A 72,089-nucleotide genomic window follows, 5' to 3' on the forward strand; every position below is an offset into this window, starting at 1 on the left:
GACCCTAATGTAAACTATGGACTTTGGGTGATAATGATGTGCCAGTGTAGGTTCATTGATTGCAACAAATGTACCACTGTAGTGCAGGATGTCCATGATGGGGGAGGTTTGGGGGTATAGAGATGAGAATTTGTGGGAACTTGTACTTCCTACTCAATTTTGCTGTGAACCTAAAGCTGCTATAAAAAAAAAGCTTATTAATTTAAAAAGAAGGGGTTATCACAATAATTTGAAACAGTTTAATGTCAGAAAATCTATCAATTTAACTCACCTTATCAAAGGCAGAAAAATGGGCCAATGGGGAAAAAAATTCACATTATTATCTCAATAGTTATAGAAAAGAAATTGTTCAAGTTCAATGGCTATGATAAGATTCTCCAAAAAAGGATTAGAAGGATATTTTCCAAACCTGATGAAATCTATTTATTTAAAAAGCTACAATAAATACCAATTTTAATTAATAAATATTAGATATGTTCTTTTTACATAGGGAGCAAGACAAGCATGTCTGCTCTTACACCTAGCCTTACTATAGACCCCAAACGTCCTGGCCTAAGCAATAAGACATGAAAAAGTAAATAAAAAGATTAAAGATTGAGAAGAGACACAAGTATTTTATTATTTTCAGATACTAAAATTATTTGTAGAGAAACCTTGGCAAAATTAACACATCTATTGGATATTATGAGTGTAAATCAAGTTGCCAAATATAAGATCAACTCATGAAAATCAGTAGCTCCTTTTCATACTAAAAATAATTGAGTAGAAAACTTAACAGAAAAGAAGACTTGCTCCACAAAAACAATAGCACTTATAAAATACCTAGAAATTAAGCTATTGAAAAAGCACAGGAGAAAAAAATTTTAATGGAGAAACATGTAAACTCCTATTTAAAAACCTAAAAGAACACCTGAATAAATAAAGAACTGCAGACCATGTCCCTGGATGGTACAAGTTAACATGTTTTGATATCAGTTCTTCCCAAATTAATCTATATATTCCATGTAATTCTGGGCAAAATTCAAGCAGATTTTTTACAGGAATTTGTAAAAGTGATTTCAAAATTGATATGTAAAAATAAATGCACCAAATAAAGAAAAGCAAAATAGTCCCAGAGTTTGGTGACAGGGTAGGCAGTATAATTGTTCTACAAGTTATTGAGAAATACTGCAAAATCAAAATGATTAAAAAGTAATGTGCAAGAGTAAACAGAACCCATCCAGTAAAATAGAGGATCTGGTGTATATGAGAACCAGTATAAAATTGACAATACAAGTCCATGAATAAAGAATGGACTGCTTAGTGGAAAGTCTTAGGGAACTGGTTCACTCTATGGGGAAAAATAGAACTCATCACACATAAAAGTGAAAGTAACACTTGGAAGCCAACAAGAAAAAGAAAATTCCATAGAGAAATGGATGCAATTTAAATACAGGCAAGGCAAAGAAAGAGAAATCCAGATGGCTAGCAGGTAGATGAAGATATGCTCAACATCTGTAATAACTAGCAAAATACAAGTTAAAGCAATGATTAAATCTAATACAGTAGCAAAAAATAGACGGTTGTACAATATCCAGTGTTGCTGAGAAATGCCAACAATGTTAATCCTTATGTATGGACTGGTGATAGTCTATACTTTTTTATCCATTCAGGAAAACTCTCTGGTAGTACTTAATAACATTGATAATAGTGTATCTTCTGATACAGAAATCTCTTCCTGAAAATAGAGCTTTAAAAAATTGTGGTTAATAATATTTGATGTTTGGGATTGTTTGTTCCATTGTGGTGATAGCAATGATTTGGAGAAACCTAGGGGTAAAAAGTAGTTGACCCATATGATGGAATACTATGCAGCAAACAGAAGCAGTAAACTACAGCTTCATGGATAGATCATGGAAACAGTGTAGGGTTAAAAAAAGTAAATTTAGAAAAAGAACAAAATAAAATTATATCTATCACATAATAGCACTTAGACAAATTAAATATATACATCAGAAAACTATTTTTTTTAGGAAACATATATATCCAAGGAGCTATATCAATGAGATACATTAAAATGGTGACTTTATGAGAGAAATTAATGACAGCAGGGATGGGTAAATCTTGAGAAAATACTAGTAAAGCACAAGAGAGCTCTTGCTAAACTGATATTTGCTGTACCACAAACTGAGCAGTAAGATGAACTCAAATCTCTGTACTTGAGAAAAAACGAAAAATCCAAATCATTGCTCCACCCTTTACAGCTGCGTTCTTCATGGCTAAGTCACTTAATCTTTCACAGCTTTAGTTTCCTGATCTGTAAAAGGTGATGAAAGAACTGCCTCATTCTTTAAAATTAGGATTAAATGAGATAAAGTACAGTGAGCTCTCAGCACAATGCTGGAATATGGTCACTGGGAGACTGTCCATGTGACTTACTGATTTAGGATAGAGTCCTTGGTGCCAGGCAGGCCTGCTGTTTCCAAAACTGGCTCTGCCACAGCCAGCAGTGAGCTTGCTAAAGTTGTTTATACTTCTTAAGCCACAGGGTTGTTTTTGTACAATGGGTGTAGAATAATAAGTTCTCAGCTATGTTGTGGGGATCACTGTCTTAGTCCATTCAGGCAGCTATAACAAAAATACCATGGACTTGCCTTACAAACAACCGAAATTTATTTCTTGCAGTTCTGGGTTGGGAAGTCCAAGACCAAGGCACCAGTGGATTCTGTGTCTGGTGAGGGCTCGCTTCCTGGTTCATACACTGCTGTCTTTTAGCTATGTCCTTGTAGAGCAGAAGATGGAGAGGGAGATCTCTGGGATCTCATTCATGAGGGCACTAATCTCATTCATGTGGGCTCCACCCTCATGACTTGATCACCTCCCAAAGTCTCCACCTCCACCACAGCATTAGGGCTTAGGATTTAACATGAATTTGCAGGGGGGACACAAACATTCAGACTATTGCAGTCATATACCAGCAATGTAAAGAAAGTTGTTAGCTAAGAGCTGGCTCAATGAAAATTTATTATTTTTATTATTATTGCAATTTAAAAAATTAAAATTAGGTTAACCTAAACATTTTATATGAATGATAGCTGAAGTAAAAATAATAGCAAGTCAAAATTCGATTTTCATCTTTCATTCATACAATTCAATGGTTCTCAAATTTTTGATCTCAGGACCCCTTTACACTCAAATATTATTGAGGGCCTCAAAGAATTTTTGCTTATATGGGCAATATCTATCACTATGTACAATATTAGTAATCAGTAAACTAAAAATATTTGTTTACTAATTCAGCTAATATAACAATTAGAAACCCATATCATGCTAACAAAAATAACATATTATGAAAAATATTATGTATTTGTGAAACAAAAAGAATAGTGAGAAGAGTGGTATTGTTTTGCATTTTTACAAACCTCTTATGTCTGGCTTAAGAGAAAACAGCTGGAATTTTCTCTCTACTTCTGTATTTAATCTGTTGTAATATGTTGTTTTGGTTGAAGTATATAAAGAAAATCCAGCCTCACACAGAAAGGTAGTTGGAAAAGAGAGGGGTGTTTTACCCTGTTCAGATAATTGTGTCTATTCTTCTTTGATATTGTATCAAAACTTGACAAGTGGTAGTTTCTTGAAGGTTAATTGCAGAATCTGCTACTAATGTAGTATCTGAAATTCTAGCAGTGAAATTTTATTTCTGTTAGATTAAACTCCACTGATTTAATTGATATTTTAAATAGATTTTTAAGCATTTGTGATTTTGTAGCATCATGCATAGGTCATTTGGGAAGTATTGACTAATGAGTTAATGTTGCCATGTTTCATTAAACAATAACAATAAGTCTTATATGGTAATATTACCATCAAATCTTACCTACAACCCCTGTAGGTATTGGGACACTCTCTAGCTCATTGTGGCAGATACACATTTTCCAAAATTCTAATTTTGGCTTGAAAGCTCAAATTTTGGCATGAACAAATATTGTCAGTTTTTTTCCTTGAAGTGACAAGTGTATTTTCGAGAAACTGTCTACCATATACCTAAGTCTGAATAACTGTTTTCTCCCTTCCAGGTATTCTTCCAAATAAAAATGGTATTTCATGAAAAAAAAGTATGCACCAAAGTATACTTCCTACTTCATTACACAGAATATTTAAAAAATATAGTTAAATGTTAGATATATAAAATTAATATTTTTTTTGCGTCAGGAAGGACTTTTAAATTATTTTTTTGTATCGTGTGTGGTGTTGAGTGCAGTTTGGTGCCACTACCTTAATCCATGCTTAGGTGCCAACCGTCTTACCCACCACTTATTCTGTAAGTAACACTTTGCTGTCAGTTTGAAAATAGTTGTGTTTTCAACTCAGCCCCCTAGACCTGACCTTCAGCACTGTGCCTCTACTCTGTTGAAGTTAGGATTTCCTTCTTATTTCCCAAGGTGGTGTCTTCTACCTTTGACATCCAATCTGTACCCAGGGTGGCAATGTGAAGGAAAAACTGAGGAAGGAAATAGTTGAAAGTAGAAGGGTAAGAAAAGAATAAATAGTAAGAACATGAACATGTGTGTGGGTGTGTGTGTGTGTGTGTGTGTGTGTGTGTGTGTGTGTGTGTGTGTTTAGGGAGGCTCTACCACCCTCCCACATAAGAAAACAGAGCATGAAATTCACAAAGATATGAGTTTTGGTAAAGGAAGGCAGTATAGCCTGTCTACAGTTCCTGCTAGTTTTATACATGGTGAGTAATAGGGCCACTGCAATCAACATCTCTGTTTAAGGCAGCCCCACCGTAGGCATCCAAATTGTAGAAGGATAATAACCTCCAATCCTTCCTCACCAGCGGACCATTCTAACTCATTTAAAGCAAGGATTCTGTTAGGTAGCAAAAAAAAAAAAAAGAAAGAAAAAGATGCAAGCATACTCCTTAAGACTTTTTAAATGCCTTCTTAATACTTTCACTTAAGTCTACATGCCCTTTAGGAACATCTGATTGCCCACAACTATCATCACCAATTACTCCTTTATTAATGGAACCCCACTGTCAGGTTCAACATTCCATAGTCCCCATATTTCATGAATATATATGTTGTACCTCACATTTAACTTGTTTTCACTCTGCCCTTAACATCGTTCCTCCCAGTCTCCCCATTCAACACTGTAATTATTAGCTGCTTTGGTAATAAGGTATTAATCACTTTTTATGGCTTCTTCACCATGTTTCTGCTAACAGCTACCATACCACATTAATGTGACATTATGTACTACAGAGGGAGGGGTATGACCCAAACACACACTTTCTAAAGATTTATTACACGGCTGGACTGCTAGGCCGATGAACCTCTTCATCTTACAGCACCAGGAGCTTAATATGTCCTGCTATTCCCCCACCAGCAGCCCTTCAGGAAAATGTCAATGTAGGAAACCCTGGTAGTGTGTAATCAGTTAAAATGTTTGACTTTTTAACAAAGGAGATAATGTATCTCCACTACTGTTTAATCCTCAGGCAATTACAAAACACATTAAAATAAATCCTTTCCTTTACCACCCAACCCCCCTTCTAAGACACGCACACAATAAGAAAACCCTGAGAACAGCATGGAGTTGTGTTTGTTTTTCTTATCAGAGATTCATGATTTGAGATTCGGTTTCATTTTCAAATTTTACCTTGATGGGCATCAGGGAGACACAGTGGTGGTGTTGAAGCAGCTGCTGGGAAGACAGATACCTGGGGAATGACTCAGGAAAACCACGCAGTAAAGGTAGAGAGCTGGAGTTTTAGCTGAGTGAGCATTCGCCAGAAAGAATATTTGGAAAAGTTGATCGGGAGGGCATAGAAAAAAAGATGAACTTGTTCCTAGACCCAAGAGCCATTCAAGACTGGTAACTCCGCCTTAGGATAGAGGAAACTCTGGCGGGACCTTGTGCTATTTTAACTTCAAAACTTTATTTATGTGGCCCAAAGAGTGAGCTTCTACAAAACTAAGAAGTCAAGAAACTTGGGCAGGGAGGTAGTGGGTGGGAGGAGAGGGGGGATAAGCTAGGAGCTTGGATTTAACAGAGACACTACTATACATATACTATACATATACACTACTATATAAAAAACATATAAACAACAAGGACCTACTATACAGCACAGGAAACTATATTCAATGTCTTGTAATTACCTATAATGGAAAAGAATCTGAAAAAGAATGTGTGTATATATATCACTGTGGGAGGTGGCTGGACCACATGACAGCATCACCTGTTGCAAACACTAGGCTGAGGAGGGGGACTTGGACCACCTTGCAGAGATCCCAGTGCCACTGCTTTGCACCGTTTAAAGTAAGCATTAGTGGAACTAACTAAGACTTCTCTGTAGTCTTGCCACCCACCTGTTCCAAGGCTGTGTCCAGGAAATGGCCACCAGAGTCTCTGCCTTCTATTCCCACCAATATTCCTGCTATCCTCACTGTTCACCCAGGTCTAGCTTAAATAGAGGTGCATCGAAACTCTACCATAAAATAGCTGAGAGTTGTGTTGCTTGAAACACCTAATCAACATATTTTACTCTAAAATTTTGCTTTCCTAAAAATATGTTCAAACTTCTAAATTAGCAACTGGTGTTCAACGAAAAGAAAATTTCTGGAAAAAAGGATTACATATGTATTTTTAGGTGCATAACAGTTTCTATCTTAGTCTAGTTAATAAGATTCCCTGAGTATGTTGTTTCTAACTTAAAGTGACAAGATTTCTACTGGAGCTTAATGAGTCAGTCATTGGATTGATTTAAATTCTGTCACTTCATCCTTAAGTTATTTGAAGTAGCTAATAAAATTCAATACAAGACAATAAGGAAGATCAGCTCAGTGCTTTGTGGCCACCTAGAGGGGTGGGATAGGGAGGGTGGGAGGGAGACACAAGAGGGAGGGGATATGGGGCTATATGTATACATATAGCTGATTCACTTTGTTATACAGCGGCAACTAATACAACAATGTAAAGCAATTATACTCGAATAAAGATGTTAAAAAAAAAAAAGGCAATACCCTGATCAAACCCCTAACAGCCTTTGCAAAAAATGATATACATTTGAGCAGGTTGGGTAAATATACTTCTGCACTCCGTAAAAACCACCACCGAAGGTGATACAATATGGTACTTTTGATAACTTGTAAGTTATCAAAAACAATATCATGTTATATGTACAGAAGGTGGATGTAATATTTTTGGTAAATAAATGTGGAATTCTTTTATAAGAAAAAAAAGGGGTACATTGATCTTTCTAAAGATTCACTTGTTGAATTTAGTTGGATGTTAATGACTATTTCATTTTTGTAACTTCCCATCTCTGAGGACTCCCTTTTGTGTGTCCACCTTTTATATTATGTTTTTCCCCTTGTATTCAGCCCCCAGGGCTAGTTTGTAACAGAAGGGGAATAGACACTTGTCCATAACTGTATGCTTTTATAAAATACCAGTTTCAATCATGTGAAATTGCTGTTTGGAGAGTCAAAATGGTCCAATGTTAGCAATTTTGATTTGACCTAATTAGAATTGTGAAACAAATGTCACGACAAAAATATTAGAAATATCAATCTGCAATACTTTTTTTTTTTAAGTCAAAGGGTGTGTTTTATTTATTTATTTGCAATCCTTCTTTATTTCTACATAGTCTCTTTCACTTCTCTTATTTGATGGAGGTGGTTGGTCCTATGTTCACTGCCTCAGGAGACGGATGTGACAGGGTGTCCCCCAAACCCGAGCCCTTAGGGCAGTGGTTTCAACTGGGTAGAAGGGGGAGGATTGGTTGTCACAATTGGGGGAGGAGGGAATGCTACTGGCATCTAGCGGGTAGAGGCCAGGGATGCTACCAAACATCCTATGGCGCTTAGGACAGCCCCACAGCTGAGAGGTATCTGGTCCAAAATGTCCATAACCCTGAGGTTCAGAGCCCTGCCTCAGGGGAATTATAGGAAACTTAGGAATAAACAAAATATTTTGGAGAAACATCAAGGAAGGACAGATTCCCTCCCTCCCACACATCCTTCTTTTTCCACCGAGACTAGAAAAATATTATGTCAAACTAGGAGAGAGAGAGACAGACAGAGAGAGAGAGAGAAAGAGAGAGAGAGAAAGAGAGAGAGAGAGAGAGAAAGACAGCGGGCAGTTCCTCTGTTCTCTAGGAATTTATTCAGAATTTGAGTACAGTAAGCATTAGGGGAACTACAAAATCTGCTGGACACGTTTTGTAAACCGTTTCAGAATAAAGTGTGAAATTAGCATTTCAGTCCGATTCATTCTTAGTGATTATTTATTCACTGACAACAAGTGGCTTCCCGAATGCCACTTTCTCTGGGGTTTCTCTGCTGCCATAGACAGGAACCAAGTGTCAGAAAAGAGCGAGCATCATCGGGAAACACTGCCAGACTCTAGAAGGATCTTGAATGTTTCATCTCTGACTCTAACCTGTTCAGGTTTCCCAGCTGCTTATATTTTGACATGTGTTTATCTGAGGTAGGATTAACAAACAGCCCTGTTCATTCATTAATCCAACACCTCAAGCTCAGATTATACACCACTCTTGTCATTAATCCTCTCTATCTTTTCATGGCAGCCGCTGAAATAAACCACTCCAGGGAATTATAATTGCCTTTAAAAATCTCATCCTACATTAGGAAAGGGTCTCAAAGATTTGGGGTAGGAAATTATAAATGCAAGAGTACTGTGCATCCTTAATTTTAAATGTTCAGATGAACTTGATTTGTCTCTATTTGCATAAAGATTCCTGTTTTTCTAATATTTAAAAAAATATTTTCCTAAGTGACCTTAAACTAAAATAAGCTTTAATTTTTTTAAAAGGGTGTGTTTGCGGTTGCAGGGTGAGAGAAGGAAGAGAGAGTAGATACGGTACAAAATATGCCCTGAAGAAAGCTCGTTTGTTGTAGTTTCTTTTTTTTTTTAGAGGATATAAAAATTCTTCCCACTCTTGAATTTCTAAAACAAATAAATTGGAAAGGATTACTGTTCTAAATGACTATCTTTAAGAATGTTTCTATTTCTGTGGGGCGATTCCAGTGGAAGGCAGAGTAACATTAATTGTGATGATTATGCAGTGGGGACATTTAGAGAGCTTTGCAAGCTAATTGTTAAACACAGGCATTATTAAAAATTGAATTATATGAACTTAGAATTAAATTATATTAGAGGCAAAGGTAATAAATACTCAAAGTGCATCCCCAACTAATCATTTGATTACATTTTACTGTTGTGTATTTTAGCTGTAGGATGGATGTCTCATCTAACGGTGTGCTATAGTGCGCCACTTCCTAACTTTTCCACGTTCCATGACATGGTGTTGACAGCTTGAAACTAACCACAGTGGAAGTATTTACACCATGGAAATTGGCAAATGCTACCAATCAGCTCTTCTTACTCTACCCTACGCCCTCTCTACTGACTGTTAAACATTTACCAGCGCACTAATGCTAATAACTATAACAACACAAGCAAGAGGTGCTGCGAAGCCTCTGCCACACTGTTATCAAATAAGTAGGAAAGCCAGAGGGGACTGACTTCACTGATGATGGATACAAGGGCCGGGGCCTCCATTTAAGCCAAATAGGCATGGATTAGACTGTGGGTGGTAGCGCTCTCCTAGGTGCTCTGGGCTTCTTAAAGAGAAATCCTCTTCCTATGATGGGAGGAAAAATGCCCTCTGCCTCTCTGACCAGATATTCCAAGGATTTAAAGACAGGAATGAAACAATTTGATTGCTTTTAATAAAGATGCTCCTGGTGTCTGGTGGAGTTTGGGAGTCAGGGGCAGCCTGGAGACAGACAGACTGGTAAGGATGCTGAGGCTTCTCATTCCAGTGAGAAACTGAGGACAGAAAACTGTAGGCAGGGCTGGAGGGAGAGTTTATTAATCTCCGTGTCTTTGGCTTCAAGGCACACTGCCAAGCACATAGTAGGCTCTCAGGTCGGTAAAAGAAAAGATGGTTCAACCATGTTATTTTCTACATCCTACAGTCCTTCCTCAGGGTTAGGACTGGTTTTGCCTCAAGGCAGCAGAACCGGCTGAATTACACCTGCGTGACTTCCTAGTCTGAGGTAGGAATCTCAGTTGGTGTTACGGCTAGTTTTCAATAAAATGCATTCACACATATATTGAAATTTTCTCAGAAATGAAGGAAAAATTTGGAGTATAATTTAGAGCAGTGGTTTTTGAACCTTTGACCAAGATCCAACATAAGAAATACATTTTTTGGCATGCCTCAGTATATGTATGTATTTTTAAAAATGCGTGTACGTAGATAATAATAAACTAAACGAATATTTGCACAAAATGTTACTTATCCTTTTTTTAGTTTTTAAATTTATTTATTTTTGGCTGCGTTGGGTCTTCATTGCTGTGCACAGGCTTTCTCTAGTTGCGGTGAGCAGGGGTTACTCTTTGTTGCCGTGCTCGGGCTTCTCAGGGCTTCCCATTTTGGTGGCTTCTCTTGTTGTGCAGCGCGGGCTTTAGCAGTTGTGGCATATGGGCTCAGTAGTTGTTGCTCGCGGGCTCTAGACAGCAGGCTCAGTAGTGTTGTGCATGGACTTAGTTGCTCAGCAGCATGTGGGATCTTCCTGGACCAGGGCTCGAACCCGTGTCCCCTGCATTGGCAGGTGGATTCTTAACCACTGCACCACCAGGGAAGCCCATTACTTATCTCTATTGTGTGCAACACACAAGAATATTTTTTATTCTATTCTATTTCTTTATAAAATGCTATTCAAGGCTCTCTAAATTGATTTCATGATCCATCAGTGAATTAAAACGCACTAATTGGAAAACACTCTTCTGGCAGGATGAGAAAATGGCGTTTATGTCTTTTATTCGGACATATCACATTCATCTGAAGAGCAAATAAACATTTCATAGAAGAAATTAAATGCATTTACAAAACAAAAAATAAAACGAGAACACTGATCATATCTAGTCTAGTCATAGAAAATGTTAGCTTGCCACCAATAGCTATGCAATTCTTCATCTTTGACAATATAGTAATTTTTGATGGTAAGTCACTGTCCTGTTCAGGAATGTTCCAGATCTGGCATTTTTCGTCAGTGGCTTTGTTAGGACTCTGTCACATCACAGGTGTGTGACCCACCCACTTTTACAGTAAGAGCTAACTGTGTGTCTCCATCTAGATGGCAACCAACTTTTCCCCAAGATGGCAACCAACTTTCCCATCATGTTTTCTTCGAGTAAACCTAAACCCAAACCCAAACCAGTTCAGGAACTCATTAGTATAAGAACACAGGAACAATACAGAAACCTGTGCTTGGTGCCCAGCTGTCAATACATGAAAAAGAAGATTGATTAATTTCTTCATTGGCTTAGGTCATATATGTGTAAATTAATGACATTAATTTGAAAGGTAGATACATAGCTAAGTACAAGGTTATCCATTTGGATCCTTGAAGCTCAATCTACTGTAATAAATTAATTTTTCAAACTCTTTACCTTCACTCCCTGTGTCTTTCTTTCTCAGGTTGTACCATGCTCCCTATCAATCTCCTGGCCTGGTCTCAAGACCTGCTTTAGATAAATCCATGGTCTATGGAGAAAGATGTCATAGGTTCTGACCCACGATTGGTGATCATCCTGTAGAACTTTAACTTCATTTGTAAGAGGGGATCAAGATGATTCTGTCAATAGCCACTTCTCATTGGTCCTTCCTGCTGAGACAGCCAGTGATGGTCAAAGCTATCCTAGTTAGGCGTTGCTATTAGAGACAGCTCACCGAATTATTGTTATGCCAGAGGCTTTGTGTTTCTAGTTCCTAATGAGGCAAAAATTATACGCTTTGACTAATTATATGGTATTATGTCAATAGGAACTTGGGAAATGCTTCAGGTGGCTAGAAAGCAGGCCCGGAACTTTGAGCAACAAATGCTTGGATGAACTCAAGCATTCCGCAGCTTTCCTGTGCTTAATATGTTACATTGTTCTGTTGATATGTAATGTCACAGATGGTAATATTAGTCATGAAAGAACAAAGAAGCCAAGTTCATAGCCAAATGAAAGTTAAAAGGAGGGGACAAAAAGTGCACTTACTCCACAGACAGGTTTTTCTTATTGAAAACATCTTAAACACCGTGGAGCACCTTCCCTATATCCATGTGTTGGCACAAGCAGACGGGAAAGACTGTAAATCTCGAAACTGGCCTAGCTCCCACTCAAGAACTGAAGCAAGGAGTGTGGTGAAATCAAATTCAGCACTGAATGGATGATCCTAATTTAACAATGGGCAGCCTTCCCACAAATTCTCATGCAAACCAGTGGTGGCTTCCTCTTTTTTTAATTAACTACACAGCTTTCTCCAACCAGAAGATTTAAATGTTTACTTCTGTTTGCTTTGCGTCATTTGCATTTCTTTTAGATTCTCAAAGGAAATTAACCCCTTAGGCCTACGAGGGCACCCTTTGGAAGAAACAGACAAAATTGGGAAAAAAATGGACAAAGTGAAGCTCTCCGTTCTCCGCATTTGCTCGTGTCCAGCTAAATAAGATGGCCGGTATTTTGAATGATAACAATAGTGGAGTGATTTACGTGCAATAGACAGTGCTCTTCGGAAAGGTGGGAGGTAGAGAGCAAAATGTAGACTCAAATAATGCTGCTTTTATGAAAAAAAAATGCCGTAAATCCCTAAGAAGGAAGAGCAGATTAGATATTGAGTCATGTAGAGCAATGTTAAAGGTAAATTCCTCTTCTACTTGAGAAATCACAGAGAACTCTTCTCCCCTTCATCTTTCAGATGAAGTGTAGGGGGTAAAGAGAAAAGAGGAGTATTTCACCTACACAGTAGGTCTATTGCTGATTGATTTTGACAGATACATTCTCCTTGTCTAAAGCACCTGGGCAATGACTAAGAGAGGGCTCGATAGCTGACTGACTACAGGAGCTATATTTGGAGGCTGCAGCAACAGAGAAGAAGGGCTGGCTTGGGTACTCTAAATGGTTGTAGTACAGGATAATTAGATGGAATTGTACACGGAAAAAATTTGTTAGAGTTACCAAAAATATTTCCTAACGAGAAGCCTGTTGTGCTCTGAAGCAGTCAAAGGGATGCAATGAATATTTCATCTCTTGAAACATTTAACAGAGAAAGGGATGCAGGAATAGAAAGTATATCTTAGAGCTATTTTCTGTTGGGTAAGAGTGGAGATCATCCATCTTCCTGGCCTTTATTTCTGCTTCACCTAATAGGGTGGAGAGAGTGACAGCACGGACGCGTAAACCGTGTCCGCATACGAGATCGAATCTTCGCATGTGAAGCGCTGGAGATACATCTCACTTCTGTGCCTATTGTGAAAGAATAAATGTTCTTGACTTTTTCTGCTACTTGGTTTCCTTTCACAGAACATTCTGCTGCAAATGCTAAAGGTATTTCTAGTTCTAGAAAAACAAGCAAAAAAAAATTTGAGTTTATTGGTAGTAAGTTCACATAGTTTATGGAGGATAAAAGAATAATGTTCAAGAATTTTGAGAATGAAAATGATTAAGGGTATCTTTGGTCAGGAGAGAAGGGTTGTCTAAAGAGAAAGTACCATTCCAGAGGAAGGAAGCGATCTAGTGCTATATAACATCAAAGTTATCAATTTGTTAAATTAGGCTTTATACATGATGGGTTCTTTGACTAAATTTTTTTTTTTTTTTACCACCTTTTAACTAGTTGTTTGCCTCTTACTTTAACTGTTGGTGATGTGACTACTTAAAGACAAAATTAGCTCAGCTATCTCTGGCTGTATTACCTAGCACTTTTCAAATGTGACCATATATAGGATCACCTGCAGTGATGTTGCCAAATTGCAGATTCTGATTCAGTAAGTCTGAGGATGTGGTCTGGATTCTGCATTTAGAACAAGCTCCCAAGTGATGCTGCTGGCCCATGGACCACACTTTGAGTAGCAAGTATGAAATCACTGCCTGCTCTTAATCCCACATTCTTCTGTGGATACAAACTAGTAAAAGTATTTTCCTTGTCTCATATACATGAGGTATGAATTAAATATTACATTTCATTATGTTTCAGCCCTATTATATTTCCTACAGTCATATCAAAACCCTGATGGCATGTTAAAAATCATTTAAATGCAGTGGTCCCCAACCCTGGGTGCACATTAGAATCACTTGGAGACCTTTTGAAAAATACAAATGCCCAGTCCCTACCCAAAGCCAATTAAGAATTTCTGGGAGTGAACCAAGCATCATTTTTCTCCACATCTTTTTATTAGAAAACTTTATAGAAAAGTTGAAAGAATAGTCTGCTGATTACCCATATATGTACCATAGTTGAAAGAATAGCTTGATGATTACCCATAAACACATATACCTAGATCCAACAACAGTTAACAATTTGCTGTAATTATTTAACTATACATTTTTGCTTTATACAAGTCTGTGTTTCTCAATTAGGGAAAACTTTGCCCTCCAGGGGACATTTAGTAATGTCCGAAGACACTTTTGGTTGTCACTACTTGGGGGAGGGGGAACTATGGGATACTGATCTCTAGAAGGCAGAGGTCAGGGGTCCTGCTAAACATCTTATAATGGACAGGACAGTCTCCTTCAGGAAAGAATTTTCCAACCCAAAATGTCAATAGTGGTGAGGTTAAGAGACCCTGAGCTAAATACTGGACCATGTGAAAGGATCTTGAAAATATCTTCACTTTTCACTGCTGAATACTTCAGCATCTCCAAAAGTGATGTTCTCCTACATAACCACAATGTCAGTATCACACTTAAGAGGATGAACAGTGATTCCTTAATATCTTCTTTTATTTATTTTATTTTATTTTTTTGAATTTATTTGAATAACAAATTTATTTGTTTACTTTTTTATACAGCAGTTTCTTATTAGTTATCCATTTTATACATATTAGTGTATATATGTCAACCCCAATCCTTAATATCTTCTAATACTGAGTCTATATTCAAATTTTCTCAGTTGAACCCTAAGTGTTGTCTATAATTTTTTTGAACCACAATCCCATTAAGGTTTGTGTTGCATGTGTTTTCTTTCCTTAGTCTTTAAAATCTAGATTAGTCCTCCAAACTTTTTTTTTTTTAAGAGATCAATCCAGTGGTCCAACATCTGGGGTTTGGTTGGATTGTTTCCTTTTGTTTAATTGCTTAACTTGTTTTTCTATCCCTTGTTTTTCCTGTTAGTTGTTGAAGTAGTTGTTAGTTGTATATAAAGGCTTCATTAGATTCAGATTAAATATTTTTGGCAAGAATATTTCAGGTGACACTACGTACCTTATATAACATCATAGCAGGAGCTTCCATAATTCCTGGTTTCCTCTCTAGCAGTGTTGCTAAATTTGATCACTTGACTCTGGCAGTGACTGCTCTCATTTTATTTTATTTTATTTATTTATTTTTTATTGGGGTATAGTTGTTTTACAGTGTAGTGTTAGTTTCTACTGTACAGCAAAGTAGAGTTCCCTGTGTGATACAGCAGGTTCTCATTAGTTATCTATTTTATAAATATTGGTGTATATATGTCAATTCCAATCTTCCAATTCATCCCACCACCCCTTTCCCCCCCTCAGTGTCCATACATTTTTTCTCTATATCTGTGTCTCTATTTGTGCCTTGCAAACCGGTTCATCTCTACCATTTTTCCAGATTCCACGTATATACGTTAATGTACAATATTTGTGTTTTCCTTCTGACTTACTTCACTCTGGATGACAGTCTCTAGGTCCATCCACGTCTCTACAAATGACTCAATTTCGTTCCTTTTTATGGCTGAGTAATATTCCATTGTATGTATGTACCACATCTTCTTTATCCACTTGTCTGTCGATGGGCATTTTGTTGCTTCCATGATCTGGAGTGACTTCTCTCATTGTAAAGTCCATTTTCCTCTTTGTGATGAACAAATCACTCTTTGGGATAATTCTTTGGTACCTGTGAGCATCCTGGCCCCCAATAAATTTCACCAAATAGTTTTGGCATCCACTGATGTTCCTTGCCTGAATCACTGGAGGTTGCAGACAATTCCATTTCTTCATTTATTAATATAATGAACCAGCACAGATAGTTCATGGAATTATCAGCTGTTAGATGGAAGATGGATTGAAAGTCACCAAGTTGGAATCTATTCCTTCATTTATTATGAAGAAATTATTTTTAAATTCCATAATCTTCATTTGTTAGCTAGCATTCTCTTATGAGAAAAGAGCCTTTTTTATCAACTGGAAGTGAACTATAGTTTCTTCAAAAAAGGCAGGATAATGTTTAATTCTTTCCTTTAACTCTCAATTTTCAGCATAGATTTCAGAATAAAGAGTGTATGTTACAGTCACTTATTGACTAGTTATTCCTAATAATTGACTTTTATGCATTCCAGGTTATGCATGAAATAACAGGGAGTGTCACAAATTTTCTGCAAACAGAAAAAAACCTATAGGATTTTCTTTTGTTCAAAATAGACTTTGAAAATACCATGTATATTGATATAGATTTTGGTGCCTTTAGATGTGAACTTCTTTGAAGTTTTAGAAAGGGAATATACCTTTAGCAAAGATACTTGTGGAAGAAGGGATTGAAAGTCACCAAGGTGAAATCTATTCCTTCATAAACTGGACTATTTTTGAATTGCCTGTTTAGTGTCTCCTGAATCCATGGGTGGTAAGTGATGTGTCAAAGCCAAACTCTTTTCAGTTGAACAAGTATTCAGTCAGGTTCTTGGATTCAAAGACTGCTGTGTTTGGAAATCATCATTTTCCACAAGGGGAAATGAACATATTACAGGAAGCAACTGGAACCAGTTTTATCCCTTTGTTTCAAACCCTCAAGTTCTTTATTTCTGAGCCTAGAGTCTCATCTTGGTTGCTTTTCTTTGGGAGCAGCAACTTTTCGTCCATGGGCAGTTTTTCATTTACTTTGACAAGCTACACCAGATTCTTAGACCAGACCCCAAGCCTATACATGGGGAGGCAAAAGGTAGTCCCTTTAATTCATTGTCTTAGGTCTGACCATAATGAAGAGGCCTGCCTTGAGTTTATAACATGGTAAATTCATTTTTATGATGAATAAATGGGCACTTAGCACCGAAAGCTTGCAGGCATCATCCAGATGTCTCAGAACTTGAGCACATGGAACTGGTCACATAGATGCTTCTGTTAACCGAATGCGCAATCTGGAGAGAAGATGCATTTTTTCAAGGTCTGGAAACTCTAACAGTATCTGGCAGCTACCTCGTTTTCAAGATGATCCAGTCACTGTTTCTGGTTATGGGCAGGAGAGGGGGTGGGGTTACCAAAGGCGACGGTTTGGTGACTTGGGTGGAGATGTTGTAATGTTGGTGCCGGGAACCTGAGCACAAATAAATTTTAGAGGAAGGAACCTGTGATCCTGGTACTTTCGGTCACATAAGGACCTAAATGGTGTGGGTGTGAGGAAAGAGAGAGGGAGAAAGCGAAAAGGGATGAAGAAATGAGTTTTGTGGACACCAAAGCAATTGGTTAATTCAGTCAGGCTTTCACTTTTCAAATCATGGTTTGGTTAGGTCCTTCATTTTCAGCCAGTGACCCCCTAAGGGCCTCTTAACTCATTATTTTCTTTGAAAGATGTGCCTTCAAAGCAACCATTTCTAAAGTTACAAAACAATCCTCTCCGTTGACCTTTTCTTGGTCTGTAAGGTTTGAGAGACTGATAGTTTGTTGTCGTGACTAGGCCAGGGCTGTGTTCTCTCACTCGTGTCCTTGCCATTGGTGACAGAGGAAGAAAGTGTCACCAAATATTATTTGTTCATGCTCAAAAAAAGAAAAAAAAAAAAGGAAAAAGAAAAGAAACGAAACAAAAAAACTGAGCAGATGACTTTTCAATTTTATTTTCATTGAATTGAGGGTTCTCTTCATTTCCTCTTACAGAACCAGCAGAAGCAGATTTAACACCATGAGCATTTTGATCACCTTGCTTGTGCTGTTGAGACAAAATGCTAGTTTTACTAACTTTACCCTGAAATTCTAAAGCTCCATGACAGAATGAGCCACACCGACTGGTAATTTAAATGTCTATTAGTATATATGAAACATGTGAGAAGTCCTTTGGTTAATGGCAGAATTGTAGCTTTAAAGCCCTTCTGTCTCCTTAGGAAGAAAGGCACTCTCATTGGGGAAACTAACATATTTTAGAAATATCGAGGAGCTCAGGCTACCAGATAGGAGGATATAACATTTTACCTTTTTCTTTTCAAAATTATATTTGTACTTAATTATGTGCCTAATACAATACTTTTGTATATAATTATTTAGTATATTACACATATAATATAAACACTTATAAACACTCAATAATACACAAAAGAAAAATAGTTCTGATCCAAAGAAGAAACACCATGAAAAACAGAATAGAAAACAGAAATGATTTATGCAAATTCCAGTATCAATTGATCAGTGCTGTCTGTAGGTTTCATAGGGTCCTGCAGTAAGAGCCGTAAGACTAAAGTGAAGATTTTTGAATTGTAGACCATTATAAAGTTTCTCAAGCGTGGTCGCCCCATTTTTTGCCTGCCAGTCATATTACTTTTTACTTATTTAATGAAATCACTCATTAATTCAACAGATATTTATTAGATACCTACAGTGTGCCTGGACAGATTTTTAGGATTGAAAGTAATAATACTAACAAAAAGACAGCTTCCCAGGGAGTTTCCATCATGTGGATATAGAAGCTAGTAAATTTAATCATGAATTATGGGTGCTACAGACGAAGTAAGTTCACAGCTGCTGGAGGCTCAAATAAAGGACAGGCAAATTCCGTTTCTTGAGAATGCTAGTTTGGGGTAGCATGAACATTGGAAATTGACAATGAGAGCTGCTACTACGTTCAAACAGTCACTGCTTCTTCCCAATAGTGGAAATGGTTTTCTGAGCACAGCCTCTGACATGGTCAAAAGTGAACAGTGTATGTATGTGGTTTTTTGTTTTTGTTTTAAATAAATTTATTTATTTATTTTTGGCTGAGTTGGGTCGTCGTTGCTGTGCATGGGCTTTCTCCAGTTGCGGGGAGCGGGGGCTACTCTTCATTGCGGTGTGCGGGCTTCTCATTGCGGTGGCTTCTCTTGTTGCGGAACATGGGCTCTAGGCGCGTGGTTGTGGCACATGGGCTCAGTAGTTGTGGCACATGGGCTTAGTTGATCCGTGGCATGTGGGATCTTCCTGGACCAGGGCTCGAACCCGTGTCCCCTGCATTGGCAGGCGGATTCTTAACCACTGTGCCACCAGGGAAGTCCCTAGATTTTTTTTTACCTATTTTTTAAAAGTTTTTGAATTTTAATCCCATTTGAATTTTCTTTTTTATCTTTGGAGTATAATTGCTTCACAATACTGTGTTAGTTTCTGTTGTACACCAAAGTGAATCAGCTATATGCATACATATGCCCACATATCCCCTCCATCTTGAGCCTCCCTCCCATCTTCCCTAACCCACCTGTCTAGGTCATCGAAAAGCACAGAGCTGATCTCCCTGTGCTATGCTGCTGCTTCCCACTAGCTATCTATTTTACATTCGGTACCGTATATATGTTGATGCTACTCTCATTTCGCCCCAGCTTCTCCCTCCCACCCCATGTCCTCACGTCCACTCTCTATGTCTACGTCTTTATGCCTGCCCTGCAACTAGGTTCATCAGTACCATTTTTTGTTTGTTTGTTTAGATTCCATATATATGTGTTAGCATACGGTATTTGTTTTTCTCTTTCTGACTTACTTCACTCTGTATGACAGACTCTAGGTCCAACCACCTCACTACAAATAACTCAATTTCATTTCTTTCTATGGCTGAGTAATATTCCATTGTATGTATGTGCCACACCTTCTTTATCCATTCATCTGTTGATGGACATTTAAGTCGGTTCCATGTTCTGGCTATTGTACATAGTCCTTCAATGTACATTACAGTATGTCTCTATTTGAATTATGGTTTTCTCAGGGTATATGTCCAGTAGTGGGATTGCTGGGTCCTCACGCCAGTCAGAATGGCCATTATCACAAAATCTAGAAACAATAAATGCCGGAAAGGGTGTGGTGAAAAGGGAGCCCTCCTGTACTGTTGGCGGGAGCGTCAATTGATACAACCACTGTGGAAAAGAGTGTGGAGGTTCCTTAAAAAACTAGAAATAGAACTACCGTATGACCCAGCAATCTCACTACTGTATGTTTTGCTTTGTTTTGATATTTCCTTGGGTAGACGCTTGCTTTCCCATTTTCCTTTACGTGCCAAGGCTCGGGGGGTAAAGTGAGGGCATCATTTGACATAGAAATCTAGACAGCAGTACTCAGGGCACAGCAACCTGGAAGTGGCAGATGCCAGCAGGAAGGAAAAGACGATATAAAAGGGCCACAGAAAGAAAAAGATGAAAGGAAAAAGAACCACCAAAGACGGGGAAGAAAAGAAATATTTTTGAAAGTGCTTTAAACTACAGGAATTAAAACTATGCTGAGGGAACCTGCTGTGGGACATGAAGGAAACTGTAACTAAGCCCCCGAGAGCAGGGGAGATGCGAGCCCTTTCTATTGTTGTTTGGGGAAGGAAGTTTACGCCAAGCCGGTCGTGTGATAAAATCTGTTATGAATTCTCTCCATCCCAACATTATATTAACACACAGGGGCTCATTTTCAAAGGGCTCCAGAGGAAGCAAGTCACCCTACTCCCACAAATTAATAGGAGTAGTGTGTCTGAAATTCCTCAAAGTGCTGAACAAATGAGCCCCCTTTAATGTCATTATACATTGCAGCCATTTGAAACCAATTTATAACAGACATGAAAGTATTCCGTCTGCAGAGGAGTTGGCATGCACGCCCCATTCGCAGCTCCCCTGTGTTGGTGAACTTGCTGAGCTTTTCTTCAGCAGCTGATGGAGAGGAGGTATTTCCCAGGCAGCACGGGGATGATAATTACAGTCCACCGCTGATCGCAGAAACCCTGGAGAGTCCCTGAGATTCTGTCTCTATGTTTCAGGAGGTTACACTTTAAAAAAATAGCAAGGAATTCTCAGTTCAGTCTACACCAGGGGTCCCCAATCCCCGGGCCGTGGACTGGTACCGCTGGGTGTGGCCTGTTAAGAACCCGGCCGAACAGCAGGAGGTGAGCAGTGGATGAGCGCCTGAAGCTCCATCCTCATCGCTCACATTACTGCCTGAACCATCCCCCTGCACACACCCCATCCCCGGTCCATGGAAAAATTGTCTTCCATGAAACCGGTCCCTGGTGCCCAAAAGGTTGGGGACCGCTGATCTAGACGACAGTCCACTTCTGCTTTAGACGTGGACACCCCAAGTTTGTAACTGCTCCTCTGTCTTGTAAGGATGTGAAGGAGCCATGGGAGTAAGGAGACCTGGATCATCTCCTCTGGGACCTCGACCTTTCTCTGGTCTCAGAAAAGCTCTGGAACCTTGCAGTGCTGCCTCCTTCCCTCCTCTGTTTCTCCCTCCCTTTCTCCCTTCCCTCCTTCTTTCTTGGCTTCCTTTATCCTTTCCCATTCTCTTGTCCCCGTCGTACCGCAAGGAACAAAGAGCCATGAAGTTATTTTATATAAAAATTTAAAGAAGCCAGCTGTGAATGACTTGCACAGACATAGGTCAAAACCTCTCCAAACCTTCTTCCAGATGAATTAAGAGGACATATTCAAAGTCACACAAGGCAGGGTCCGATGATGCCTAGTCTAGAGATGCTACTTCAAGGTAGGGAGACCTCTTTAGTGCCCATGGCTTGGCTGCATCCATCTGTTCCCAACTTTGCTCAACATGGGCATCAATGGACAACAAGGATGTTATTGTACTGGCCCCTCCCCCCCTTTTTTGAGTGATCAAAACTCAGTTGTTGTTTTTTTTTTTTAAACAAATTCAAGATTTAATGACATAACATGAGTAAGTATAACAATTTGACACAGAGCAACTAAAAGCAGGAAAGCAGTCTGATACTCCAAGTAGGCAGCACTTCAGAATTCTTGGATCTAGCATATAACTTCCTAGCAACAGTTGCTATGACGATGATGGTGATGGAGGTGGTGATGGTGGTGGTGATGATGATGTTAACCAAACCCAGCTTTTCATTTTATCACCTAATTGCTCCTGGAGTCTCACTGCCTGGGGAGAAACCTAGACTCACTGACTTCCCCTGGTTTAGGCTTGTCCTATGTTCTCCTCATATTCCATGGCCCACTTCCTGTCCCCTTCTGTAATGGGCATTGTGGTTGCCATCTCTTCACTGTATAAAACTGGTCCAAGCCCACTGGGGACATTTCATCCCCCTGCAGGTATCGGTACAGAGATGAGCCGGCCCAAACCTGCTTGGGACAGAGCCATATAAGGAAAGGCTCACCCTGAGCTGCTAGGAAAGGGATTCCACCCTCCACCTCTCCCCAGCACAACACTGAACGAGAAATCACATTACTCCATTGCTGCTAGAGGCAACTTGGGACCATAAAGAAACTGGATAAGATGATAGCATGATAGGATGAAGCTGATGCCCCCGAGAACAGAGGAAGGAACCAGAAAGAAGGGGTGCATTGTCCTGGCCCTGGCTCACCCTGCCCTGAAACTTACCCCTACCTCTGGACTTCCTGTTCTGTAAAATAATACATTTCCTCATTTAAGTCAGTTTGATTTAAGGTGTGTTCAGTGAAGCCAGAAGCATCCAAGTTGAGGCACTTTATAATTTTCAAAAAAGGTTTTTATCTTCCTTCTTCCTTCCGTCCCTCTCTTTCCCTTCCATCCCTCCCTTCCTTTTTTATCTTTTTCATAGTGTTGGCTAACGACAAGTAACTAGGGTGACTAACTCTGCTCATTTTCTTAAAACTAGAGAGTTTTGGGGGATGTAGGCTTTCAGTGTTAAAAACCAGACGGTTCGGGGCAAACCAGGATGGTTGGTCACCATGTAAGGTTAAGGAATAGTTTTCATATGTGTACATACTCTTAGAAATTGGATGCTATTTTTTTTTTTTTTTGCGGTACGCGGGCCTCTCACTGCTGTGGCCTCTCCCGTTGCGGAGCACAGGCTCCGGACGCGCAGGCTCAGCGGCCATGGCTCACGGGCCCAGCTGCTCTGCGGCATGTGGGATCTTCCCGGACCGGCGCACGAACCCGCGTCCCCTGCATCGGCAGGCGGACTCCCAACCACTGCGCCACCAGGGAAGCCCTGGGTGCTCTTTTTCATAGGACACGCTTTGGATCAAAATCTGCAATGCTTTTCGTTATTAGGAAATGATGAGGAGAAACAAAACAAACACAAAAACGAACACTTGGTTCTCATTTCTGCTATGACTTCTTCCTTCACCTTGACTCCCTGTGAGGGGAGGTGAGAGGTCCTGTGGTGTTAGACCTTGGTATTGGAGTGAGAGAGAAAGAGAGGAAGAGAGGGAGGGAGATAGGAAGGAAGGAAAGAAGGGAGGGAGGGAGAAACGGAGGAAGGAAAAGCAGAATGAGATACAGACCGAGAGCAGATTTACCAAAGATTACAGAGCTGCTAAGTGGCAGAGCTGAGTCAACATCAGTCTTTTCCTCACCTTGGTTCTTTTCACATTTTCAGAGACATCCACCAGCTCTCCTGTTCTCTATAATGTTTTCTGTAGTGTTTTCCCATTTCTCTCATTTACATCTATTCTGAGGAGAAAATGGTCTCTTGATGGGAAGAGACCCAAGAAGCCATGTGACTCTACATCTGACCCAGGCAAGGTCTCTCAGTTTCCCTAGCAGTGAAAACAGCTTACTGACGTCCGGTTTCTCATTCACATTAAACACTTATATTCCATTGCCTGCTTTCTTGCTTTAATCATCTGTCTGTCTAAACCGGCCCTTTATTTATTTATTTTTAATTAATCAATTAATTTATTGGTTGCCTTGGGTCTTTGTGGCTGTGCGCGGGCTTTCTCTAGTTGCAGCGTGCGGGCTTCTCATGCGGTGGTTTCTCTTGTTGCAGAGTATGGGCTCTAGGCACGTGGGCTTCAGTAGTTGTGGCGCACAGGCTCAGTAGTTGTGGCTCGCGGGCTCTAGAGCGCAGGTGGCGCACGGGCTTAGTTGTTCCGCAGCATGTGGGATCTTCCCAGACCAGGGCTCAAACCCGTGTCCCCTGCATTGGCAGGCGGATTCTTAATCACTGTGCCACCCAGGGAGGTCCCTAAACAGGCCCTTTAAAATGAACACAAACATTTTGTACCTTAGAAACTTATACAAACACCTTCACTTGCCCCTCTTACCCTGATTCGGGACAGCATTTCTCTTGCCTGGATATTGCAATTGCCCCCCTAATGCCCCCCACTGCCCCCCTGGCCCCCCCAAGCCCATACGATTCTCCACAGGGGGACAGAATGACCTTCAAAAGCCCAGGTCAGACCCTGCCATCTCTTCGCCATGAAGCCTTCCCTGGCCCGTCTCCACCCCAGCCTGCTTTATTCCACATCCCTTGCTCCATCCAAGAGCCCATATATTTCACTCATTTATTTATTTGTTTCTTACATGCCTTCTCTTACTAGGATATAAGCCTGTGAGGTTAGGGATTTATTTACTTCTGTATCAGCAGCTCTCAGACCAATGCCTGGTACAAAGTCATCATTCACTAAACCTTTGGTAAGCACATGAATTTCTTTTGTTGTTGTTCAGCACGCTCCCAAGTCTTTGTAACAGCCTATGAGGCCCTTGGTGAGCTACCTTGCCACCCTAAGCCGGCCACGCTTCTCTCTCTCTTGCTCAGGGGCTCTGGCCCTGGACCCCTCACCAGTCTTGGGCGGGCCAGGCAGCTCCCATCTCAGCCCTTACCTGGTCTCCTTCTTGCTGCTCGGAAGCTCCTCTTGCAGACGTCTCCCCAGCTTTCTCCCTCATGTTCCCAGGGTCTCTGCTCAAATGACAGGGCATCAGAGTCTTCCCTGACTACCTGGCACAAAGTAACCTTGTCCCCTCTCTGCACGCCCCATCCCCCTTAGCCAGCGTTTTCTTTCTATAAGATGCTACCATGATCTTAGGTACCATCTATTTATTGGCTTATTGTTCATGGTCTGCCCCCAAACTGCCCCACTAGAATGTCAGCTTCGTGTAGGGAGAAACTTGGTTTGTTTGCGACTATATTCTGGCTTGGCAAAGAGCAGTTGAGTTGCTCAATAAACATTTATTGGATGAATGAATAGATGGATGAATAAGTGAATAAATGGTTTTGTATGGATTTTTTTAGTTATTCCTCTTTATTGCTACATTTATTGCAAGCATTTATCATAGTTTCATCTTTGGCTTATACTTTTTTATGGTATTTTTAAGTGGAGTAGTAATTAGTTGTTATGCAATGAATTCTGTCTTTTCTTTGGTAAATGCACTCACCCCAAAAGCCCTTCCTGACCCAAGAATCTGTTAAAGACACACCTCTGTTTTTTTCAAGGATTTTATGGTTTTATGTTTTTCCTTTTAATTTTTTAATATATTTGGAACTCATTGTTTATGTGAACTAATTATTTCTCTAAAGAAAATCTTTTGGTATGTAATGTATTAAGATTACAGACAAAGTCATTCAATACTTATTCCATCTATTTCTGTCTTTCTATTCATAGATGAGTCTAGGTTATATACTCTATTCCATATTGTCCATAGGATACTGTTTTAATTATTACCATTTCATTACAATTTTAATTATTACAATTTAATATTGCTCTTAGATTCCTTTTTTGTTCTTTTGTTCATTTCGTTTCTTTTTTGTTCCTTTGTTTCCTCCAAAATTTTAGGGCTAATTCTAGAATTATGTTAGTGAAGTTCTAAAATGATATTATTAAATCTTTGGCTTAAAATGCATTGGACATCATTTTTATGTAGAGAAATAGTGGAGCTCATTACAATATTCAGGGTTCTCATATAAGATGATCATTTGGTGAAGGTGTAGTCTCCCAGATTTCTCCACCATAAACTTACTATTTTTCCCCTTGTAATTAGCAACTATTTGGGGAGCAATGCATTGATACTATGAGAATATCCTGTTTCTCCTGAAACTTTTATTCAATAATTTTAGCATCCCTTGGTGATCTTGAGTGCAGTGATTACTACTGTGGTGTCCTAATGGTGATTTCCCTTCCTTCTATGTATTGATTGGAATTCTGCTGTGAGGAGCACTTGTCCCCTCCCCCCATTTATTTATTCAATTATTTATGGCAGTAAGGAGGATGCATGGATATTTTAGTCTCTGGATTATAACACAGTATCATTGCTATTTATTTGGTTTCTCAAACTATTCCAGCTTTGACCACTGGGAGCTTGTCCAGGTTGGCTCCTTTGTCCTTTGCCTTCCCCCATCCATGTGAGCATGTCCTTACTCTCTGATACCACAAGGTGCTCCAGGTTAATCTTTTCTTTTTCATGAGCTAGCCCTGGAATTGACCATTTAGCGAAAGAAAGATGTGGCTAATTCTTAATTGTTCAACATTTGCTAAATGGTTTACAGACCATGGATTTCTTTCTTTCTCCATATGCACCCACATTTAGGCTAGAGCTACACTGATTAACCTACCATGACAAAGATAAATAGTTTGGGAATCAGAGAGAATATCAATTTGTATAATGTCTTCACATGCCTATTTTTTTGTGTTTTTTAAATTGATAACTTTGGCAAAATCTAACATGGTGCTTGAGGTACTGATAAATACCAATGATCTAAGTTGCCAATTTCTATGAGTAATCAGATCTCTGCTGTCCATAGAATGAGCTGCAAGGGAGTCCATCTTCTCCATTTATCTCCCTCACCCACTCTTCGCCACCCCAACAGCGCCTTAGGCATTTCTGTGATCTAAGGATCTACATAACGCTATTCATAAACGATTGATACTGAGAGCATCCAATACCCTCATTTTTACAGATATATTTTATAGATAACTGGGGTTGAAAGTGAGTTCTCCAAGCTTACAGAGTTAGTAGTCACTAACCTAGGGACTAAATTCTGTGTTTGGAAGCCACTCAAGTGTTCTTTCAGCTTCACCACAATGATGAAGGAGGGAGGATGGTTTCATGTTCTAAAGGTCTGGATAGAGTGAGCCCAGTGAATACAAGCTAAAATGGACAAAACCCATTTTAGACAACAAACAAAGAGAACTCTGTTAATGATCAAATGAACTGCATTAGGGATAAAATTGAAAAGTAGAAATTTAACTTGACTAAAGCCCATAGATGGTAGAAGCAATACAACTCTATCATGTATTTCACGTGGGTTCTCCAAACTTTGCAAGTACTATGTTACATTTGGTGAACTGCCATCCTACATTTGCCAACGTCAGGCTCATTTGTCCTGGTGATTTTTAAGGTGAAATAGTATCATTAAGATCCCTACAGAAACAAACAAACAAACAAAAAACCCATTGAATTCTTCATTGCCAAAGCGGTTTCTCACCTTAGAGATACATGTAGACATATATGTATGCAGACACAGATTAATAGAATGAAATGATTTTTCCTACCATCCTTCTGAGCTTGACAAACTCAATTTTTTTAATAGTCTCATTTTTCAGGTGATTAAACCAGATCCAGACTAGAAGTTTTGTCTCAGTGACAATTAAGAGCCTGTTCTGCTTTTCTAAAAATTTAACCTGTCTTCTTCACATAGCTTACTTTTGGGCCAGTGTCTTCCATTTTCCTTTAATGATCTTTTCATGGTTATTGCATTTTATTTTAAATATCAAGCTAATTTTATTCAGATAGTGAACTGTAACAATGTGTTATGCATTGGTAAAAGTTGTGATAGGACCAGCAAAGTCTAGGAAATGGTAAAAGAGTAGAAATAATTTTTTTTTAAGTGTAGAGAGATCTAAGGTAAATGATACACTATTAGGGAAAAATGTATGTCTTCAGGAACATTCAAAAACCTTGAGTTAGAGGCTTATATTTATGTGACTGAAAGGAGAGGAGGAAAATGGTAATATTCTAAGAGTACACATTAGGCCATTTAGCCAAATAAGGAAGTCTAATCCTGTAACAAAATAAAGTCATGACTAGTGACTTTGACTGTTTGCACATACGCTTGATGATTTATTTGTTGCTAAACAAGGTATCTAATAACTCTTTGACTTGTGTTTTTGTGGTAAGCAGAATAATGGCCCTCAAAGATGTCCACATACTAATCCCCAGAACCTGTAAATATGTCGTGTTCCGTGGCCAAAGGGAATTAAGGTAGCAAATGGAATTAAGGTTGTTAGTCAGCTGACCTTAAAATAGGGAGACTTTTCCGGATTATCGAGAATGGCCCCGTGTAAGTACAAAGGTCCTTTAGGATGGAGGAGGGAGGTAGAAGAGGAAGTCAGAATCAGAGAGAGATTGGAAGATACTATGCTGCTGGCTTTAAAGATGGTGGACGAGACCACAGTCTAGGAGGGTAGGCAGCTTCTAGAAGCTGGAAAACACATGGAAACAGATCATCCTCTAGAGCCTTCAGAAGGAATGCAGCCTACCAACACCTCGGTTTTAGCCCAGTGAGACTGATTTCAGAGTTTAACCTCCATAAATATAAGACCATGAATTTATACTGTTTTAAACCACTAAATTTATGATAATTTGTTATAGCAGCAATTGGAAACAAATACAATTTTATTTTTATTTATTTATTTCTTTTTTAAAAATAATTTTTATTATTCATTTATTTATTTTTGGCTGCTTTTGGGTCTTCGTTGCTGTGCGTGGGCTTTCCCTAGTTGCACTGAGTGGGGGTTACTCTTCGTTGTGGTGTGCAGGCTTCTCATTGCGGTGGCCTCTCTTGTTGCGGAGCATGGGCTGTAGGCGTGCGGGCTCCAGTAGTTGTGGCACGTGGGCTCAGTAGTTGTGGCTGGCAGGCTCTAGGGCACAGGCTCAGTAGTTGCGGCACACGGGCTTAGTTGCTCCGCGGCATGTGGGATCTTCCTGCACCAGGGCTTGAACCCATGTCCCCTGCATCGGCAGGCAGATTTTCAACCACTGCGCCACCAGGGAAGCCCCAGATACAATTTTAAACAAATTCTACAGTGGAGATAAAGGAATGGAAATAAAGCTATGTGTAAGCAATGATGGTGAAAATCAGGTTAGTGTATTAGTTAGCATTCTCCAGGGAAATAGAACCAATAGGATAGAGAGAGAGAAAGAGAGAGCGATGTGTAAAATGAGATTTATTCTAGGAATTGGCTTGTGAGGTTATGGAGGCTGAGAAGTCCCACTATCTGCTGTCTATAAGCTGGAGAACCAGGAAAGCCGGTGGTGTAATTTAGTCAAGTCCTAAGACCTGAGAATAGAAGAAGCCAATGATGTAAGTCCTGATCTTAGTCTGAAAGCCTGAAAACCAGAAGTGGCAATGCCCCAGGACAGGAGAAGCCCATGTCTCAGCTCAAGGAAAGAGAGAAAATTGGCCCTTCCTCTGCCTTTTTGTTTTATTCAGGACCTTGATTAGATGATGACCACCCGCACTGGGGAGGATGACGTTCTTTATAAGTCTGCTGATTCAAATGCTAATCTCTCCTGGAGACACCCTCACAGATACACCCAGAGATAATGTTTACCAGCTATCTGAGCAAACCTCAGCCCAGTCAAGTTGACACATAAAATTAACCATCATAGTTAGGGATTGATAAAATGAGTGAGTTTTGAGAACCTGTCATCTGGGAATGTGTGGTATCCAAAGAAGGGAAAAATATACTCCAAGGTTTAGAAAGTAGAACTTCTAAAATTTTAGTGAAAAGTTTATATTACTCCATAACATGAAGTTTTGAAAGGAAATACAACTTTAGAAGGTTGGAAAGTTCTCAAAAGATGTAATTATGACTGTATAATCCTATAGATTGAATTGTATGAAGCTACAGAAGGCATGCTTATCAAATATGTAGATGACATGAAGCCTGGCAAGAGAATGAACACATTGTATGTCAGAACCAGAATTGAAACAACAAAAAAAAATCTTGTCAGTCTGTAGCAATGGGATGAATCTCTAAAAAGATAGAAATTAACAGGGATTAACATAAGATCCTACACTTGGGTCCAAAAACCCAACTGCCCAAATGCAATTGGGAGTGATGTATGTAGCATAGCAGCATGTGATAAAATGACTGTCGAGTTTTAATAAACCGAAAAGTTAGGGATATTATAATGGAATAATAGAAGTGCTAAACATTTCAGAGAAGTTTTTCCTACTGTTGTCTGCCGGTCAGATCATATAAGGTAGTTGTCTATTTTCAGATCTGTTATCAGAAAGGAATCAGTAAAGCAAACATGCTTGACAGTTAGTAATAAAACATAGTTGAAGATACTGTGTGTAGGGTACTTTGAAAGAGAGACAACTGCAAATTAAGCGTGAGGAGGGAATAATGATTCCCTTCAAATATTTTAAGAGTTTATGAGTCAAAGGTGTGAGGTTTATTTTAATTGGGTTCAAAGAGTGGAACTAGGGTCAGTGAGTAGAATCCACAGGAAGATAAATTCCAGTTTCATATAAAGAAGTTACAGTCTAAGTTGTCTAAAATTCAGATGGGCTGATTGAAGAGTGGGTTCCCCACCAGTGGAGCACAAATCAAACCACAATTTGGTAGCAAATGTTATAAACTTCATTCACACAGTGAAAGGAAGTACAGGTTTGATTACTACCTAAGGACTATTATATCATGAAACATAATCACTCTGTCAGACCCATATTAATTTATTTTTCACAGGGGCAAGTTTCATTTGTTGGGTAGTATCTGTATATCTTGATATAGTAAACTATATTATATCAAGCTCCTGATTGATATAACATGAAAAAGCTTCCTAGAAAAGAAAGTTTCAGGGAATTTTGAAAGATTGACTCAATCTCATTGTAGCTCTTATTTTTGTTGGTGCTTGCTGTAAAACTGAAGACGTTGAATTCGTCAGGAGCTAGGTCCTCAAAAGAGCCAGCTGCAATCTCACTGTTTAATCACAGAGGAAAATAAGCTAACAGAATGGCGAATATTCTCTACTCATATTGTAATAGTAAATGATTCCCACAGACATGCCAAATCCTTATTTCAGAATCCCTAGCACTGACCCTTCTATCAAATTATCAGAAGTTCCCAGCTGTGAACTGCTCAGTGGCCAGTGCACGCTGAGGCACCCCCAGGCTTTCGAAGCCTTTCCTAACAGGTCCAGCCCAGGAAAACTTTGCTGACATTCTTAGATCTACAAATGCTCTTTCACCTTTCAAATATCCTGTTAGTTCTTCTCTAAGTTACCACTGTCATCTCTTTCTTTCTACTCCACTTGTTTCATTCTATTTCTCTTCAGTTAAATTGCTACAAATCTCTTATATTCCAAGATAATATATAAAACCATCTTTTCCCAAAAATCAAAAGAAAAAGAAGAAAGGAAGAGGTTAGAGAAAGAGGAAAGGGACACTTTGAATTTTGTTTCAGGTTCTTTCTGGAAAAGGCTAAGCTAAGCTATCTCTGAGAGTGCTGGTGAGAATAGTAGAGATTGGGTTTGCAGAACTGTATTTAGGAAAAGTGAGACTTGAGAAAGAACATAATTAGAAGAAAGAAAGCAGAAACGATTCAAGAGATTGACTATGTGAGTACGTAAAGCCATTCCATGTGTCAACTTGACTAGGCCATGGTACCTAATTTCTAGTCAAATACCAGTCTAGATGTTGCTGTGAAGGTATTTTTAAAGATACGATTAACATTTAAATCAGTAGACTTTGAATAAAGTAGATTCCTCTGCATAATGTGGGTGGGCCTCGTCCAATCAGGTGAAGGTCTTAAGAGAGGTATTTAAGAGTTCTCAGCACACACACACACACACACAAAAGAGAATATTTTTTTCTATTTCTTTAATTTTCTACCTGTATGAGATGATGGACATTCACTAAACTTAATTGTGGTAATCGTTTCATGATGTATATAAGTCAAATCACCATGCTCACACCTTAAAACTTATGCAGTGCCAAATGTCAATTATATCTCAATAATACTGGAAAAAAAAGAGGAGAGAGAGAGGTGAATGGGGGTGTGGTGCCTAGAGGGAGAAGCAATTCTGCCTTCAGGCCTGAGACTGCAGTATCAATGCTTTCCTGTATCTCTAACCTGCTGGCCTCCTCTATAGATTCTGGACTTGCCAGCCTTCATAAACACATGAGTCAATTTCTTATGTAGCTAATATATATTTGTCCTGTTTGTTCTGATTAATCAGCTATGAATTTCTTCAGTCTCCTGTCCTGCTCACTCCACTTTCCCCCTTTCTCTATTTCTATCCTTGAAATTTACCATCCTCTGGGTTGACTTACTACTTTTCCCTGGAGTTTTCAGCAGTTTTAGGGAACTTACCAATAAGATGGGAACCCCAGAAAACATCCCAGATTTTGAATTAAGAAACCTAAAAAGCTATACTCTAGGAGAACTGACCAGATGACAATAGATTAGCCTTCACAACCAATAAAACTCATTCCAAATTAACACAATACCAAATTACATGAGGTGGTCTGCTTTTATCCTTACACCTGTAATAACCAAAATATATTCTCTTTGGAGGAAAACCACGTTTTCATGAACTTAAATTTATCTCTTTAATTTTTCATTACAGTGTTTGACTTCCACACAAAAATTATCATGTGTTCCATGAGACAAAATAATTGAATAAAAACTAGGAGAAAAAGTAGGCAAGAAAATCAAATCCCATATCAAACGATATACTAGAATAAATAGACACAGAATTTAATATAAGGATTATTGTATGCTCGAGGACATAAATGGAGTATTTTAGTAGATAACTAAACTCTAAAGAATGATTAAAGAGGAAATCCTAGAAGAGAAAAATATAATTAGTACAAGTAAGAACTCAGTAGGCAAATTAAAAGCAGAATAGTATCAGCTAAATAGAGGATTGATGAACTGGGAGACAGAACAGTAGAAATATCCATACTGAAGAACAGAGAAACAAATGTATAAAAAGCAAGATAAACAAAAACAAATCCAAAAATCATCACAAGAGACATGTAGGGCATCGTAAAAAAAATGTCTCTTGTAGGTGCATTGGAATCTCAGAAGCAGAGTAGGAGACTGTTGCCATTTTTGAAGTGATGCTGACAAAAAGTTTTTCAAAATTGTTGCAAGGCATCAAACTGCAGGTTCAAATAGTATTACAAAACCCAAATATAATGAAAACAAAGCAACAGAAAAGGAAACAAAGCAGACAAACCATGGCGTATCATTGTAAACCTCATGGAAATCAAAGACAATGAGAAAATCTTGAAAACAGCCAGAGAGGAAAAAAGACACATTACTTTCAATAATAAAATACTTTCATTACTTTTGAGACCAGATTCCTTAACAGGTTCCTTAAAAGAAATGAAGGAAGCCAAAAGATGGTTGTATGTCATCTTCAAAGTGCTGACAAGAAATAACTGCCAACTTAGAATTCTACACTAAGCAAAATATTCTTTAAAGATGAACTAGAATTCTGTATCAGCCAAAATGTTTTCATAAAATGAAGTCTAATAAAGACATTTCAGGGAAAAAATGATCACCAGCAGTCATGCTCTTAAACCCCCCCCCAAAACAAAAAACAGAAAAACCCCCAAAATCTAAAGAGAGCTCTTCAGGCAGCAGAAAATGATCCCAAGTGGAAGAAAGGAAGATTAAGAAGAAGAGCAATGAAAAGAAATATATACCCAAATCAAATGAATATTGACTATACATAATAGTATCACGTACGAGTTTAAGCACAGGTAGAATTAAAACAACAACGATAATAGTGCAAAAAGTGGAAAGCGGATATGTGCTTTAATGCCTCTGCATTGTACTGAAAGTGGTAAAAGTAATTATTTAAATTAAACTCTAATGAGCATGTTGTAATTTCTAGACTAACTATCAAATGAAAAGTAAAAGAATGCACATTCATAAGCTAATAGGTGGAATCGGATCATTTAAAAATTACTTGATTAATACAAAATTAGACAGGAGAAGTTTCACATAAATAAGATTATTAGAAATAAAGCAGGAAAATGGTAGCTTAAAACCCAAATATATCAATAATTTTTCAAAAAATGCAAACAGACCAAATACATTGGTTAAAACACCAAGAATCAGTAAATGAAAAAGGAAAACCACACTTTATGCTGACGACATGGGATGTGTTAAGCAAAGATAAAAAGTGGAAGTAAAGAGATATAGTGAGATTCACCATGAATACACTGACAAAAAGAAACCTAGGGAAGCTACTAACGTCAGACAAAGTAGATTCACAGCAAGAAGCATAAAGAGAAATAAAATAGAGATATTCATAAATTTACAAGGGTCATTCTAGCAGAAAAATAAAATAACTCTAAATGTATAGGGACCTAATAGCATAGCTTCAATATATTTAATAAAAAATGATAGAATTAAATAGAAACTAATATTGGCTTTGTAAAACAGCAACAGTAATGTGCAGTTAGTGGAGTTTAAAAAAATCAAGTTGTAATTAAGACCCAATGACTGAAATTACAATTTTCTGAAGTTCCTGCATAATCTGGAGCAGAAAGTAAATTTATAAGTAAATTTTAAACTTTATATGAGTTAATATACAAGTTAAAATTCCTAAAGTAATCTCTAAAAGAATAGACTAAATTGAGAATAACTTCCAAACCAAGAGAAAAATAAACTAGAAAGAAAGAGGAGGGGACCTCAATCAATCTGAAATTTTTAAATGAACATAAAATAAAATAGTAAAAGGGGGAAAATCCTCACGTCCAATATGGTGGCTACTTTAAAAAAATAGAAAATGAAAGTGTGGGCAAAGATGTAGAGATATTGGAACCCTTGTGCACAGTTGGTGGAACTGCAAAATGGTGCAACTTCTATGAAAAAGAGTAGGGCAGTTTCTCCCCAAATTAATAGAACTATCATACAATCTAGCAATCCCACTTCTGACTATATATCCCAAAGAATTGAAAACAGGGTCTCAAAGAGAGATTTGCACACCCGTATTTATAACAATACTATTTTCAATAGCCAAGATGTGAAAGCTACCCAAGTGTCTGTTGATGGATGAGTGGATAAACAAAGTGTGTTATGTACATATTATGGAATATTATTCAGCCTTAAAAAGGAAGGAAATCCTGTCACACACTACAGCATGGAAGAACCTTGATGACTAGTCACAAAAAGACAAATATTGTATGGTTCTACATATATGAAGTGCCTAAAATAGTCAAATCCATAGAAACAGAAAGTAGAATGGTGGTATCCAGGGGCTTGGGGATGAAGAAAAGTGAAGTTGTTGGTTAATGGGTACAGGGTTTCACTTTTGCTAGATGGAAAGTTCTAGACATTTGTTTTACAACAATGTGAGTATATCACTATCTAACTGTATAGTTAGAAATGGTTAACATGGTAAATTTTATGTTATACATTTTTATCACAATAAAAAAGAGGGAGAATAAGAAGTTTGAAATAAATTGAAAGGAATGCATCCAAAATATTGGTTATTATAATCAGTATAAATGAACTAAATTGTCCAGTTCAAACAAAAATTGTTAGATTAGGTTACAATTTAGCCTTTGCCAAAAAAAAAAAAAAAAAAAAAATCCAGGTAGTATTTACTCTTATAAAGAAATACAACTGAACTATAAGGACACTAAAAGATTAAAAGCAAGGAGATAAAAACATTGTAGACTGGGTACGTACTAACCATAATCAAAGTAGTATGGATTTATTAATAGCAGACAAAATAGTTTTTATGGCAAAAAGGATTACTAAGGTTAAAGATACTTATTACATATTGATAAAATGTAACATTGTTAAGATTTACAAACTATATGCATGTAACAGCACAGCTTCAGACATCAAAATGTTAACAGAAATAAAAGGAAAACTTGGCAAACCTACTGTTATAGGGGGACATTTTAATTCATCTTTCTCTGTAATTAATAGATCAAGCACACAAATATATCATTGTGGGTATAGATTTGAAGAGCGCAGTTAGCAAACTTGATCCAAGTGACATATACAGAACACTGTATCTCCCAATATTTATTCTTTTCAAGCAAAGATGTTAATATTTACCAAAATTGACCATGCGCTTGGCTGTAAAGTAGGTTTCAATAAATATCAAAGAATCAGCATTATAGAGAATAATTTCAAAAATTATGGTTATCATGAAATTACTTTAGAGATCAATAACTCAAAGATAACTTAGAAAAGCCCTTACGTTTGTAACTTTAAAAATACTTCTCAAATATCTATGGACTGAAGAAAGAATCACAAACGAAATGAAAAGTACTTAATTCTGAACAATAACGAAAATATAATTTCAAGACTGTGGGATTCAGGTTAAATAAAATTTAGAGAAAATTATAAACATAACTGAAAATATAAATGCTTCTATTACAAAGAAAGAAACGCTAAAAGATAATGAACTACTGATGAATAACAAATCACCCCAAACTTCATTGGCTTAACACAACAGTCATTCATTGTTTACAGTTTCAGCGGGTCCAGAGCATGGAATGGCTTGGCAGTCCTGGATCAGGCTCTCTCATACGGTTTCATTCAAGATATTTGCCAGGGCTACAGTCATCTGAAGGCTTGAATGGGATTGAAGGGTTTGCTTCCAAGATGGCTCATTCATGTGGCCATTCGCTGGAAGCCTCAGTTTCTTTCCATGTGTGCCTGTTCTAGGGTGACCATCCCAGTTTTCCCAGGGCTAAAAGTTTAATCGGGGATGCAGGACTTTCAGTTCCCAAACTGGGAAACTCCCAGACAAACCAGAACAACTGGTCACCCTAACCTCTTCATAGGGCTGTTTGACTTACTTCCCCAGGGAGTAATCCAAAAGAGAGCAATAAGTAGGCCAGTGTCTTTTATGACCTAGTCTCAGAAGTCACACACCATCACTCCTGCTGTAATCTGCTCATTAGAAGTGATTCAATAAGTCCAGTCCACAATTAACAGAAGGACTCTACCTTTTGAAGGGAAAAGCATCGAAGAATTTGTGGGTATATTTTAAACTGCCATACTATGTGTCCAACTGAAGAGGTTAGAAAAATTCAGCTGGGTAAATATGAAGTGAATAAAACAAAGGAGTTAATAAGTAAGAGCAGAAAGTGATAAGATAGAGAGCAAAGCTATTACAGCCATACCTTGTTTCATCTCTCTTCGCTTTACTGCACCTCACAGGTATTACACTTTTCTCAAGTTGAAAGTTTGTGGCAACCCTGCATCAAGCAAGTCTGTCAGCACCAATTCACCAACAGCGTTTGCCCACTTCATGTCTCTGAGTCACATTTTGGTAACTCTCACGATATTTCAAATTTTTAAATTATTATTATATTTATTATAGTGAATTTTGATACCGCTTTGATGTTACTACTACAACTCTCTGAAGGCTCAGATGATGGTTAGCATTTTTTAGCAATCATGTATTTTTTAACTAAGGTATGTCATTGTTTTTTAGACATAATGCTACTGCACACTTAATAGGCTACAGTATAATGCAAACAGAACTTTTATATGCACTGGGAAACCAAAAATTCATGTGACTCATTTTATGGCAATATTCACTTTATTCAAGTGGTCTGGAACCACACTTGCAATACCTCTGAGGTATGCCTGTATTCAATGCCCCCAAAATAATCTATAATCTAAATCTAAATAAAAATTGCAACAGTACTTAAAAATAAAGTATGAGAGCTTATTCTAACAGCCTCTGAAAAGATACTATTAGTGACTAGATAAGAAAAGTTTTAAAATAGGCAGTTTTACCTTTTTTTCAGCATACAGAAATGCCAACTCTTCCAACTGCAAGGAAGCTGGAAAAATGAAAATTTTGCTGTAGTTCCTAAAAAAGCTAGAGTTCTCTGGGTAAGGAAGAATGGATAATGGACATTGATTGGGCAGAAATAGTCTCTGAAATAAGCAGGGAATATAACTGTTATTTGCCACTGTATCCCCAGTGTTTAGCAGAGGAGCTATCAGATAACAAGAATTCGATAAATAAAAATTAAACACAACAGAAGAAACAGGGTGGCAGAATTGTAATAAAGCATCTTCACATAACATGGAGTTGCTCATATAGTGGTGAGATTGCAAGGGTGCTTGTTCATCCTGTCTTGTGATTCTTAACCTGGGTCGAGCTGTGCCTAGTGTGAAGGATACATACCAGAGTCTTGGGAAAGAAGAACTAAAAGTATGTTCAGAGCTAAATGGCTTGCCCAGCATCACAAGATTATTGGTGCCTAATGAATATACAGTATTGCATAATAACAGGAAAAGAGTTTTAAAAATACACTATAAAACTAGCAGAATAAAAACTAATGAAGTATAAAGTTTCAATTGAGTTTTTAGCAGAGCTAAATCATCAAAATTTAGTAGTAGAAGTTTGCTTTGCAAATATATTTCCTGACATTTCACTTATGAATCTTTAAAATTCACTTTAAGAATCACAATATTCCTTTTCATTTACAGAAGAATAGAAAATTATAGAGAGACATCTGCAGTAAGCCCTACCAGAACTTTTCTGTTTAAGGATGGCAGAATAGCAGTGGATAATTCAAGGCCCATGTCTTAATGGTGGAAGGGCCTTTCATGTCAACTGAATGAACATCTTGTCTAGCTAGAGTTCACAAATAAATTTGAGAACTCTTTCCGGAAATGATTTCATAGTATTCTGTGGATAAGGAAGATTCTACATTATCTTCCCACCCTGCTAACTTAATGACTCTTTAAGGGTTATATTTTCTGTATTTCGTTTGGCATCTGTGTCCTTTGAAGTCCTATAGCTCCTATAGTCCTGCTGGGGTTCAGTATTGTATTGTCTCAGATATCTCAGGATTGGCCATCTGTCTTATTCCCTCATTAACGAAAAGGCATTCAACTGCACTTTGCAAGGTGAGAACTCAGGCAAATAAATGGCTAATAACCTTGAACAGAAGCTCAAAAGTGGGGAAAAATTCTCTAAACGTGGTCTTCCCTCGTGGTGAATTCCATTCCTGGCTTTCATCCACATAAATGAGATTTGAAGGGCAAGTCTTTAGGTCTTCAATATTGTCTTTAAAATCATAGGAGTAGCTATAATAAACAAAAGTATATTACAAGCAATTCATTTGCCCGTATAGGACCGATGGAGAGAGCTACCCAAAGTCAACATGACTTAGCTGGTAGCGCAGGCTTATTATGCTGGTCTCCTTACAATACTGCATCCATCGCCATACCTACTCTTTTTTCTTTTCCTTTTTAATTGAGATATAATTGACATATAACATTGTATTTGTTTTTGGCATACTACATAATGCTTTAGTATATGTATGTATTACAAAATGATTACCACAAATAGTTAACATCCATCACCTCACATAGCTGCAATTTTTTTTCTTGTGATGAGAACTTTTCAGATTTTAAAAAAAATTTTTTAAGATTTTTTTACTGTCCTAGCAACTGTCACATATACAATACAATATTGTTAACTATAGTCAACATGCTGTCCATCCCCAGGACTTATTTATCTTGTAATTGGAAGTTTGTACCTTTGGACCACCTTCTCAAAATTCCCCCACCTCTGGCAACCCCCATACTGTTCTCTGTATCTGTGAGTTTATTGTATTTTTTAAAGACTCCACAAGCAAGTGAGATCATACAGTACTTGTCGGCACCTCCTCTTATAAGTCAGTAGCATACAAGGATATAGCAAAGACCGCTAGCTTCCTCCTGATTTAGCCTATCCTCTTTTTCCATAGTAATAGTAACTGACTGTATTTTTCAGCCTCCCTGGTTGCTGGCGATGGCCGCGTGACTAAATTCTGATCAATGGGATTAAGGAAACAGTTGTAAGGCAGTCTTGGGATCCTTCGGTAAGGACATCAGGCACATAACTCTAGCTGCCAGGTATCAAGGTGTTCAGATAGGACACAGAGCCATATTGCAAGTGAGAATCAAGCCTCTTCCACTTAGTGCAACAGTGCAGGAAAGAGAAAAAAGCAAGGGCACCCGTTCTGCCGTGTTGCACTTTCCCCACGGATTGGCGGCAGTGAGGGCCAGATGGCGTGCAGTGCGGAAGGGCGACTCTCACTGACCAGGAGCCCTAAACAAATGGCTCCGGCCTTTTCAGGGACCCAGGGGGGAAGAAAAGGGGAAGGGCAAGGAGTCGGCAAGCACTGAGTCATTGTGAAAAGAGTGTCTCAGCCAAGGCAGCTGGCTGATAATGAATGAGGTCTCGCAGAGTCTCGTTGGAGGCCTCCATAAAGAGGCCTGTGAATGGAGTCACCTGGGCTGTGATGCAGCTATGAGTTTGAGCCTGGCCTGCATGGTCCAGGGATGGGGGTGTGCACAGGGGAGGCTGAGTCCTTGACCACCACTCCCTCCTGACAGCCGCAAAGCACAGGCTGTGCATCAAGTCTTGTGTGAAGGGGGAGGCTTTCTCCTTGGAGGCCGCCCAGGTACAGCCTGGTCATTGCTGTCGTTGGACCTGAGAGATCATACGTAGAATGGTGGCCTGGGGCTGGACTCCTCCCTGACAAGTGTTTCTTTTTCTTCTTTTCCCTAATCCTGCTGCTAGGAATGTGGCCCATCTCAGATGATGGGGGTGAGAACGCTATACTAAAGACAACAGAGAGGTGAGCTGGAAGGATGCTGGGTCCCTGAGGATTTCCCTGAGCAGAATCGCCACACCAGCCCTGCACTGCTGCCTTGGGACTCACCTTTGTGGTGACCCAAACACACAAATTTAGAACTTGCTTAAATCGCACTTTTTTTCTAATTATTGAAACTAGCCCTGATGATCAGTTTGAAACGCATGGCCTTTGAAAAGTGGGCATATTAAACCTGAACCACTGAGTCAACAAACGTCTCTGGCCTTTGTGGCTGGGGTGACTCTGACGTGTACAGCAAACATTTTATGTACTTGGGAGGAATCATTCACTTTATGACCTTTTTTATTTATAAATATATTTTGCTAACCCAGTATAAGGAGAATGCCCACCATTTGGTCTCTCTGATTTAACATTTCCTTTTAACTTATAGTTTTACTTCACAGTTTTCCATTAGTCTTCTTATGGAAAATGTGTTTCTTCCCTGCCTGTTCCAATATGGCATTATAGGTCTCTGAAAATTACCTCTGCCTACATAACATTCTCCCTAACAATTTTCGTTCTCCCTCCATTCAGTCTGGGTTTCTAGCAAAATCCTTTCCAACAGGGACCACTTTCCCATCAATTAAAGCTGGATGGACCATTTTCCTTCTATCAACAGCTGTTTCTAGTAAGGAACATTCATCCTGGAGGTGGATCCATCCTCTGTGCTGTATGCCTTTTGGTGGGACATGGGCCAACCCTGTCTCAGATTCTCTGTTCTGACAGTTTTTCTTCTCTTTCCTTCAGGAGAGGAAAGGCTGCCGGATCCCAGTTTTTATTCCACAGTGCCTGTTCATAGGAGACACCAAGTGGTTCACACTCATGGCTACTAAGGGACTGTAATAATGCCCAGACAAGAACCTATTACCTCTGTGGCTTTTACTCAGGAAATTGCCAGTAACAGGACTGGGCTTGGGTGGGGAATATCAGAGCAGACCAAGCAGCTGAAATTCAACTTTCAACACTTAGTTCTTTGCCCCATCCTGTCTGCTTAATAACCAGCGATCAGTTGATTGGTACCATTTTCCTTTCTAAGGAGAAATTATGTCTGATTCTTTTCCTGTTTGTAAAGTATTTGGTTCCTGGCTGATTCTCATCACAGTTTAGCTGCTCCTTTCAAACAGTAAATGTCTAGAGCACAGCTTTCATTAAGGGGCCCCGATGATGGGCAGACAACACCCCCTGAAGAAAAAAGTTGCAACAATAATCATAATAACAGTGATAGGAGCTTTTTATTCTGACCTATTTGGTGAGACATTATTGCTATTTATATCTCAGGAATTTGTCAACAGACAGTAAATATTTTACGCAAAAATTCCTGTGAACCTACCATGAGGGAGACATTGTACTAAACTCTGAGATTATTACAGCTAACTAGAAGTTCAAGGTCCTCCAGTGGCAACAGACAAGAAACAAGTAAGTCAAGAATGTGACAAGCTCTAAAAGGCTTGTGTGGATGCTGGTGGTGGGAATTGAGAGGTCAGACAAGGCTTCCCAAAGGAGGCGTGCCTTCCACTTATTAACTGCAGATCTTAACGTAAAAACTGTTCTCTTGGGTCTTCATTTTATCAGTTAAAAACAATAAAAAGTCTCATTTTGTGATATATATGAATATGAAATTATTGTGTTATATACCTCAAACTTGCTTATGTTATATGTAAATAATATCTCAGTAAACCTGTGGGGGAAAACTCAATAAATTAAGTCTCATATACTGCAAATTTAACTGTTCTCCACTGTATGCCAGGGATTATTCTAGGCATTTGGGGATTTATTTGATAATTAAACTGTGCAATCAGTGAGGCAAAGAGAGTATCACTTTCTTTGGGCAAGAAAGGATCGTTAGGTGTTTCATTTGGTGTGAGTCCTGCAGAATCACCTAAATGAAATTTTGAACTGATAAGGAGAAAACCCTATATTACTAATATCTTATAGGTGGCTAGGCTGAAGGTTTGGGTTATAGGTAAAGTTACCATGTGATTTAATGTTCAAACCAGAGCTCTTTGAGGAGTAAAAGGGTTACTATTAAAAATAATTATGCTGGGTTACATACCACAGGCATGACCTGGGCAGAAGTCCTTTTGGCCACACTTGCAATTTTTTGTCTTCCTCATCTGCTCCACGTGTGGCTGGAACTTCTTTTATATTTATTCGTGTCACAACAAGAAATATCTGAGAGAGAGAAAACACTGGACAAAGAGATAGCAGGTCTATTTTCTTCCCTTGACATCACCTATGTTAGAAGAGAATTGTCAGCTCACGTTAGGGGCTTTCTATTTTAAAGTTACTCTCCATTCTCTGTTTAGAACATGGGAATGTTGACGTTCCAGGCTAAGGCCTTGCAGTCATGTGGTCCAGTGCCCTGAAGTATCACAGAACTCATGATCTCTTGGGTGTTTATCTCCTGACAGTAACTGTAAGTTCCTTGAGAACATGGCCAGTCTGATATTTATTTACTTCAATATCAACTGTACCTTAGAGGACCCAGCACACAGTGTGTGCACGGGCAATGCTGGTTGAATTATGGAGGGAAGTATCATGATTCCTTGGGGATGATTTAGGAGGGTAGAGGGCTAGGGTAGGGGTAACAGAGAGGGACAGACAGGGATGTTTCTGGGGTCCTCTCATGCCAAAACATGTCCTACTTCAAAAATGGTAGATGCAGTTACTCTTGCATATCTGGGGCTGTCTTGCTCTGTCTGTGTGACCAGTTCCACTGTGTTCATAATCTAAAACAGGAGTCAGCAGACTTTTCCAGTAAAGGGCCAGGTAGTAAGTATTTTTGGTTTTGTAGCCCATACAGTCTGTTGCAACTATTCACCTACTTGACTTTGCTATTGTACAACAAAAGCCTTGACCACAGGTAAACAACTGAGCAGGGTTGTGTTCTGATAAACTTTATTTACACAGTTTGTCACTGGGCTGGATTTGATCCATGGGCTGTGGTCTGCTGGCCTCTGATCTAGGACGAAAAGGGACAGATGAGGTAATGACAACCTGAGGGTCATTCTATCCCCCTCCTCCAAGTCTTGCCTTCATGAGGGCTACCTTGAAGACAAACCTTGGGCAAAATGCCAAAGTAAATAAGTAGAGATTTAAGTCTCTGTACTCCAAAGAAGCATGCCAAGTCCTCTCTAATACCGAACCTGAGAATGGCTGTGTATTTTTATTGTTTCATCCTTCTGAGATTTTTGAATTGTGGCTCTCTCTTAGGCATGTTGCACCGTAAGCTTTCACTGTAATTTTGATAGAAAGATTTTGTCTGTGATAAGAACTTGCACCTCAGGGGAATACGTCTTGGCTAAAGCGGTGGTGCAGGGGGACGCGTGTGGACACTTGCCATCATATCCAGAGCAGCAGGAGGAAGGTGATGGAAAGGAGGAGGGCATGAACGTCCACTGAAGGCTTACCAAGTGCTAGGAGCTTTACCCTGGAGCACGTAAACTCTTTAAAACACGGGGCAAAAGAAACACTGTATTTCAGGATTTTCTTTGAATCAATTGAAATTAGATTTCCAACCTCCATCCTACCTGCTTGGTAGAGAAATTCATTCGCAGTCACGACTGTGGCTATCCTGTGTAATAAAAGATGCCTCTAGCTCTCTGTCTTAAGTTACACTGGAGACCTCCAATTCGTGCAGCTCTGGCTTCTTGGCAGTATACCTGGAGCCCAGAAGTGTGTGGATGGGCTGAGATCCTTTCTGTCTTTTGTCCAGACCTTCTGAGGTCTTACTGCCTTTTCAGGACACCGCCGCACAAAAGTCCATGATTAATTTCTCTTTCATCTTCCGGCCCCCAGCTCTCTCTGCATTCTGTGCTCCTCTCTCTTTCCTGTCCTGAAGTGGTATCTCTTCTGTGAATTTCAGCAGTGAGGAAGGACAGGGGTGTTCCTACTGGGACCTTCGTGCAGCAAAACAAAGGAGAACTCATTGAATTAAGGACGTCTAAAGACTGGATTGTGTGTGAGTGTGTGTGCGCGTGGGGGAGAGGAGATGCAGAGAGAAAGTACAAATTATCATCTCAAAAATTAATCTGCCACACATTTGTTGTTTTATGTAATTACCATCCCAGGAAGAAGAGGTAGATGAGAAACCTACCGTTTAGAGGGGTTAAGACACCTTCAGACACCTGGTTGCTTCCACTAGGCTACACTGCCTTCTCACTAATTCCTTGGACTCTTGCTAATGCAGCCTGGCTTCCCAAGGGGACTTTCCTTATTCTGTGTTTGAATAATCATAGCTCCTAGTGGCTTAGGCTGTCAGCAGCAAAGATCTCATCTTCCTCTACATCCAGATATAAACCTGGTCCCAGAGGTAATTCCTGGCAGCGAAAGCTGGCTGGTGTGGTCATGGATTGAACCAGAAGGGAAATACTCCAGTTCTTATATGAAATTCATCAGCTGTTAAGTGTCTCCAAATTTTCCTCTAATAGTCTCATTAGGGATCTGGAACCTGTCTTCAAAGAAGCAGCATCATTCACCACTGGCTTTTTGAGGGATTAGAGTATACATAGAGTAGGAATTGTAGCCAAGTGTGGTTACATTCTTAATTTCAAGAGAAAAGAAGTAAACTAAGCCCTAAGTCTGTTTTCCTAAGATAAGGGGAACTGTAAGAATCGGGTTTGTTTACTCGTATAGATATTTTTTTCTGTATGGATCCACATTCAATATTTACATTAACATAACAATTCCGAGCAAAGTGAAAACACATTTAAATTACATTTTCCACATATTCCAGGAAGAGGGTACCATATGCACTGAGGCATGAAAGTGAGAGAATGAACAGAATGTTCAGGATATATTTTGTCTGGTGTGGTTCTAGCTAAGGATTTGTAGATGTGGAGGTATAGTTGGAAAAGTAGATTGAAGCCAGATTTTGCGGGACTATAAATTTTAGTCCATGAATAGTGGAGAGTCATTGATGGAAAGGGAAGTGGCATGATGAGTTTTGTAAGTTACAGAAAAACCCCAATAATAATAATACATTTAATAAATAAAACCTCTCTAGTGAAAGTGTATAGATGGAGTAGAACAGAAAACTAAAGAAGCTGGTTAGGAGAAGTGGCAGTAGTCCATATGAGAAAGGAAAAGAGTATAGTAGATACTTACTGCTCCCCACAAAGTCCATGTGTCTCCAGAGTTTCCAGCCTTTCTTGTAGTTCCATTAGATTGTGTGACTGGTTCTAGCCAATGGTCTGCCACTTCTTCTGGCCAATGGTTTCCTTCTGGCCAACAGTCTGACGCACTTCTAAGTTGTGTCACTTCCTGTGTAAGGCAGTAAAGAGCTAATCTGTCCCTCTTCTCTCTCATCTCTTTCAACAGAGATCACAGAATTATGTGTTGAGATGGCAAGAGTCACAGGATGGAAGCAGAACGGATCTTGAACCACCACCTGGAGGACAGCCTCTTTGGAGATCATTCAACCTGTATCAGATTTGAGTGAGTCCATAACAATAAGCCTTCATTTTTTTAAGCCACTAAGTCTTCCAAGTTTAACAGCTCTAGCAGGTAGTGTTAATTATCCTGATGAATACAAAGGATCTGGATCAAAACACAACAGCAGGAATTGGAAGGAGTAAAAATATTTTAAGAAATAAAAACTGCAGGAGACCAAGACTGGTGTTGGAAGTGAGAAATAAGAATAAGAGAATCATGAACCTGAGCTGTTAGCTTGAGAGGATGGCAATGCCATTAACCAAGACAGATGTGGAGAAAGGAGGAGGTGTTGAGTTTGAATTGTCTAAAGAATATCCAAGAAGAAGTTTCCAGCTGGCAGTAGAGGATGTGTGTCTGGCATTTAAGAAATGTCTCACTGCTGGAGACAGGCTTGGGAACCATCCTCCTTGAGCAAGTAGAGTGAGAAAACAAGAAGGCCAAAAAAAAGGTTTGAGGGTAAAACACAAGACAAGAAAGATTATCCAAACAAGGAGATGAAGAGGGAAGGATGGAAAGAGAATCAGGTAGAGGCAGTGCCAAGGGAGGAGAGAATTTCAACAAGCTGGACAGCAGCACAATATACCATAAGTAATGTTTTCCACAGTCCTAAACTGGCTGGCTGATAGTAGCATTTGCTTTATAACTGATGTGAGTCAATTGATTAAAATATGAAATACTAAGAGAATTTCTCTTTACTAAGAGTAAAGAGGAATGGGGTGTATAGTTATGGAAAACACAGTTATCTATTCTCTTTTTTCAAATATTTCACTCAGACATTACAGAAAAAGATTTCTTAGTTAGAGCTATGGTCTATGTGTGAGAAAAACATCAGAAACTGTCATCAGAAGCATCATTATCAATAAACGTTGAAGCTAGACATAATTTCAGAGTGGTTCTTGTTATCTAGGAACTTTTATTCTAGTCCCAGAAATAGATCTTACACATGAAGAATGGCCAAATTGAAACAAGTGTCGGGTGGAGAGTAAGTGCCAAAGAATGATTTAAGCAATAAATTGCTCCAGGGCTGGGGGCAGATGGAAGAAGCCTTCCCAGAAGAGAGAGTATTGGGCTTTAGTTTGAGAAGATAAAGGGAAAATGAAGACAAGGAGGACGTAAAAGAAAGGGGATACACAGAGTAGGCAAAAGCCCGGAGGAGGAAATGTATGTGGGATTTTCTGACCAGGTCCTCTGCATTGCACCACACCATGGACTAATCTTCACACTGGAATTGGCATCAGTAGCGCACTCTGGGATTGTTCAGCACAATGGTTCGGTCAATATCTATGTTAATACTAGACATAGACTGGAGATGAGCCAAGATAGCTTGGTTGAGGCCATGAATTAAAACACCTTGAATGTCAGTGTGAAGGCATTTATACTGAACATGAGGAACAATTCGAGATTTTTGAACAGAAGCATAAAGTGGCAAGACTTGCATTAGAAATATTCCTCCAGGGAGCAGTGCATAGGATGTCTTAGAAGGTCAAAACAATAGAGATGGGAAGGAGAACTAGAAAATTATTGCAAGTGCCCAGATTTTAGATGGTGAAATTTTTAGTCTATGGTTTTAATATTAGGCTTGGGAAGTAAGTAGGTCAATAGCCTATAGGATGACTAAGGTCAAACTTCGAAAACTTGAGTCAGCAGGTAGGGAAGTTCAAAGTTGGTCATCATTTATGTAGACATATGATTGATTTTGCTTTAGAAATGCTGATTTGGGAAACATAGGAAGTTTAGTAGGAGACATCTCGTTGGCAGATATACTGGAGCTATATTATTAAAATATGTGTGTGTGTGCTTGGGGTGTAGATGGAGTACAGGGGTTGAAAGGGATAACTCAAACAATGAAGATTCGGAAAGAGAAAAGCAGAGTGGAGGACTGTCCTGTTGAAACTGAGTCTCCCTAAAACTGAGTTCCTCTGCTCAATTTATGATTGATCTCCTTATCCAATATGTTATTGTTTTGCTTGTACAACACCTGTTCCCCTAAAGATTAGGCAATATCATAGAAAAGGGAGGATTGAAACTGAGCAGGACCCTGTGGGGCCCTCCTGGGCACAAAAGCCTTTCTACACAGAAAGCCCCCATTTCTTGTTTGTAGGAAGAAGATTTTAGCCTCTTGGACCTTCCCTGAGTTCCAAAGGGCAGATTCAAACAGTTACTAATTAAGGGAATGAGGGAATGTGGAAAGAAACAACAGTGCAGAGATGGGACAGGGTCCTCTTTCCTCCTGGGGAGGATGTACAGAACAACCTGCTACATATCTCTGAGTTCTTCAACAGGAAGTAAGGCCCCCCCACCCAGGTGGAGGATGGTAACTGCAGGCTGAGCACAAACCTAGGACCCCAGACTGGTTGGAACCATAAACTGATGATTGAGATTCCCTGTTACCTCACCACCAACCAATCAGAGGAGGGTCACACACCCTGCAGACCACCCACGCCTCCCAATATAGCCTGTAAAAGCTCTTCCCCAACATCCGTCGGGGAGTTCAGGTCTTTTGAGCACGAGCCACCCGTTCTCCTTGCTTGGCCCTTGTAATAAGCCTTACCCTGCTCCAAACGCTGACATTTTGGTTTGTTTGGCATCACTGTGCATGGGGCACATAAACTTGGGTTCTCCAAAGCTGTGGTGTTACTATGTTTGAAAGTTAGAGAAAGAAGTGTTGCTGTGAGAGGTGATTGCCCGAAGAGAAGAGCCAAAAGAGAAGGACACACGATAGGTAGACTTGAAGGGAAAGAGAGTTTTATGGAGGGGTAAGTGGTCACACTGCCCAAGGGCCAAAGAGACGTTCTCTTGAATTCTCTGATTTCCCCTCTCCTAGGAGCAGTTTCAGAACAGTGGCTGAGGTAGATGACAGAGAGTCAGGGCTGCCACGTCCTTCTTTCTGGAAGTGCCTTCTGGAGATGGGGAGAGGTGACCTTCACGCCAGCTCCCTACAGAAAACTGCCCGCTCTGCTGTGAAGCAGTTAGACACAAAGTCCTTGGCTCAGAGCTTCCAGGGAGTGAAGCATATGGCAGCTCTGTCAACTGCAGCTGCAAACAGCTTCATCTTCAGTTTATTTCCAGGATCCAGAGGAGCTCAGGGATAGTTAACAGCTGTCTACCTGTAGGGACTCAAATGATCTCTAGGCCATCAAACCATCATGTACTGAATAGTGACTCAGCAATTTATCCCAGTGCTTCCTGGGGGCCTGAGAGGACTATCAAAAGGCCTCCTTTATGTGCTCACTGAAGGGCTTTTGCTGGTTCAAAAGAAAGTGGAATAAATATGCCAGATTAATGAAAACCTTCCCCAAGCAAAATGACACTATAAAACGTGATTGCTGGTTGTTCTCTCTGAAAATAGATGCAATTATCTGATTTGGAGGTTTGTTTTTTTAACAACCTCACAGGGAAATATTTGTCTTTTTTGTTGTTGTTGAAATCTATAGCCTTATCCACGGGGTTTAGAATGGAGAATATTAACCACCAGCTAGAGCCATTGCCAAGCCCAAGTCCTGCCAGGCTATTGTGAGTTTTTATAAATATTTAAAGGCAGGCAACTAGTTATGGGAAGTACTTGACATGATGTACAAGATGTACATAATGGCCCTTCAGAGGGAACACGGTGTTAGGTCATTAGATGAAAAAACATAGAGACAGCTTCATTCTTGAACCCACTCTTGAGTGGGAAGTATTCTGTCAGGAGCTGGATTGAAAGTCACCTCTCCCCATTCCCAGAAGTCATCTCCGAAAAGTACATGGCTGACCTTGACCCTTTGCAATCCATCTCAGCTACTTCCCTGAAACTGCTCCAAGGATGGGAGTGGGGAGTGTTAGTTGGAGAATTCAGAACATCTTTTCCCAGCAGTATTTACCCTTGAACTCTTACACTCAGCAATGGGAGTCAACATCTTTACCAGTATTTATTGAAATCAATATATGTTGAGTGCCAACAGGATGCCAGGCACCTGGTAGGCACTTGTCTCGGTTATATTTTTTTATATTAAACAATCCCAGCACATAGTGGCTTAAAACAGCAATGATTTAGCACTTATCACTCCAAGAGTTGGCAGGGCTCAGCTGGGTGGTCCTTCTGCTACACATAGTGTCATCAGCAAGGGGTCAGTCACATCAAATTCAGTGAGGAGGTCAGCTAAGGTCAGAAGGTCCAAGAGGGTTTCATTCATATGTCTGGCACCTCATCTGGGGTGACTGAAATTGTGGGCTGGCTGGGTCTCTCTCTCTCTCTCCTCTCTCTCTCTCTCTCTCTCTCTCTCTCTCTCTCTCTCTCTCTCTCTCTCTTAGGGTACTTGCCCTTCTTACACTGTGGCTCTGGGCTCTAAGAGAGCAAAGAGGGGGCTTCCCTGGTGGCGCAGTGGTTGAGAGTCCGCCTGCCGATGCAGGGGACAAGGGTTTGTGCCCCAGTCCGGGAAGATCCCACATGCTGCAGAGCGGCTGGGCCCGTGAGCCATGGCTGCTGAGCCTGCGTGTCCGGAGCCTGTGCTCCACAACGGGAGAGGCCACAACAGTGAGAGGCCCGCATACTGCAAAAAAAAAAAAGAGAGAGAGCAAAGAGGAATCTGCCAGTTCTCTTAAGAGCTGGGCCCCAGACTGGCACAGTGTCTACTGATCAGAGCAGATCAAAAGGCCAGTCCAAATTCAAGGAAAGAGGAAACAGACTCCACCTCTTACTAGGAGGAGAGGCAAGGGAGGATTGTTGGTGGCAGCCCAACCTTTGGAGCCAGGGTACGAAGCACTACATGTTGGTTAAATAAATGAAAATTATCCTGTTTCCGTATACTTTCCATTATGGCCTAAATGGAGGAAATGCTGGATCTTCCCAGGGTAGAAACCACACCCTTGTCCATTTTTATCACTGCAAGCACATGAACACTTCCACACTTGCTCCTGGATAGTAACTGTTGGTGCTCTTGGGTTGATAAGACACGGTGGTTTGCTCAATGGTGAGGCATGCTGGGAAAATAAGAAGGTGCAAGGGAGCCAGGCCCATGTTGCTTAGGCCATGGGTAGACTTCAGGGGAATTATCTTAACTGCAGAGGTAGCTTCAGTGAGGGTGACTTTGTGATGTTTTTGAGCTCACCTTCAAGCTCATGAAAGATTCTGGTCCTTATCAATATCTGGGAGCCCAATTTGACAGATAGGACATGGGAAGGAGGACATGGCAAGCAAGGGTGTCATTACAAAGACAGGTGAGGGCAGTGGATATTGTTGGAAAGTCTTTCCATCATGCATGGCTCTTACTAGTGGTTGAGGTGTAAGCATGGATTACAGGTGAAGGAGAGGTGACAGGAGCCACAGCTGGATGGCTGTGGCCCAGTTACTGCTTAGATTTCTGGCGGGGTCCAAGACTTGGAGGATACTGGAGTTAATTAGACCAAAAGTCAGAAATGAGTAAGAAATCATGGAAACACACAGTTCTGTAGAAATACCCAGCCACCAGAGATTTGCCTTTGCCAGTGTTCCGAGTTTCTGAGTCTTTCAGAAATTGCGTGTGTGTGTGTCTGCACATGTGTGTAGGTGGTTGGAGGGGTGCAAGGTGTGGGGAACCAGCATGCAAGTGCCCAGGAGCTGCAGGTAGACTTGGGTGCCCAGGGAAGCACAGTGGTGGGAAGGGAACAAGCCTGGAACCTGATGAGTCAGGTCACGTCCTACCACCTCTGCTTAAAGACGAAGTTAATTAACCCCCAAAGTCCCAGGTCATCATCAGTTAAAGGGGAACAACCATATAAATCCCTTCTTAAGGGACGTTTTAGAGGCGCAAGGAGCTAAGATTTATACAGTACTTAAAATTTTCTTGGCACAAACTGAGCCTCTTTCCATCCCTTCCCTCACCAGTCCACCATTATCTATGCGATTTTATCCTGCGCCAAATCCCTTTGGTCCCCATGAACATTAGCTCAGGAGCTGGGAGGACCATTAGTAGACACATGGCTTTGGAGCGCTAAGACAACTGAAAAGCTGGTGAAACAAAGCCAGCCAGATCACTGCTCTACAGAAGAGCGAACCTCTGGAGGGCAAGTGGGTATGTGTTTTTGAAATCAATATTTTACTATTGGAAACTATGAAGTAAAGCCCCTTTTACTCCTCCTGTGTCCAATTTTTTTTTTTTTAAGAAGCTTTTACTCATTTTTTTCCCTCTAACTAAATAAAAACCATGTTGACACTGGGTTAGATTTGGACCTTGCCCACTTTGATCATTCTTAGCTTTTCCTTCTTTCTTTTCTCTCTTTTTTTTTTTAACAGTAAAACAGTTCACTTTAAAATCACATTGGTGTTTCAGAACCCTTGCTTTCTGCTGGAAGACTATGGTGTTTCTGGCATCTTGTGCCCAAGCTTCCCCTCCCCCAACCAACGATGGTAGCTCGCTAAACTCACCGGCTTCCAAAATCATGAGCTTCTCTCATATTTACCTCTGGAGGCTAAACCAATTGTATCTCGAGTGACCCTTGTTTTCGGTTGTCTTCTCAGAGGATGATCCCTCAACCATCTAAACCACAAAGATGATTGATATGATTCCGAGAATTGAAAAGCCAACTCAGCCACTCTAACAGTATGATTGGGTAGACACGGTATTATGATCAATATTAAATACGGAAAGAATTGAGCTTTTTGTGTGTTCTATCTCTGAACTTTGGCTTGTAGCAGAGTAGGAATTCCACAGACGAGTAAAGAGCCCATCCACAAACAAAACAAGGAACCAGATGCCCTTTTCCCCAGATTTGTGTGGGAAAAAGTATAGAATGTTAGCATAGAGTATGTTTCATGCCAAAACTTTGCAAATATCTTATGCCTTGAGCTCAGTAAACCCTAATCACACTACACATCACTTATGCAACCTCAGCTATTTATGTGGGTTGGGAAGGAAGATATGATTAACTCCAAGCAGATATTCCTGGCTTCAAATCTCTAAATGATTCCTCTCTCCTCAATATTTACTCCCCTTAAAAAAGAACTGTTTCTATGGAGAACACACGTACACACAGAAAAATCTCCATCAATAATTTTCCTCCAAAAAATAAAGTAAAATAAAATAAAAGCATTTAAAAGAAAAGAAGCCCTCCACATAATTAAGTATTGAATTTTATCTGAGAAGTATTCAGTGTCCACATAAAGGAGTGGAAAAACACAATTATTGTTAAATTATAGTGTGCACATACATTGCAGTTCACCATGAGATCTTCGAAATAATGTTCTCAAGTAAAATTCAGTGTTGTTACATGTTGTTCGTAGGGCATTTTAAGTACAGCAGAATATGCAACAATAAATATCTGCTGTTATCTTCCTGCAAGGGGAGGACTAACTGTGCATGTACTGGGGCATTCCCTTGTCCTCCTGTAGATTGCTCCACACTGTGTTCCAAAGGTAACATGACTTAAGACCATACGTTATTTATTAGAATATTTCAAGTCATCTTCATGACTTAAGGGTGGGAGCCAAACAAGATACCAATTTTGAGGGAGCAAATTGGGGAGTAGAGACAATGCAGATATTCCTCCCTAAAGACTTTGCCCTTCTTATCAACACTCTTTTAACTGCTCAGAAACAGCTCATTCATTCTCAAACATCTGGGTCCTCTTTGTTGGTATGTGACTTGCCATAAATAATACTAGTGGCCATAACAGATCACTCCCTAAATTTCAGCGGTTTAGCCCAACCAAAGTTTATTCCTCGCTCACACAAAGTCCCATGTGGGTCAGGTGGGCTTGCCTCCCTCTTGTGTCTGGAGCACGTGGCTCCTGAGGTTGTCACAAGAGGGAAGCAGAAGCATGGAGGAGACACACTTCCTGGGGCTGAAACCACTACTTCCGGTTTCTCACAACCCACCCGCCAGCTCTGGTCACGTGGCTCTAACTTAACTGCAAGGGAGGCTGGCAAGGAGAGGAGAGCGCTTGGATACTTGCGAGTACGTTTCCTTTCCTGCCCTTCTTGCCCACCTGTGGAGCCTCCTTCCTCCAGTCATTAATGTGTCTACGCATTCCATCTACAATCACTATCTTAAAAAAAAAAAAAAAAGGAAAAGAACAGTTTTACCCAACAATCTCTGCTCTCACCTTTCTCTGCTATGACCACTACCATCTTTTCCACCCTACTTTCTACTTTCTTAGATAAAATAAATCAAAAGGGATACAAAAAGTCCAGGACAGTAGGATCTATGTGAGACACATCATTGATAAACACAAGTGTTTATGTACTCGCTACTTTAATACTAGAAAAACACAGGTAACAAAAACCCTTCCTAAAAGATAAGGACTGTCTTTGAGCAAATGAGAACAATTTAATTGACTGGAGGGATGGGGTAGGGTGGGGACTCATCTACAATTATATCAAGCAAACAGCAAACACAATGACTTGAAAGGGGACTTTTCTGCACTGGGTGAGCCAGGACCCCAGGCAGCCTGTGAGGGAATATCAGCTTCTCTTTACTGTAGCTGCGTGGCCTTGGGCAAATTACTTATAGCTGTTTCACACTTTCCTTATCTAAAAAATGAAGATAGTAGTAGCTGCTGCCCTCATGGTTGTTTTAAGATTTGAATCTGGCCATGCACAGAAAGTACTCATCAGACTGCCTAGGACATGTATTAAGACACACCTTAAGGTCAACGTCATCTTATTTAATTTTTATATTAGTGAAGCACTGAAAACGTAAATGACAATTTTAGTCAATCTTATGCTATTTGAAATTCCCGGAGCTCCCATAGGAAATTAGGCCTCTTAAATAGCAGTGTTAGACAACATCCTAGCCTCTGCATTGAATGTAGAATAATCAGTGAAGGGACAAGGTAAAGACCTAGGGATATATAGGAATGAAAACAGTTATCGACAAGGAGCAATTTGTTCCAAAGAACTAGTCCTGATTGATGCTCCCCATTAAAAACAAAACAAACAAAACAAAACAAAAAAAGCCCCCTTGATAAAATAAATGTAGGAAAAACTAAAGATTTTCCTTCCTCTGTTAGACATAGATGATACTTGTTAGCATATTAACAGCACTGATAGGTCTCCACAGGGAAGAAATATTTCTAGGTGTCTTCACACAGGGTCTCTCAGCTTATTTCATTGCACAATCTGAGGACAGGAGGATAGTCATTTTGTTCACAGGTATATCCCAATCACGAGTGTGTAGTAGACGCTCTATAAATGTAGTTGAATGTCTTTAGGAGGAATACCTAGGAGAGTGCTCGGGAAATGAAACTATGTTTGTGCTGACTTGCATTTTCTCTGGAAACCAAAGCTTTACTAATCATACCAAGTCCCACATTTGTAAGATGTCTGGAAGAACATATTCAGTCAATAGTGAACGTTCTCTGACACATGGCAGGATTAAGGGCCCTTTGGTTTTAAGAAGGTGACACTGTCTGGGACATCATTAGCAGGTAGGTTCTGAGAGACCAATACTTTATAAGAAAAATCTGTAAGTCTCATACAGAATCTTGCTGGCCAGAGACAGGTATTATCTGAAGTGCTGAGGAATCAAAATTGCAGAACTATGGCAGCTACCTGATGATTCATTTTTTTCTTGCAACGGAGACTGGATCAATAGCTTCCTTAAACACTCTGCCAGACGGCACCATGAGGGAGAAGAACCCCACCAAAGACAATAAATAAGTGCTACCGGTAAAGACTTGGGGGCCGCTGCCTCGGAACTTTGCTTACGCACAGTTACAGTCGCAACGGCTTAAAGCAGCTTCCTTGCTTGCAGAATTACCGTGGCTGCTTCACACTGTAAGATGGGAAAAGGAAACAAGTCATTTTCCTGATACATGAGCTCACCGCTTATCTGAAATCTTTAACACACTGCAAAACACCCTCTTTTACCCCCTGCCTGGTGACTCCCATTAGTACACAATGTAATATCACAGCTAGCGCTTGGGGAACTTCCTGGAAGCACTTTAGGCTGAAATAGTGAAGTCAAGGGTGGCATGGGTCTGGTTAATTTCAGAATATTGAAGTGTTGGAATTACAATGTGATGACAGGATTCATCAGAAGGATTTATTTCTTTGGGCCTGTGGCCTAATGAATTGGAAAATATTTTCCTATGTCTTCTCCTTCGGCTCTAAATTAAAGTGACACATTTTATTTAAAAAATGTCATTTTTACATATTAATGCATGAATGATGGTATGGCACATATGACAATAATGTCATCTGGGTGACACATACCAGTGATCACTCACATTGATTTTCATCCCACTTAGAAGTGAGAACATTAAAAAAAAATGAAAAAAGAAGTGAGAACGTCAAATGAAAAAGTATCTATGGAAAGCTTTATTATGTGTGTATGTTATCCAACTACACTGTGTAAATGCACAGGGATTTTATGTGACGGCTCATATATACATCTGCCTAGGCTCTGTGCTTGGGGATGTCATTGCGTGAGCTTGTACTGCACTGTAGGGTGAAGAAAGGAGTAAAATAAAACCTGTTCCATTTTCAGTTCGGGGTCAGAGCAGTAAAATCATCCAGCATGGCACAGTTAGTGGGAATTGCAGGGCAACTGACTGGAGACCCCAGCTAACTCTAAAAGTCTAACCAAAGAATGGTGCTGAAAATGGTTTTCCATGTTCCAGTCTCAGAGACATTTGGGAATTCTGCTGTGGGTCATTCTTAGCACACCATGTCAGCATGACATTGCTACAGTGCCTACACATACTTGCAGTTAAAAGATGCTGTCAGTAGCGTGAGTCACTGGATAAACAAAGCTAGCAATACGGAGGCAAATATGTACGGAAGTTACCTGGTGCTGGTAAACTTATTCCCTTTGGATTAAAAACACAAAGATTGAAAGGTGGGAGCTAAGTCCTTAGAAGGGGGAGCTCCTGATGGATACAAACACTGGATTATATCTCTACAGTGCACCTCCGTCTGAGTGTATATATTTACATCTACTGCAGCTGTATCTCTATGTTCATTTTGCTACATTTTACTGTTTCTTCCATTAACACATCGTTTGAGAACTTGACCGACATTAACAAAATGGCTGTTAGAAAAAGAAGAGAATGAGGTTACCTTTAATGAACCTATTGTGATCATATTTCATCAACATTAGTGCTATCCATCTTGTTAATAATAGTATCAAATATCAGTGATTGCCTAGACAGTGGTTTAGACCATTGAAATTTAATTTGTTTCAAAATTCATGATTGTAAACCAGATGGCCTAGATTTCGGAGTTCACTAGAGTTTCATCTTAGGTCCTACTTTCTTCAAACATGATGGACACTTTGTGGGTGACCTCATTCACTATGTCAGCTGCCACTGGTATGTTTACACCATCGACCCCTAATTTTACATCCATAATTCCTTCTGTTCTTCGATCCTCTTCTTCATTGCACATATCTACTGGACATAACTGTTTATCATCTGAAACTCAGATGGTCACCTGAGTCTCAGCAAGTCCAATAAGACTCTCCTCACTTGGCAAACATTTGGCTCTCCCCTTATGTGTTCTTCTCGTAGGATTTATGTAGTTAAGGACTTTCATAACTTCACAGCTGCCAAAATTAACCATCCTTTGACCCCCACATCCAATAGCTCATTAAGACCTAAAATTCTACATCCCGAAACTTTCAAATATATTCCCCCTTCTCCATCCCCTTTCCAGAACCTTAGTCCAGCAATACTTTCTGTCTTTAATCTAGAATGTTGTAACAGCCTCTTTACCTTCCTATTTCTGCTTGCTACTATGTTAGTCTGTACTTCAACTTCCTTCAAAGATTATCTTTCCAAAAGACAAATCTAATCTCGTCACTTCATTGCTTAAAATCCTTGGGAGGAAATCTGTTGCGAATCATTTGCAATCTCTCTGCCACCTTCTCTTCCACCTCCCTCACCCTCACCAGCTCCCTGTACTCCATTCACTCTGAAATGTTTGGCTCTTCCAACTTCTGGGCATCACACATGCAGATTTCTCTGCTTGGAATGGGTACATTTTCCCTTGCTTGCTGACTGGTGAATTACTCCTCCATCCAATTTAGATGCTGTCCCCTCTGAGCCATCCTCTTAGGCCCTTCTACATAGAGTTAACTGCTCCTTCTCCTGGGTTCCTAATGGTGTACCTATCACATTGAATTGCCTTTTCTAATGAAATGGTGACTATCTCATGTCAATGAGAGTACTTGTTGGGGTGAGGGGGCGTCAAATGCCTATCCCCATGCCCTGCACCCAGGAGGTCTTTGATAGATGTCTGTCGAGTGAAGGAATGATCAAATGAATGACCTCTTAGCTCCTCTGGATCCTTGATGATAAAGAGGATAAAGGAGGTGAGGGAAGATACAATGTATATTAAATAGAGAGACTTCAGATGAGGGAACAGTCATAGCCAGGTTATTGTCCAGATTGTGTTTGGTGTTCTGAAAGATAAGTCAATTCCTCCAAGTTTCTAAGTCACCATTTTGTGGATTATTAACAAAATGCATCATTATCCAGGTCTTGAGTTGAAAGTCTCATGACATGATCTTAAACTCAATGGATGTAATTTTCAAGAAATAGTCTAAATTCAATGATCAGATTTTATTTAATATACTAGATTTTGAAGTCTGTTGGGATTCCAAAACTCTTAAAATTTGTAATACATTTGGGCTCTGTTTTATTGTACTTAATAACGAGATATGTACTGAATAACAAGATAAAACCTGGTATGAATTAATCTCTGTAAAAGGAATTACAAAAATTTTTAGAAAAACATTACTAAGCTACCCTTTTCACTTCTTTAGATTTATTTTCATCTATTATGAGAAATAATTTCTTTTTATGAGTGTCATAATTTTTTTTTAAATAGGAATGAATCTGAAAAGCTAATATAATAACAAAACAGAAGGAATCGCATAACTCTCACATTTATCATAATCAGTAATACCAGTGACCCAAGTTAGAGTCCACTGTCTTATTCTGAATATGGTATAGGAAACACAGCTGGTAAGTGGGTTCTACAAAGAAATAGCCCTGTCTTTGTCTAGAAGGCTATCGAACAGAGCCAAGCAGATCGATAGTTCAGAAGTACAGGGTTTGGTTTGCCCCACAGGTAACTATTTGTGATTTGAATGGCATTCCCACATGGCTCTTCTGTATTAGAGACAGAAATTTCTCATGGTCATCTTAAACTTCAGTTCTGTTTATCTGATAATCTCATTAACTATTGAAGGAGAGCAGTGTGACCAGTCCAGATGTCCTGTAATTAAACAGGAGAACTTTGAGATGAGCAACTCTGAGCTCTGTCAGCTAGAAAGGATGTTTGGACACTGGAACTAATTTTATTAGTTCTTTTTTATTAGCTCACAATAGTTCAGTTCATAGTATTCCCTCATGTCATTCCAATTTCACCTTCCTTTCCATCTCTCTCAGAAGTGATAATATCGATCTCTTTCTTTCATAAAAATTCTGTTTATTTTCATCAAATGGTGATTCTTAGTTAAAAGGAAAACTCATGTTCCTACTTTGGCTACTTTTCGTGTTTCTATACTTTCTCAGCCTGTAGTTACTGTCTCACTATTTTGAAGTCTTGAGCCCAGGCATGCTTAAGTAACCCAGTGCCTTCCATTCTAACGGATCAACCTGGAATGTATCCGATCTTATCATGTCTGCCCCTTTTACCTTCACAACCCTCTGCTTCTGGAACTTGTACTCCAATTCTAGAAACTTCCTGAGAGGTAGTGTAAGCTGGATTAGCTTTATTCCTCCACCCCCATTCTTTGTTAAAATGATTTCTGAAGATCTTCTTGTTGCTAGCACCTGAGAACATTTTCCCCTCCTCTTTCTCACAACTCTGCTTTCTTTCACACAATGAACTAATACCTATATTTCTAGTCTCTTTGCCCTGAAGACTCCAGTGAAATCACTATTCTACAAGAACTCCAACAACAAGAGTTCATCAAGGTTCCACCTGGAACAACTAATCTCTACCTCTGTCTCTATCCCTATATCTGTATTTATATCTGCATCTCCAGGTGGAGTACGTTTTCATACCCCGTCCTTCTCCCTCGGCCTTTGAATGCCACTGGCTTGGTGGCATCATCTTTTACAGGGTTTTATGGGTAGGTTCCTCTGAGCTGCCCTTTCTGCTACCCCACACACACTCAGCTGCTCTTGACTTCTGAAGACATGCCCTCCACAGGGCATCCTCGGTTTGCAGCAGAAAGCCTTCTCGAGCATATTCTAAGATGACTTGAGCCTATACCCTCTCTGACCAGGGGAAATCTCACGTATCCTCACCCTGCCAGACGCTGCAATCCACTGCTCCCAAGGATGGTATAACCCACCTCTGACTCAGCTTCCATAAAGGAGAGGGAGAGAACCCTCGCATAGACGCCCAGTCCTGGGGCACGAGTCCATCTCTCTTTAATCTCACTCCGCTCTGGCGGGAGACCTGTGGACGTCAGCTCTCAGCAGGTAGCCAGCCAGCAGAGATATACAAGTCTTCCCTCTCACAGACCACCCTGTACCTCCAGGAGCCCACTGCTTGTATTAAAGCCTGGGGAGTGCAAGGGGTGAAAGCAAAATGTCACAGTGCTCTGCATTCTTCTGGATTTTCTTCAAAGAAATGGCTCCTCCTTCTCTCTACTGAAACCCTACTGTTCTCTTTAATAGACTACGTGTGGGGGGCGGTGATTTAGGATGGTTTAGATACTGTTTAGCAAGCCCTGGGGGGAGTAGCTAATCTAGTGCCTCCCTTTGGAATGCAACGGTACTTAAAAAGCCATTAAGCTAAGCTTGGGGCTTTACTTAAAATTCCCAGACTAGAGGAAACAGTCCATCCATAACCTGTTGCGAAGTCCAAGAGCCAGACACCTCCTACACCTCCTGGTGGCTGTCTCAGCACCACCGTTCTGTGACCCAGCGGCCTCCCTAGCTGATTGAAATGGGTCTAAGCATCATTTGAGGAGTAGTATTTGCTCTCCCAGACTCTTTCTTCTTTCCTCCTCCAAATAGCTCAGAAGCAGCACTGCGAGAGGATGATCCATGGTTGTAGGGAAGGAAGAAGTAAATTCTGAACCAACAAAGTAAAAAGCCACTGGCAGGGATTTCCTAGCTCACGGCCAGCTATGAACCTCTTTCACTCATTCTTGCTCTTAAAATATCAATGCCAGGCAGTTGCCAGGAACATCTAGAGAGTGCTAAAGTTATGTCAGGAATAACAATAAAAATTAGAATTGAACTATCATAGAATGAGATGGGTACAGGAAAGTCACATGGCAAGTTACAGGAGACATTTTCATCTTAGGAATTCCAGACACCTTAGAGTTTCCCAGGAAGATATGGCCAAGACCGTGGTGCTTGACATCAGAGTCACATCTCCCTTCTGCAGCACAGCATCATCAGCACCAAGGAGGAGCTCAATAAATACTCCTCAGTGGATAAGTGATTTGCTCCTTGGTATGGTTTCAGAAGAAACATGTTGGGAGATTCTGGTGGTCACACCTGAGATTTTTTTTGGTGAAGAAAACAATGAGCTGTATAAGGTATAAATCTTCATTTCATTTTTTTCCCACTTATTACTATATGGACACAATTACTCACATATTTATCCCAAACATGTTAATGAAAGGCCTTGGGGACATAAAAGGGAAAAGTAAATCCCTGTCTCAAGGACCTTACACTTTAGAGGAGAGAGAGGCAAACAAACAACTATAGTGATAAACTGTAACTGTTATGAGAGGAATGGGGGTGGTTACTGAGAACAGCTGGGAAGGAGGAGACATCAAGTCTGTTTCAGGGAGGAAGTGCCTACAGATTCAGAGGAAGGACAGCCATTGCATGAGCTTGGGGGAGCCTAACCTTTTAAATGCTGCAGGAACAGAATGGTAAAGACCACAAAGACAGTTCCTAAGCAAACATTGACTGGGGCCTTGCCACTACTTCTCTGATGAGAATATGAGAAGTTATGCATTTTTATTGAAAGTCAACCACGGTTAACTGCAGTTTCAGGATGCAAAAGAAATAATTTCTATCACCAGTAGTTGGGGAGAAAAACAATTGTCCCAACCCTAGGCCTCTTGATCAAGTTCTGAGGCTTAACTCTTTGCTCAGACACCACAGCATGAATGAAATTCAGTGGAGAGGCTGCAGCCCAGCCTCCAGTCCCACCATGGGAGCTGATCAAAGACTCCCTGGCTGCCACCTTGACCAGGATCAGACATTATAATAAAAAGTAGGATGGACACTACAACTCAGACGAGAGAGAAAATGTTTCTGAGAGTCTGGGTTTTAAACACAATTCCAACCCTTTGAAGTTAGAGTTTAGCCTTTTAGCCACGACCAACTTTTTGGTCCAACAACCAAAATTAAAAAAAAAAAAAAAAAAAAAAAAGATAATTTGAAAAGTTTAACAGACCAAAAGGCCAAATACACTTCTTGGATCTAAAGTCTGTCTTGCTCATAGCATTTGAATGAATTATTTATAAATTAATCAAAAGCACATAGATTATAATTATTTTGTTTCTGTCAAAATACTCATAAATTGAAAATCAAAGAAAAATGTGTTTGGCATTTGATTTTGCCAAGTCCTAAGTATTTACATATAACTTTGAGAGACACATTCCCCAAACCCAAAGTCATGGACATCCATTCTAAATAGTCTATAAGGTTAGTGGAGCCCAAGTCTAGAGGGGTGGTTTCCCAACTCTTAGGATAATCTAGATCCCTCATGAGCATCTTTTGGAGGGAGCCTAGAAGTACTGGGTGACATACCAGGAGCTTTAATTCTCTCTGGTTGGCAAAAACACTGATTCTCATAAGCTAGCTAAAGGAAACTGAAGAGCAAAACTTTTTTCTCAATCAAATCCAAATCCTCAGTAAACAGAAATATTTCCCAAAGGTAATTTTTGACATGGAATTGGTAAAAAATTTATTTCATTTAATTTTTTAAGAAAAGCCTACTAGTTAATATGTTGACTGGCCCATGAAAACTAAAACAGAAAACTATACCATACTTACTGATCAGGTTTTACTTAATGTATCTGCTCATTCAGCCCTACTGACCTCGCTTACCCTCCTATCAGATACTTTCCTAACATATACCATGGACTTGTAACTCTATAACATTCTAAACACTGTATCCTAAATATTGATAGATAAAATCTTAAAGGGCATAAAAATGCTTGGTGCAGTGAGGAAAAGGACCCCAAAAACCCACTGTGCAAAGGAGACTATAAATTGTAATGATTTGGCTTTAGAATTTTCATTTTCTCACTTTTCGTTATCGCTAGTAAAATAGAAATATAAATAATCTCAAAACCTTTCAGATTTTTACAATATATTAACACTCTCCAAAGAATTAAAAAGGAATAGAGCAAAACAGTTTCAGCAAGGATTCCAGAATGAAACAGGAATGGATTTATGCCTCGGTTCCTCCTAGCTGGGTGCTCTGAAGCAGATTGTGGAACTTGATTACTTTCCAAGTATTTTGGGATTTTCCAGCTATCGTTCTGTAACAGATTTTTTTGTTTAATTATATTGTGGTCCGAAGGCATACCTAGTACGACGTCTATTCTTTTAAATGTATTAAGATATGTTTTATGGTGCAGAATGTGGTCTGTCTTGGTGAATGTCATATGTGAACCTTGAGAAGAATGTGCATTCTGGGGCCGTTGGATGAACTAGTCAGTAGGTGTCAATTATATGTGGTTGATTGATGGTGCTGTTGAGTTCAAATACGTCCGTCCTTATTTCCTGCCTGCTAGATAGAGGGGTGTTGAAGACCCCAACTATAATTTTGCATTCATTTATTTCTCCTTGCAGTTCTATCACTTTTTGTTTTATGTATATTGATGCTCTGTTGTTAAGGGCATACACATTAGGTATTGTTGTATCTTCTTGGAGAACTGGCCCCTTTATCATTATACAATGAGCCTCTTAGTCTGGATAATTTCCCTTACTCTGAAGTATGCTTTGTCTGAAATAAAAATATCTACTCCAGCTTTCTTTTAATTAGTGTTAGCATAGTATATCTTCCTTTATGACTTTAGTTTTAATCTATGTGTTTAATCTTTATATTTAGTATATCTTCCTTTATAACTTTAGTTTTAATCTGTATGTTTAATCTTTATATTTAAAGTTGGTTTCTTGTAGATAACATATAGTTGCATTTTGCTTTTTGGTCCAGTCTGGCAATCTCTGGCTTTTAATTGACCTATTTAGACAATTGATGTTTAAAGTGATTATTGATATAATTGGATTCATATCTACTTTATTTGTTACTGTTTTCTATTCATTACTCTGTTCTTTATTTCTTTGTCTTTCTTTCTTTCTTTCTTCCATTCCTTTTTGGCCTTTTCTATTCTTGACTATTTTATATGACTTATTTTCTCTCCTCTCTTTGCATATTATATATACTTAAAATATTTTTAAAGTGATTGCCCTAGAATTTACAATATATGTCTACAACTAACCCAAGCCCACTTTCAATAGTGGCTTCACAAATACTATAAATACCTTATAACAGAATATTTCACATTTCTTCCATCCATTCCTTATAACATTACTGTTACTCATTTCACTTATCCCTAAGCTATAATCACTAAATATATTGTTGCTATTATTATTTAGAACAAACTATTATCTGTTGGACCAATTAAGAATTTTTAAAAACACAAGATTTTACTTTGTATTCCTTTATTCCTCATATGAGCCTCTTCCTTTCTCTAAGTAGGTTTAAGTTTGTGACCTATACCATTTTCCTTCTCTATGAGGAACTTTTAACATTTCTTGCAAGGCAGATCTATTGAAAACAAATTCCCTCCATTTTCATTGGTCTGAGAAAGTCTTTATTTCTCCTTTGCTTTTGAAGGATAATTTAAATTAATACAGAATTCTAGGTTGGTGAGGTTTTTTTTATTTTGACAGTTTACATATTTTACTCTACTTTCTTCTGCTTGCATAGTGTCTGAAGAGAAGACTAATGTAATTCTTACCTTTGCTCCTCTTTGGGTAAGGAGTTTTTTCCTCTGGTTTCTCTCAAGATTTTCTTTGTCTCTGATTATTGGCAGCTTGAATGTGACATATCTAGGTGTAGATGTTTTGGCATTTATCTGACCTTTCTTCTTTTTATTTGGTATTCCTGGTATGCATATGGTACACCTTTCATAACTGCCCCACGGTTCTTAGGTCTTTTCTTCTGTCTTTTTATCTTTTTCCTCTTTCTATTTCATTTTTGGCAGTTTCTGCTGACCTCTTTTTAAGCTCACTGAGCCTTTCCTTGACTGTGTCCAACCTATGATGCCCCTGTCAAAGGCATTCTTCATTTCTATTATAGTGCTGATGATTTCTAGCATTTCCTTTTCACTCATTCTTAGAATTTAAAATCTCTCTGCCCATGTATTTTTGCATGTCGTCCACTTTATCCATTAGGGTCCTTAGCGTATTAATCATAGTTGTTTTAAATTCCCAGGCTGATGTTTCCAACATGTGTGCCATATCTGAGTCTGGTTCTGATGCTTGCTCTGTCTCTTCAAACTGTATTTTTCATCCTTAGTATGCCTTGTGATGTTTTGTTGGCTGCTGGACATGACGTCCTGGGTAAAAGGAACTGAGGTAGGTAGGCCTTTCATGTGAGGTTTTATGTTTCTCTGGCTATGAGTTAGACAGTGTTTATTACTTGCCATAGATGTAGGTGCCAGAGACTAAAATCTCCATTGGCGTTCATTGTTTTCTCTCCCCTGTTGTTTTTGAGTTTCCTTAGAGACTTGTTAGGTAAAGACTGAGGTATGCATGTCTTACACTTGTAATCCCTGCAGTTTTACAGGAACCATATTGACATGGTGGTAAGGTGTGTGGGGAGGGGAAGAATTCTATAGTCCCATGATTCAGTCTCAGATTTTTACTGCACCTGTGTCACAAGACTGTGACTTTCACAAGTGCTTCTCAGGTTTTTTGTTTGTTTGTTTTCCCCCTAGATGAGACAGGAAGCCTAGAGGAAGTTAGAGTTGGGTATTTCCTTTCCCACAAGTCCGTTAGTCTCTGGTAAAATTTTGTGGATTAGGGTCTGGTAAAATAGGTAAGTCCTGAGGGCAGGTCTTGTTAAGGAGAACAGAGCACTCAGGACGGATTTTGAAATGGCACTTTTCACCTCCCCTTGCCAGAAACACAAGGGAATTTTTCTCTCATTTTCACTGTTGGAACCCGGTAGAGCTCCTGGGGGTAAAACTCATGATAGTGTGGGGATCCCCTTACGACTGGACCCCTCCCTGGAGTTTTTAACTCTGAAGCCTGTCCACACCAAGTCTCCAGCGATTTGTCAATTGCAGTTTAAGTTTTCCTACTCTTACGCTAAGTACAGTGACTGCTAGGCCACTGCTCTGGTAGGCTGTGATTCTCTATATTCACCTGTATGCTTTCCGAGTTTGAGGGCAGCAGTTTGTCCTATGACCTCAATTCTATGATGGATCTAAGAAGAGCTGTTGGTTTTCATGTTGCTCAGCATTTTTTCTTGTTGTGAAGATGGGCGTGATGCCTTACAAGCTCCCTATACGCTAGATCAGAAGCTAGAAGTCCACTGTGTGTTTTTGTTTTTGTTTTTGTTTTTTTTGCGGTACGTGGGCTTCTCACTGCTGTGGTCTCTCCCGTTGCGGAGCACAGGCTCCAGACGCGCAGGCTCAGCGGCCATGGCTCACGGGCTCAGCCGCTCCGCAGCATGTGGGATCTTCCCGGAACGGGGCACGAACCCGCGTCCCCTGCATCGGCAGGCGGACTCTCAACCACTGCGCCACCAGGGAAGCCCCCACTGTGTGTTTTTAATATTGTGACTTTGTTTTTGCAAAAATACTTTTTTTTTTAATAAGTGCCAATATCTTCTTCTCTGGGGGGCAAAAGTAAATCCAAGACTTTTTATTAGTGATTTAAAATTTATAACACAGATCAAAATTTACATTATGAAAACTGCCTTCCAGAATAAAATGGTAGCTAACCATCTCAGTCTCCTGCTCATTTGCTGAGTTTACCCAATACCTTGTAATTGAGAAACATAGATTTTTTTTTTCCCCCACAGGAATCAGAGCTTGTAGCCCACATAATAACATGAATTAAACATAGCTTACATTAAGAGCCATGGTTTATACACCGGCAGCCGCTGCAATAGTTCAGACAAATTAGAATTAGGCTGGTATATGGGCTATATAGATAAACACTTTCCCTGAATAGATGGATTCGTTCATCGAAATAATCTTTGCAGACAACCCATTTGATTAGTATTTCTAGTGAACTAATAGAGGGTTTCACATTTGAATAAATTTAAATCTTCACAGGGGAGATGATTTTCAATGGTTATCAAGTTTTTGCTTGTGTGCCCATAAAAGAAATGTATGTATACACATATATATGGCTATATATCTTTATACATTTCAAAGTTAACATCTAATTTCAAATTAGATGATTTTCATCAGGTTTTACATAATTTAAAAGAACGTAATTTCTGAAATATTGTAATTTTAAAACAAAATTATCTTTAAGATTATTCAGTGAAATACCATAGCAATTTGATATGCATTATCTATCATTTAAAATTAAAGGAAAATAGATTTTATTTTAAATTTCAAAATTCTGCATCTTTCCTTTTTCCTTCTACTTGTGTATTTCTGTTCTTCCTCCCCCATATATTTTATTGTAATACATATTTTTTTATGTTTGAAAGTTTTTATTCACCACCTATCATACATCATTGCAAAAAAAAGCCTATTATTTTAAATTTTAAAATGTTATTTTGAATGTAAAAATTCTATAATTATGATTATAATTAATAGTAGACAAAGGATCACAAAGATAAATATACATCTTGATAATCATTAAACATAAAAAGCAAAATCTTATTGAAGCTGCCTCTCTTAAGCAGATGGATGGAATTATGGGTTCATGTGTCTGTGGATGAGTAATACTTATTATTAGAATGTGACAAGTGTTCACCATAATTTCTATTCCTGATTTTCCTTTGTGATAGTTGTAATCTCTGAGAAACTTGGATCACATAAAGAATATTTGAGAATGGAAGGAGTTTTGTTGTGGAAATGTCACTTAATTCTTTGAAGTCCTTCCAAGTTATGTTTTTAATGATTTAATATCAATAATTGCATTAAGTCCTCCTTCAATTTTGTTGACAGCAGAGACTTGGAAGCTGCTTGACAAGCAGAGGAATTTGTTAGTCACCAGCATTATTAATTTTCTCAACAGCAATATTTTGAACCTTACTTAGAAATTAGAGATTTGAATTTCCTTAGAGATTCTTTTTTTTTTTTTTTTTTCGGTACGCGGGCCTCTCACTGTTGTGGCCTCTTCCGTTGCGGAGCACAGGCTCCGGACGTGCAGGCTCAGTGGCCATGGCTCACGGGCCCAGCCGCTCCGCGGCATATGGGATCCTCCCAGACCGGGGCACGAACCCATGTCCCCTGCATCGGTAGGCGGACTCTCAACCACTGCGCCACCAGGGAAGCCCTATGATGTCTTCTTATAAATATAATGCAGTTCTAACACAAATTTCAGTGGCAACATACTTTACACTTGACAAAGTACATGATTATCTTGATCGATCTCTAAAAGGCATTTGGCAAAGTTCAAAACCATTTCTAATAAAAAAAAACACAGTCGAGATTAACTGATGGGTGCTAGTATCGGTGGGAGAAAGTGTGAGGGAAACAGGATGTACAGTCTCATGCTACCTCCCACAAGTTATCTCTTAGCTATAGAAGGAAAGATAGTTTCCAGTGGAGAAAGCCTGACAGGAACCATGTGAACCCTCACGATCCCTGTGATGCAAAGGGATAGGACGCATGGAGAAGGACACTGCATCATTTCTGTTGGGTTCTTACCAAACATGCATAATCACAATCACGTGCAAATACTAGACAAACTCAGATGGAGCAACATTTAGCAAAATAACGGATAGATGCTCTTCAGTGAGGCCACAGTTAAGAATGACAAAGAAAGATTGAGAAACCATGACAGGCTGCCTGAGACTAAAGTAACGCAAGATTCTGAATTGGATCATGGAACAAGAGCAACAACAAAGACATCAGTTAAACAAAACAAAACAAAACTGATGGAATCTGCATAGGGCTTGAGTTAATGGCATTTTCCGTGCCAATGTTAATTTCCTGGTTCTGATCAATGTACTGTGGTTTTGTAACATGTTAACATTGAAGGAGGCTGGGAGAGGGACATATGGAAAGTCTTTGTGCTATTTTCAACTTTTCTATAAGTCTAAAAGTAGTTCAAAATAAAGTTACAAAATAAATGCAGTGCCAGGATCTTATATATAATGATTTCCTCGTATGATAAGGGAGATTGCCTTAACCTGATATTTAAAATTTTATAGCTATCACAAACCAAAAGCCAATCACGTGCTTATGTAATACCAAAGATATGTAAATTAAGAAAAGGATGTCACCCATTACCACTATTACTCATGGTTTTTATAAAAGGTCTAATCATCGCAAAACAAGAAAAAGTCCTAAGAAATATAAAGTTGGGGAAGGAGGAGATAAATTGTTGTTATTTATAGATGATGTAGTTTGCAACCTATAAAATATAAGTAAATAAACTGAAAAATATTAGAATTGATGATGATTTAAGAAGGTGGTGAGTTACAAAATAAACATACAAAAATCAATTGTTTTTCTATTCCTCAGTTCAAAATTGTATTGAATAAAATAAACTTAATAATATCAGAGAAAATATAAACCATATGTTAATAAGATTAATAAAGTTATTTAGTACTTATGTGAAAAAAAGTAAAAACTCTACTTCTTAATGGAATAAAATATGATTTAAGTGAAAACATATAACATTTTCCTTCACAGGAATATCAGTTATTGAAAAATGTAATTTCTCTTTAAATTTCTCATAAATTTAATGCAATTCCAATTTGACTTGGAAACAAAATATATCTGAAACTTGAAAAAGTGATTCTAACTGAGGAAATTTTGAGTAACAAAACAGGAAGGAGATGCATTTTTTTTTTAAACATCTTTATTGGAGTATAATTGCTTTACAATGTTGTGTTAGTTCCTGCTGTATAACAGAGTGAATCAGATATACATATACTTAAATCCCCATATCCCCTCCCTCTTGCGTCTCCCTCCCACCCTCCCTATCCCACCCCTCCAGGTGGTCACAAAGCACAGACCTGATCTCCCTGTGCTATGCGGCTGTTTCCCACTAGCTATCGATTTGACATTTGGTAGTGTGTATATGTCAATGCTCCTCTCTCACTTGTCCCAGCTTACCCTTCCCCCTCCCCGTGACCTCAAGTCCATTAAGAGATGCATTCTTTTTAATACTAAAACGTTGCATAAAGTTACAATTGAACAGAAAACAATAAAAAAGACTCTTCTATATCTAAACATCCTGTTATAATAATTGTGGCATTTTAAATTAGAGGGGATAAAAATGAATTATTTATTAATGTGCTGCTAGAAAAGTTGATAAACTATTTGCAAAAAAATAAGCAAGATCTCTTACTTCAAGTTATACATGAAAATAGATTCCAGATGGAGTATAGAATTAATCTATAGAAGAAATGAGAGAAAAAGTATTTAACTGACTGTTACAAGAGGAGAGGTCCATAAGAAAGAAAGAATGAAATAGTCGTGTCATATCTGATTGCATGTAATCTATACTTCTTCACAACAAAACAAGCTGACAAAATTAAAAGGTTAAAAAAAAGAATTGTCACCAAAATGTGAGAAAAATGAATGTTAATACCTTCAACAAATATAGAGATCTTACAGATTCATAAGAACAAGAATGAACTCTCAATAGAACGGGAAGATAAAAAACATAAATGGTCAGTAAACACTTGGGAATTATACAACCTACTAGAAAACAAAGCAAAATCAATTAAAGTATAGAGTGAAAAACCATTATTCATCTATTGGATTCTCAAAGTTTTTTCATATTTTAAAAGTATAAAGAAGTTAATGAGACAGAAAGTCCCACACACTATTTAACTCATTGAAAACTTCTGGAATACAGTAAATCAGTAGCTTTAAAAATGCTGACAGGGCTTCCCTGGTGGCGCAGTGGTTGAGAGTCCGCCTGCCGATGCAGGGGACGCGGGTTCGTGCCCCGGTCCGGGAGGATCCCACATGCCGCGGAGCGGCTGGGCCCACTGGAGCGGCTGGGCTCGTGAGCCATGGCCGCTGAGCCTGTGCATCCGGAGCCTGTGCTCCGCAACGGGAGAGGCCACAGCAGTGGGAGGCCCGCGTACCCCAAAAAAAAAAAAAAAAAAAAGCTGACATTCTAGGGCTCAGTAAATTCAACAACCAAAATGCCTAGCAATAGGGAATTAGTTAAATTCTCCATATCATCTGTGGAATATTATGTTGGTATTAAGCACTGCCTCTTACAGTTCTTAAAATGAGAAAATGGGCTGTCCATCAAAATTACCTCAGATGATCTTTAACTATACACACGTCTTTGTGTTCCTGAACTCCTGTCCCACATTACCTCTTTCTGATCTTTTGATCCTGGTGCAGGACTTGGGAGTCTGAGTTTTTACACAAATCTCCAGTGAAGTCTGATGAAAACCCTCTATCTCAAAACACTGTTCTAAAATAATATTCAACGTCATTGGAAATTACTCTCAGTATCATGTGAAATTTAAAATACAGAAGTATTTACTTGCTATGATCCTAACTTTGGAGTACATATAGTATGATGTGTGTATTTATTTTTTAAATATGTTCTTTATAGTTTTTCAGTATTTCCAAGTTTTGAACAGTCCTTAGGAATAATCACTAATGGTGATATTCATTTTATTTTTTTCATAATGAGAAATATAATGTAATTTATTTATTTTTATTTTTAAAACTTTTTATTTTACATTGGAGTATAGCCAATTAACAATGTTGTGATAGTTTCAGGGACTCAGCCATACATATACATGTATCCATTCTCCCCCAAAGTCCCCTCTCATCCAGGCTGCCACATAACATTGAGCAGAGTTCCCTGTGCTCTACAGTAGGTTCTCGTTGGTTAGCCATTTTGAATATAGCAGTGTGTACATGTCAATCCCAATGCTCATTTTTTTAAAAAAAGCTTTTGTAAAAGGAGTTACTGTGCCCTGCTTTCTCATCTCTCCTGCTGCCAGATACCTATCCACCCTCTGCCTGTGCTTACCG

The sequence above is a fragment of the Delphinus delphis genome, chromosome 9 (genome assembly GCF_949987515.2).
Source record: "Delphinus delphis chromosome 9, mDelDel1.2, whole genome shotgun sequence".
Classification (NCBI taxonomy): Eukaryota; Metazoa; Chordata; class Mammalia; order Artiodactyla; family Delphinidae; genus Delphinus; species Delphinus delphis.